At 41.7% G+C, this 54497-nt stretch overlaps 2 protein-coding genes across 3 annotated transcripts; one reads left to right on the plus strand and one right to left on the minus strand.

Moving 5' to 3' along the window:
• Positions 1-13632: 13632 nt before the first annotated feature.
• LOC118395303 (40S ribosomal protein S6) lies at positions 13633-17165 on the minus strand. The gene is made up of 6 exons (XM_035789009.1): positions 17036-17165; positions 16054-16185; positions 15410-15620; positions 14726-14872; positions 14030-14187; positions 13633-13765 (listed from the first exon to the last, which is right to left on the minus strand). The coding sequence occupies exons 1-6, from the start codon at positions 17039-17041 to the stop codon at positions 13670-13672; spliced, it is 750 nt and encodes a 249-aa protein (XP_035644902.1). The 5' UTR covers positions 17042-17165; the 3' UTR covers positions 13633-13669.
• A 2896-nt stretch (positions 17166-20061) lies between these two features.
• LOC118395304 (alkaline ceramidase 2-like) lies at positions 20062-43978 on the plus strand. 2 transcript variants are annotated; one of them, XM_035789010.2, is made up of 6 exons: positions 20067-20440; positions 20960-21074; positions 27267-27408; positions 31180-31317; positions 39422-39559; positions 40427-43978. In XM_035789010.2, the coding sequence occupies exons 1-6, from the start codon at positions 20333-20335 to the stop codon at positions 40614-40616; spliced, it is 831 nt and encodes a 276-aa protein (XP_035644903.1). In that variant the 5' UTR covers positions 20067-20332; the 3' UTR covers positions 40617-43978. The 2 variants fall into 2 exon arrangements, with proteins under 2 accessions (XP_035644904.1, XP_035644903.1); XM_035789011.2 differs by lacking the exon at positions 39422-39559 and having other exon boundaries at positions 20062-20440.
• The last annotated feature ends 10519 nt before the right edge of the window (positions 43979-54497 follow it).

Here is a 54497-nt window from a genome sequence, read left to right on the forward strand (position 1 = left end):
ACGCATCCTCAGAGCTGACCAGCTGGCTGGAGTGTTTACGGACATATTCAATCTCTCCCCATCCCAGTCTGCTGTCCCCACTTGCTTCAAGCTGTCCCCACTTGCTTCAAGATGCCCACCATTGTTCGTGCACCCAAGAAAGCAAAGGTAACTGAACTAAGTTACCATCGCCCCATAGCACTCACTTCTGTCATCATGAAGTGCTTTGAGAGGCTAGTTAAGGATCATATCACCGCTACCTTACCTGACACCCTAGACCCACTTAAATTTGCATACCACCCAATAGATCCACGAACGATGCAGCCTATAGGGAGGAGGTAAGGGCCCTGGCGGAGTGGTGCCAGGAAAATAACCTCTCCCTGAAGGTCAACAAAACGAAGGAGCTGATCTTGGACTTAAGGAAACAGCAGAGGGAGCACGCCTCTATCCACATCGACGGGACCGCAGTGGAGAAGGTGGAAAGCTTCAAGTTCCTCAGCGTAACACCACTGACAATCTGAAATGGTCCATCCACACAGACGGTGTGGTGAAGAAGGCGCAACATCGCCTCTTCAACCTCAGGAAGCTGAAGAAATTTGGCTTGGACTCTACAAATAATTGTAGATACTTTCGTGTGACTGTCTTCATCAATAAGTGCAGCTCAGCATTTAACACCATAGTACCCTCCAAACTCGTCATCAAACTTGAGACCCTGGGTCTCGACCCCGCCCTGTGCAACTGGCTACTGGACTTCCTGACAGGCCGCCCCCAGGTGGTGAGGGTAGGTAACAACATCTCCACCCCGCTGATCCTCAACACTGGGGCCCCACAAGGGTGCGTTCTGAGCCCTCTCCTGTACTCCCTGTTCACCCACGACTGCGTGGCCACGCACGCCTCCAACTCAATCATCAAGTTTGCGGACGACACAACAGTGGTAGGCTTGATTACCAACAACGACGAGACGGCCTACAGGGAGGAGGTGAGGGCCCTCGGAGTGTGGTGTCAGGAAAATAACCTCACACTCAACATCAACAAAACTAAGGAGATGATTGTGGACTTGAGGGAACACCCCCCTATCCACATTTACATTACATTTACATTTAAGTCATTTAGCAGACGCTCTTATCCAGAGCGACATCCACATCGATGGAACAGTAGTGGAGAGGTTAGTAAGTTTTAAGTTCCTCGGCGTACACATCACAGACAAACTGAATTGGTCCACCCACACAGACAGCATCGTGAAGAAGGTGCAGCGCCTCTTCAACCTCAGGAGGCTGAAGAAATTTGGCTTGTCACCAAAAGCACTCACAAACTTCTACAGATGCACAATCGAGAGCATTCTGTCGGGCTGTATCACTGCCTGGTACGGCAACTGCTCCGCCCACAACCGTAAGGCTCAGAGGGTAGTGAGGTCTGCACAGCGCATCACCGGGGGCAAACTACCTGCCCTCCAAGACACCTACACCACCCGATGTCACAGGAAGGCCATAAAGATCATCAAGGACAACAACCACCCGAGCCACTGCCTGTTCACCCCGCTATCATCCAGAAGGTGAGGTCAGTACAGGTGCATCAAAGCTGGGACCGAGAGACTGAAAAACAGCTTCTATCTCAAGGCCATCAGACTGTTAACCTGTTGCGCGAGCCATCCCGGATCCGGGATCGTGAATACAGCCTCAAGCTCATTACCATAACGCAACGTTAACTATTCATGAAAATCGCAAATGAAATGAAATCAATATGCTCGCTCTCAAGCTTAGATTTTTGTTAACAACACTGTCATCTCAGATTTTCAAAATATGCTTCTCAACCATAGCAAAACAAGCATTTGTGTAACAGTATTGATAGCTAGCGTAGCATTTAGCATAGCATTTAGCGTTAGCATTCAGCAGGCAACATTTTCACAAAAACTAGAAAAACATTCAAATAAAATCATTTACCTTTGAAGAACTTCAGATGTTTTCAATGAGACTCTCAGTTAGATAGCAAATGTTCAGTTTTTACAAAAATATTATTTGTTTAGGACAAATAGCTCCGTTTTCTGCGTCACGTTTAGCTACGAAAGAAACCTGTATCCAGGATTGTGTAAATCTATCCGCAAGCTCATTAGCATAACGCAACGTTAACTATTCATGAAAATCGCAAATGAAATGAAATAAATCTATTTGCTCTCAAGCTTAGCCTTTTGTTAACAACACTGTCATCTCAGAGTTTCAAAAATATGCTTCTCTCAACCATTGCAAAACAAGCATTTGTGTAACACTATTGATAGCCTAGCATAGTATTATGCCTGACATTCAGCAAGCAACATTTTCACAAAAACCAGAAAAACATTCAAATAAAATCATTTACATTTGAAGAACTTCAGATGTTTTCAATGAGGAGACTCTCAGGTAGATTGCATGATCAGTTTTTACAAAAATATTATTTGTGTTGACAAATCGCTCCGTTTTCTCCATCACGTTTGGGTAAGAAAAAAAACGAAAATTAAGTCATTAAAACGCGAACTTTTTTCCAAATTAACTCCATAATATCGACAGAAACATGGCAAACCGATGTTTAGAATCAATCCTCAAGGTGTTTTTCACATATCTATCGACGATAAATCCATCGTGGCAGTTGACTTTCTCTTCTGAAGAAATGGAACACACATGGACCTAGAGATTACGCAATAATTTCGACACAGGACACCGGACGGACCCCTAGTAATGTAATCTCTTATGGTCAAACTTCCAATGATATGCCTACAAATACGTCACAATGCTGCAGACATCTTGGACGAACGGCAGAGAGCTCAGGTTCATTCATGGCACATTCACAGCCATATAAGGAGACAATGGGAAACAGAGCCTCAAAAATTCTGCTCATTTCCTGTTTGAGGTTTCATCTTGGTTTCGAGCATGAGTAGCATGAGTTCTGTGGCACTCACAGATAATATCTTTGCAGTTTTGAAAACGTCAGAGTGTTTTCTTTCCAAAGCTGCCAATTATATGCATAGTCGAGCATCTTTTCGTGACAAAATATTGAGCTTAAAACGGGCACCTTTTTTTTATCCAATAATGACATAGCGCCCCCATAGGTTGAAGAGGTTAAACAGCCACCACTAACATTGAGTGGCTGCTGCCAACACACTGACTCAACTCCAGCCACTTTAATAATGGGAATTGATGGGAATTGATGTAAAATATATCACTAGCCACTTTAAACAATGCTACTTAATATAATGTTTACATACCCTACATTATTTATCTCATATGTATAAGTATATACTGTACTCTATATCATCTACTGCATCTTTATGTAATACATGTATCACTAGCAACTTTAAACAATGCCACTTTGTTTACATACTCATCTCATATGTATATACTGTACTCGATACCATCTACTGCATCTTGCCTTTGCCGCTCTGTACCATCACTCATTCATATATCTTTATGTACATATTCTTTATCCCTTTGTGTGTATAAGGTAGTAGTTTTGGAATTGTTAGCTAGATTACTCGTTGGTTATTACTGCATTGTCGGAACTAGAAGCACAAGCATTTCGCTACACTCGCATTAACATCTGCTAACCATGTGTATGTGACAAATACAATTTGATTTGATTCCCCACAGTGACTGTACGTACACACCCCAACCAGAAGCCATGGATTACAGGCAACATCCGCACTGAGCTAAAGGGTAGAGCTGCCGCTTTCAAGGAGTGGGGCTCTAATCCGGACGCTTATAAGAAATCCCGCTATGCCCTCAGATGAACCATCAAACAGGCAAAGCGTCAATACAGGACTAAGATTGAATCATACTATACTGGCTCCGATGCTCGTCGGATGTGGCAGGGCCTGCAGACTATTACAGACTACAAAGGGAAACACAGCCTCGAGTTTCCCAGTGACACAAGCCTACCAGACAAGCTAAATGACTTCTGTGGTTGCTTTGAGGCAAGCAAGACAAGCTAAATACTTCTTTGCTAGATTCGAGGCAAGCAACACTGAAGCATGCATGAGAGCTGTTCCGGACGACTGTGTGATCATGCTCTCCGCAGCCGATGTGAGTAAGACCTTTTAAACAGGTCAACATTCACAAGGCCGCTGGCCAGACGGATTCTTAACAGCTTCTACCGCCAAGCCATAAGACTCCTGAACAGCTGATTAAATGGCTACAAGACTATAAGCATTTCACTGTAAAGTCTACACCTGTTGTATTCGGCGCATGTGTGATAAGGGTATTTATATGTTTAAGGTAATGACTAAAGAAATCCACCCTGAAACGTGTAAGACTATATTCCAATGTGGGACAAGTTAAGAGGGAGAAATATGTGAGGAAAACAGAGGCTGGTAGACTACACATGATAGCTACAACAGGAGGGCACTTCCAAGGCCTCTCTTATCTGGGGTGGAAAAGAACGGTGAGAAACTGCCAAGGCTGGTAGAAAAGTGATAAAATTGTCTGTGTCTGTGTCTGTGTCTGTGTGTGTGTGTGTGTGTGAGTGAGTGAGTGAGTGAGAGTGAGTGAGTGAGTGAGTGAGTGAGTGAGTGAGTGAGTGAGTGAGTGAGTGAGTGAGTGAGTGAGTGAGTGAGTGAGAGAGAGAGAGAGAGAGAGAGAGAGAGAGAGCGTAGAGGGGGTTATAAAGACTGTTCAAATTTTGGTTGACTTGAGAGCACTCATGAATAAACTACAATGAACATTTTGCAGAATCTGAGTATTTGCCTAATTTTTTATTAACCCTAGCTTTACAACTTCGGGGGAATTGGTCAAAGGTATAGTGATTGTTATCATCATTGGGATTGAAAGTTCTCGTGACAATGTGACAATCAACATTTGGTTTGATTGCTTAATTAACTCAGGAACCACACCTGTGTGGAAGTACCTGCTTTCAATATAATTTGTATCCCTAATTTACTCACGTGTTTCCTTTATTTTGATAGTTACCTCTATTTTCTAAGATATCACATCATTTTCAATCTTCCAAATGGACGACCCCAAGCATACCCCCAAAGTTGTGGCAAAATGGTTAAAGGACAACAAAGTCAAGGTATTGGAGTGGCCATCACAAAGCCCTGACCTCAATCCCATAAAAAATGTGTGGGCAGAACTGAAAAAGCGTGTGTGAGCAAGGAGGCCTACGAACCTGACTCAGTTACACCAGCACTGTCAGGAGGAATGGGCCAAAATTCACCCAACTTATTGTGGGAAGCTTGTGGAAGGCTACACGAAACGTTTGACCCAAGTTAAACAATTTAAAGGCAATGCTACCAAATACTAATTGAGAGTATGTAAATCACTCCCTACTATTATTCTGACATTTCACATTCTTAAAATAAAGTGGTGATCGTAACTGACCAAAAGACAGGGAATTTTTACTAGGATTAAATGTCAGGAATTGTGAAAAACTGAGTTTAAATGTATTTGGCCAAGGTGTATGTAAACTTCCGACTTCAACTGTATATATGCGACAGCCTACTAATTAGCCTATACAAATAGGCACTATTATATTTCAAAATTAAAATCAAATTCGCTAGCCTATATTTTTTACTTTGTAGGCCGCAGGCGCTGCACCAGAATCACATGTTCTCTCCTGGTTTATCATGGTTTGTACGATGTGAGTAATTTCAGTCCATATAATAATACAGTATAATTCAATACAGTACAGCAAGACTGCCCAACCCTCTTCCTGGAGATTTACCATCCTGTGGGTTTTCAGTCCAAACCTAATTTAACACACCTGATTCTACTAATTAGCTGCTCAACAAGACCTTAACTAGCTGAATCAGATATGCTAAATTTGAGTTGGACTGAAAACCTACAGGACAGTAGATCTCCAGGAAGAGGGTTGGTCAGCCCTGCAGTACAGTAATACAGTTCACACTCAAAAATATTAGCCTACTGGAGCTAGTTTAATTGATAAAACGCAACATGCAACAATTTCAAAGATTTTACTGAGTTACAGTTCATATAAGGAAATCAGTCAATTTAAATGAATAAATTAGCCCCTAATCTATCGATTTTACATGACTGGGCAGGGGTGCAGCCTTGGATGGGATAGGCCCACCCACTTGGCAGCCAGGTCCACCAACTGGGGAGCCAGGCCCAGCCAATCAGGATGATTTTTGTGCATAATGGAACAATTCAGCTCATAAAACATGGGACCAACACTTTACCTGTGTTTATATTTTTGTTCAGTGTATTTACCAAAGGTAGCACCAACATCTATGGGCTTTTCTTTTTTCCTGTTGTGTGTAATGTGCAGTAGCCAGTAACCTTTTCTACATTTTGTTACTTTACAGCCTTATTCTAAAATGGATTCAATTGTTTTGTTCCCCCTCGTCAATCTACACACAATACCCCATAATGACAAGGAAAAAAATAGTTTTAGCAATTTTAGCAAATTAATAAAAAATTTCAAGATCACATTTTCATAAGTATTCAGACCCTTTTCTCAGTTCTTGCACTTTTGGCAACGATTACAGCCTCGAGTCTTCTTTGGTATGACGCTACAAGCTTGGCACACCTGTATTTGTGGAGTTTCTCCCATCCTTCTCTGCAGATCCTCAAGCTCTGTCAGGCTGGATGGGGAGTGTCGCTGCACAGCTATTTTCAAGTCTCTCCAGTGATATTAAATCGGGTTCAAGTCCAGGCTCTGGCTGGGCCACTCAAGGACCTTCAGAGACTTGTCCTGAAGCAAATCCTGAGTTGTCTTGCTTGTGTGCTTAGGAAGGTGAACGTTAGCCCCAGTCTGAGGTCCTGAGCGCTCTGGGGCAGGTTTTCATCAAGGTTCTCTCAATTGGCTCTGTTCATCTTTCCCTCAATCCTGACTAATCTCCCGGTCCCTGCCACTGAAAAGAATCCCCACAGCATGCTGCTGCCAGGGTTCCTCCAGATGTGACGCTTGGCATTCAGGCCAAAGAGTTCAATCTTGGTTTCATCAGACCAGAGAATATTGTTTCTCATGGTCTCAGAGTCTTTAGGTGCCTTTTGGCAAACTCCAAGCGGGCTGTCATGCGCATTTTACGGAGGAGTGGCATCCGTTTTGCTACTTTATCATAAAGGCCTGATTGGTGGATAGTTGCAGAGATGGTTGTTCTTCTGGAAGGTTCTCAGAGCTCCAATCGGGTTATTGGTCACTTCCCTGACCAAGGCCCTTCTTCCCCAATTGCTCAGTGTGGCCGGGTGGCCAGCTCTAAGAAGAGTCTTGGTGGTTCCAAACTTCTTCCATTTTAAGAATGATACAGGTGGACTCCAAGATGTAGAAACATCTCAAGGATGATCAATGGAAATAGGATGCACCTGAGCTCAATTTCGAGTCACATAGCAAAGGGTCTGAATACTTAAGGTATCTGGTTTTAGGAAGGTATCTGGAAGAGCCCTTACTGCTGCTCGATCATCCTATTTTTCCAACTTAATTGAGGAAAATAGGAACAATCCGAAATGTATTTTTGATACTGTCGCAAAGCTAACTAAAAAGCAGCATTCCCCAAGTGAGAATGGCTTTCACTTCAGCAGTAATAAATTCATGAACATCTTTGAGGAAAAAATCATGATTATTAGAAAGCAAATTACATTTACATTTACATTTAAGTCATTTAGCAGACGCTCTTATCCAGAGCGACTTACAAATTGGTGCATTCACCTTATGACATCCAGTGGAACAGCCACTTTACAATAGTGCATCTAAATCTTTTAAGGGGGGTGAGAAGGATTACTTTATCCTATCCTAGGTATTCTTTAAAGAGGTGGGGTTTCAGGTGTCTCCGGAAGGTGATGATTGACTCCGCTGTCCTGGCGTCGTGAGGGAGTTTGTTCCACCATTGGGGGGCCAGAGCAGCGAACAGTTTTGACTGGGCTGAGCGGGAACTGTACTTCCTCAGTGGTAGGGAGGCGAGCAGGCCAGAGGTGGATGAACGCAGTGCCCTTGTTTGGGTGTAGGGCCTGATCAGAGCCTGGAGGTACTGAGGTGCCGTTCCCCTCACAGCTCCGTAGGCAAGCACCATGGTCTTAGTAACCACAACAAACACGGTATAGCTAGTTATAGTAACCATAACAAACACGGTATAGCTAGTTATAGTAACCATAACAAACACGTTATAGCTAGTTATAGTAACCATAACAAACACGTTATAGCTAGTTATAGTAACCACAACAAACACGTTATAGCTAGTTATAGTAACCATAACAAACACGGCAGCTAGTTATAGTAACCATAACAAACACGGTATAGCTAGTTATAGTAACCATAACAAACACGTTATAGCTAGTTATAGTAACCATAACAAACACGGCAGCTAGTTATAGTAACCATAACAAACACGGTATAGCTAGTTATAGTAACATAACAAACATGGCAGCTAGTTATAGTAACATAACAAACACGTTAAATTACGGACTCCTCTTTAAATCTGCGTATTCCTTGAAAGCTCAGTTGTCCTGAGTCTGCACAACTCTGCCAGGACCTAGGATCAAGAGAGACACTCAAGTGTTTTAGTACTATATCTCTTGACACAATGATGAAAATAATCATGGCCTCTAAACCTTCAAACTGCATACTGGACCCTATTCCAACTAAACTACTAAACTACTGAAAGAGCTGCTTCCTGTGCTTGGCCCTCCTATGTTGAACATAATAAATGGCTCACTATCCACCGGATGTGTACCAAACTCACTAAAAGTGGCAGTAATAAAGCCTCTCTTGAAAAAGCCAAACCTTGACACAGAAAATATAAAAAACTATCGGCCTATATTGAATCTTCCATTCCTCTCAATTCTTAGAAAAGGCTGTTGCGCAGCAACTCACTGCCTTCCTGAAGACAAACGATGTATATGAAATGCTTCAGTCTGGTTTTAGACCCCATCATAGCACTGAGATTGCACTTGTGAAGGTGGTAAATTACCTTTTAATGGCATCAAGCCGAGGCTTTGCATCTGTCCTCGTGCTCCTAGACCTTAGTGCTGCTTTTGATACCATCGATCACCACATTCTTTTGGAGAGATTGGAAACCCAAATTGGTCTACACGGACAAGTTCTGGCCTGGTTTAGATCTTATCTGTCGGAAAGATATCAGTTTGTCTCTGTGAATGGTTTGTCCTCTGACAAATCAACTGTAAATGTCGGTGTTCCTCAAGGTTCTGTTTTAGGACCACTATTGTTTTCACTATATATTTTACCTCTTGGGAATGTCATTCGAAAACATAATGTTAACTTTCACTGCTATGCGGATGACACACAGCTGTACATTTCAATGAAACATGGTGAAGCCCCAAAATTGCCCTCGCTAGAAGCCTGTGTTTCAGACATAAGGAAGTGGATGGCTGCAAACTTTCTACTTTTAAACTCGGACAAAACAGAGATGCTTGTTCTAGGTCCCAAGAAACAAACAGATCTTCTGTCGAATCTGACAATTAATCTTAATGGTTGTACAGTCGTCTCAAATAAAACTGTTAAGGACCTCGGCGTTACTCTGGACCCTGATCTCTCTTTTGACGAACATATCAAGACTGTTTCAAGGACAGCTTTTTTCCATCTACGTAACATTGCAAAAATCAGAAACTTTGTCCAAAAATGATGCAGAAAAATGTATCCATGATTTTGTTACTTCTAGGTTAGACTACTGCAATGCTCTACTTTCCGGCTACCCGGATAAAGCACTAAATAAACTTCAGTTAGTGCTAAATACGGCTGCTAGAATCCTGACTAGAACCAAAAAAATGTATCATATTACTCCAGTGCTACCCTCCCTACACTGGCTTCCTGTCAAGGCAAGGGCTGATTTCAAGGCTTTACTGCTAACCTACAAAGCATTACATGGGCTTGCTCCTACCTATCTCTCTGATTTGGTCCTGCCGTACATACCTACACGTACGCTACGGTCACAAGACGCAGGCCTCCTAATTGTCCCTAGAATTTCTAAGCAAACAGCTGGAGGCAGGGCTTTCTCCTATAGAGCTCCATTTTTATGGAATGGTCTGCCTACCCATGTGAGAGGCGCAAACTCGGTCTCAAACTTTAAGTCTTTACTGAAGACTCATCTCTTCAGTGGGTCAAATGATTGAATGTAGTCTGGCACAGGGGTGTGAAGGTGAGGCACTGGAGCAACGAACCACCCTTGCTGTCTCTGCCTGGCCGGTTCCCCTCTTTCCACTGGGATTCTCTGCCTCTAACCCTATTACAGGGGCTGAGTCACTGGTTTACTTGTGCTCTTCCATGCCGTCCCTAGGAGGGGTGCGTCACTTGAGTGGGTTGAGTCACTGATGTGATCTTCCTGTCTGGGTTGGCGCCCCCCCCTTGGGTTGTGCCGTGGCGGAGATCTTTGTGGGCTATACTCGGCCTTGTCTCAGGATGGTAAGTTGGTGTTTGAAGATATCCCTCTAGTGGTGTGGGGGCTGTGCTTTGGCAAATTGGTTGCTGTTATATCTTTCCTGTTTGGCCCTGTCCGGGGGTATCATCGGATGGGGCCACAGTGTCTCCTGACCCCTCCTGTCTCAGCCTCCAGTATTTATGCTGCAGTAGTTTATGTGTCAGGGGGCTAGGGTCAGTTTGTTATATCTGGAGTACTTCTCCTGTCTTATCCTGTGTCCTGTGTGAATTTAAGTATGCTCTCTCTCCGTTCTCTCTCGGAGGACCTGAGCCATAGGACCATGCCTCAGGACTACCTGGCATCCTTGCTGTCCCCAGTCCACCTGGCCGTGCTGCTGCTCCAGTCTCAACGGTTCTGCCTGCGGCTATAGAATCCTGACCTGTTCACCGGACGTGCTACCTGGTCCAGACCTATTATTTGACCATGCTGGTCATTTATGAACATTTGAACATCTTGGCCATGTTCTGTTATAATCTCCACCCGGCACAGCCAGAAGAGGACTGGCCACCCCTCATAGCCTGGTTCCTCTCTAGGTATCTTCCTAGGTTTTGGCCTTTCTATGGAGTTTTTCCTAGCCAACGTGCTTCAACACATGCATTGCTTGCTGTTTGGGGTTCTAGGCTGGGTTTCTGTACAGCACTTTGAGATATCAGCTGATGTACGAAGGGCTATATAAATACATTTGATTTTTATTTTTCAATAAATTTGCAAACATATCTAAAAAATAGTTTTTGCTTAGTCATGGGGTGTTGTGTGTAGATGAATGTGGAAAAAGTCAAGGGGTCTGAATACCTTCCGAATGCACTGTATGTATTGGATAACTGCAATATAATTTTCTTTTTTTGGGCTTGGGCTCATTACATGTCATTAATGTATGGATCATAAAATGCATTTCATATATGGCTCATCAGGCTCAGGTAGCATCAGGTTAGCATTTTCATGCTGATCAAAGCTCTAATCAAATCCAGACATATTTATATGCATTATGATTTTGAATGATATGTAATGTAATGATATACATGACTACCTGGGAGAAAAGTGATTTATTATCGGTGTGGGACATTTGTAAAATATTCAATCCTGGTGTATTAAATCCCACCCGTCTCAATCAATGAGAGAAGATTTTAAATAGGCACTATGCCATCGTACACATTATTGGATTACTTATTTTTTTAAATAAATGGAGCATTTTATAAATTCAAATGGATCATCTGCAACTGGACACATTTTAGAAGACATGTTTGGCCGAATCGAGAATGAAGATCATATTGCCACATTAAGGTTGGTCGAAAATTTGCTGTGCTACACCAAACAGTACTTAACCAAACACATTATCTGATGTAACACTCTGTAGTTAATGCAGGCCTGGAGTTCATTTGAACAAATCACAGCTCTCACTGAGTATAAACGTATCACCAGAAGTAAGTACCAAAAAAAAACGCAGAGTTTTGCATGACAAGCAGTGGAACGATGGCAGAAACAGACTGGTACCCAGGTTAAAGCCAAATGTATAGCCTGTTAACCAATCCATGCCAAACAATCAGTGCCGAAAATCTGCGCACCGGAACAAAGCTCCAAGTTAACCGTCGCATCCCAGCAACACCCGTTTTGTAACGTGCGTCTGTCCACGAGCTTGAGATAAAACGGCTGACGGGGCTAAATCCTGAAACATCCCAAGGCTTCAAATAACGTGAAAACATCCTTTTTATAATACTTTGTACAGCTTGACCATTACCTCATTATAAATCATTGGTATACAACACCATTGATGCAATTACCTAACTGTTGTCTAACAGAGTAAATGGTTCATCCCGTTCTTTGTGGATGTTATCCATGCCTCAGGACATCCCCTCGAATATTCTACCAGAGCAGCCATGTAGTTTCTCCCTTCTGAGTCAGTATATCTGGGTCACCTTATGGCTGCATTTACAGGCAGGCCAAACTCGGATTGGTCAAAAGACCAACTGAGAAAAAGATCAGAATGGGGCTGCCCGTTTTAAAGGAGCCGTTGTCTTTCCTGTGATGAGTCCACAAACATCACCATTTTCAGAGCCTCTGCGTGGAAGTGCAGTACTAATATTGAGGCACATTTGTATTTTTCTAACAGAAAAGAGAATGTGAAAATTAGTTATGTACGTGCAAAAGTTCCATGTGTTGAAGGACAAACAGATTTTTCATAATCTGTCTGGCCCCGGCTTCAGGCACATCAGCGTGGCAGTGTCAATAGCTGTTTGTTCATTACCCTGGCTTCCAAAGGATGGCAACTGTTTAATGAGATCCCCTCCAGATCAAAGACTGCCTTAAATAGCAGTGGGTACCTACATTTATTTTACGATTGCCCATTGGGCTGTGGCAGTCATTAAAACAGATTCCATCTCATGTCTCATCTACACCCTTTACAGATTTTAGTGTTCACCAATTAGTGTCAAGAAAAAGGATGCGAACCCTTTGGAATTACCCAGAGTTCTGCATAAATTGGTCATATAATCCAATCTTCATCTAAATCACAACAATAAACAGTCTGCTTAAACACACAATTACACTTTGTTTTTATTGAATACACCATATAAACAGTTGCAGTGCAGGATGGGAAAAGTATGTGAACCCTTGGATTTAATTACTGCATGACTCTCCTTTGGCACCAATATCCTCAACCAAACATTTTCTGAGGTCAGGACTCTGACTGGGGGTCATCTCTGCAGGACGGCCATTCCTAGGGAGTAGCAAGTGCTGAAATGTCTTACTGTGGACGATGAACATAAAGGCTTTTAGAGATACTTTAGTAACCCTTTTAGTAACCCTTTCCAGCTAAACGCAAGTCAACAATTCTTAATCTTGGGTTTTCTGAGAACTCGTGTTCAAGGCATGGTTCACATCAGGCAATGCTTGTTGTGAATAGCAAACTCACATTGTGTGAGTTTTTAAATAGGGCAGCTCTAACCAACATCTCCAATCTAGTCTTATTGATTGGACTCTAGGTTAGCCGACTCCTGACGCCAATTAGCGTTTGGAGAAGTCATTAGCCTTGGGGTTCACATACTTTTCCAACCTACACTGAATGTTTAAAGTATGTATTCAATAGAAGAAAAATACAATTAGTTTAAGCACTGTCTATTGTTGCAACTTAGAGGCAGATCAGATCCCATTTGACCAATTTATGTAGAAATCCAGGTAATTCCAAAGGGTTCATACTTTTTCTTTTTGATCAATACAAATAGAACCAGGATTGTTTGTTTGTTGTTTGTTTGTTTCAGGCATGGACATTATTTTTAGATGTATGAAACAATAAAAAAAAACAGTAACAGCATTTCAGCAAAACATTTAATTCAATTCCACATTTCACTTCTGGCTGGACTCAGATTTGGATGTGGATGCCCTAAGGGAGGAGAGACGGCGCCTTTTAGCGATCTGTTCCTGGCGCTTCTCCTTAGCCTCCTGCAAACAAGGATGAGATTTGTTAGTCCTCCTACATGTTACTCAATGACAAAATTGTTCACGTCATTGGAGATTTGATACATACGGACATTTTTAATTAATTAACCATTTTATGAGTCAACTTGCAATCATACATCAACTCGCTTGCAATCGTTGGAATGAAATCAATGGTGTTCACAACATTCAGGGCAATTCATTACACAGAATAGATAATGACTCATATTACAGCCAAATGCCTAAGTAGTGCCTAAGTCCCTTCGGTACCTTCATCCTCTTGGCCAGCAGCTTCGCGTACTCGGAAGCCTCTTCCTTGTTCTTCTGGGTGCGCTGTTTCTTAAGGGCAATGCGGCGGCGCTTGTGCTGCAGCACACGGGGTGTCACTAGCCTCTGGATCCTGGGAGCCTTGGTCCTGGGCTTCTTACCTGGAAAAGATGGGGGAGAAGAGGTGTTACCAGTGGCATTTACTACAAAGTGTGTGCATGCACATGGGAAAATAGTTACGGTTTCAATGTTTATGAAATGTATGTAGATCTTAGTGATTGAGAGTTATAGCAGTTGTTCATTCTAGTTAGCATTCTGAATGTTCACATGAAAGAAATGTCCCATTCATTCAAAATGTCCCACACAAAACTATAAGTTGCCTCAAATGAGATTTTAGCAAATCTACTTATTGGGAGAGCATTGCAGTTCAACCAGCCATGGTCAGAGGGTCAGGTTGCATCTGGTAAAGCAGCTCTACAGTTTCTGTAGCACAACATTGTCCCCCCTTTGAGGCTACAGACCAGCCAGAAAGGGTCTACTGGTGTGCCAGACAATAACTTTTGCACAAATTGGCAAGCAGAAATATTAGAAGTTTAAAAAAATAAAATCATGCTGTCAAGAGTTTACAAGTGCTGATGTGCTAAGCTTGTTACCAATCCATTAATTAACAGGACCATTTAGAAGCAGTGTTGGCCTCACCTTCTTTAGTCAGGGGTCTCCTCACAACATACTGCCTGACATCATCCTCCTTGGCCAGGTTGAAGAGCTTGCGGATCTTGCTGGCCCTCTTGGGTCCCAAGCGGCGGGGCACAGTGCTGTCGGTCAGGCCGGGGATGTCCTTCTCACCTAGGAGATGGGAGGGAAAAGGTGTCAGGCCACTAGATTTAAAATAAAAGTATTTACAGAAATCACCACCCAAATGGTTAACCACATCCAAGCGCTGGCAGCGGGAGCAGAACAGCACTGAGGATGTTCATCAAGTTGTTTTCAAAGGTATATAGTCTTGAAACATGCACGTCTTGTTTTCCTTAATGGGTTTTGTAAATTTGTATATTGTGTTTAATAGATTAGATTTATGCAGGACTCATCTTTAAAAAATTAGAAGGACCTAAGTCTCAGTAGGACTTCCCCGTGAAAATGAAGGTTAAATAATACATTTTAAAAAATGTGACCTTTCAAAATAACCCAATGTTAAAATGGGGAAAGGATTGGGAGAGCATTGCAGTTCAACCAGCCATTGTCAGAGGGTCAGGTTGCATCTGGTAAAGCAGCTCTACAGTTTCTGTAGCACAACACTGTCCCCTCTTTGAGGCTAGAGATCAGCCAGAAAAGGTCTACTAAGGTGTGCCAGAGCAAGTAGTTACCATCATTACAACTCCATACCTTTCTTGATGATAACCAAGTTCAGCACGCTGAGGTTGGCATCAACAATGCAGCCACGGACAGACTTGCGTTTGCGCTCTCCTGTCCTACGGGGGCGGTAACAGGAATGGCCCTTGGCAAGCAGCAAGCGCACACGGCCATGGGTCAGCACACCCTGCTTCATGGGGAAGCCCTGCTTGTCGTTGCCTCCGCTGATGCGCACCATGTAGCCCTGGGAGAGATGAGAGCCAAGATTAAGTTTAAAAAAAATTGCTCTATACAAGGACCTGATGATCATACAAGTTAGACATTTGTTTAGTGAAATGTATTAGCGAAAGGTTTGGAAGAGCAATGCAGTTCAACCAGCCACGGTCAGAGGGTAAGGTTGTATCTTGTAAAGCAGCTCTGCAGTTTCTGCAGCACAACACTGTCCCCCCTACAGACCAGCCAGGAAGGGTCTACTAAGTTGTGTGAGATCATGTTGAGTTGAACACGAGCAGTATCCAAGGCATTAAATTGACTATTCCAAAATTACCCAGTGCTATAGTCAATGAGCTTGGAGTAAATAATGAAGACTACATTCACTTGAGTTTGAGGCTAACTATTTGTAAAAATTGCCTGCAGGATCTGAAAACTGAGCATCTTTCTTAGTGACTGTAGCTTACCTTCCACTCATCTCCCAGGGGATCAGCAGCCACCTCTGTGGCCATACGCTTCTCGTAGAAGGTTCGCAACTTGCGCTCATCATCCACTTCAATCAGCTTCTGACAGCCAGTGGCAGGAAACGAGATATTCAGCTGAGAGAGACATATATAGATCAGTGTATTGTAGATTGACCAGATGTAGCAAGGTCTCCTAGTTGGGAAGGCCATAGCAATGTACATCAGGCAGATTGTTTGCTAGACGATCACCTTGCACCTATGCTACCCATCCATAACCAACTTTAAATGTCTTGAATAAATAACTACTACAGTAGCCTAACCAAAACGATGGTGAGACAGCTGAATTGAGTGCAACATGATGCAGATGTACACGGGATGCTAGCATGTTGGCTGTTAATGCAATTGGTTAATTCTTGTTAGCTAGGTTCCTAGAAACAAGATTCGTTACACAGGACACGGGATGCAAGTGAATTTCAGTCACGGGAAAATAATTCGGCAGCTAGCTTCACACTATTTGGAACGATCCAGGGACAAGCTGTTAAGTAGCTAACGTTAACTGTAGTTAACCAATGTCGGAAGCTAGCTGGCTGTAAGCGGCCTTGAGGATGACTCCGTTGCGATTAACAAACCTGCAACTGATTGGCGAAATATGGATGTGTGAACAAACCCACATCAGAGATCATATTCGTACCCCCACCCCAAAGAACAGCACGTTGTTGCGGTTCTTTGAATGACGCCCGGCAAGACATGCACATTTCTCTCAGGAGGCAGACATGTTTTCAGGTTCACTTAGTAACGTTGCCAGCCATAGCGAACTAGCTAGCTAGCAACAAAATCAACATGCATCCTAAAATACAATGCAATATCTGACTAAACAAGATACAGTGTTATAATATTGTAATAAACTACTCCAATTCGGCCTGGACATTAACAAGGATATACACGTTATTTGAAAGATGAGTTGAATTGAATTGAATTATCTTACCTTCATTTTGTAAAACTGGCTCGACAACAGTCTGCCACCGAAAAGAGAGCGGATGTCCGCCTTGCTGTCTCACATAAGCATCATATGTTATCGCGATAACACGTGGTGTTAGTTACAATGTTGCGTTTTTCTCATATTAATCTTTCACCAGCATTTAAAACTGCATGCACAAATGTAATGGGAACATTCCGTTTAATACTCCTAAATGAAACATGTAATTATAAAAAAATTGTAACTGAACCTGGTCTCTAATATCCCCATATTCCCCTCCAATGACAGTATAAACAAGGCATTCGTCTTTCTTTATTGTCAACTATAGGCCTTTCAATATAATTCACTACATATATGATTTCATAATTTTTGTCTTTATGGAAAATTATACTTGTGCATCATCATGCATCTGTTACAATTAGTTGCTGTATTCAAGGGTAGGCCTACTTGAGATTTCACCACCCTTCAGTGCCAGAAACATGGGAGGGAAACGTAGATTTATCTAGTAATGGGGTGGAAGAGCCAAGATTGAGTGAAATGCTAAGGAAATCTTCAGGGGATGTAGTATTTAACTATGCAATTCATTTCCTTAGGAAGACGAGAATAATGGGTAGAATTTAGACCTTCCCTTTCCCTGGTCCACACTCCAGTCTAGTTGGTGGCGGTAATGCACCCCATAGTTGGTTGCCAACTGCCATATAAATCCACAGAAGAAGAAGAAGAAGAATTACAGCTAATTAAATTGTAGACCAGTTATCCAAAAGAGCTTTGAAACCTGATATAATTGATATTAATGTTCCACTGGGTAGAGGTGAGGCCAAGTGTATGATCAGAGTCATTTTGATAGATGTGTGGCAGAAGAGATGGGACGGGGTTGGACGGGTTGGAAGGGATTTTGGGGATGTGGGAGGGTCTATAAGAAGTTAGTAGAGCTCTTTGTTTATTTTCTCAGAAGTACTGAGTTAGGTAGGAGGATTTAGAAATGTTGTAAACCGTGATTGACCACACAATCCAGCACAGTAGGTTGCAGCACGCAACGTTAGCTTGCGGACCACCATTATATACCGTATGTGAACTGATTGCCCCCCATCTATCTTCAGAGTTCGTGCTGCTAGGTGACCTAAACTGGGACTTGCTTAACACCCCAGCCACCCTACAATCTAAGCTTGATGCCCTCAATCTCACAAAAATGATCAATGAACCTACCAGGTACCACCTCAAAGCCGTAAACACGGGCACCCTCATAGATATATATCATCCTAACCAACTTGCCCTCTTGACTGTACAGTATGTTTGTTTTACTCCATGTGTAACTCTGTGTTGTTGTATGTGTCAAACTGCTTTGCTTTATCTTGGCCAGGTTGGCCAGTTTGCAATTGTAAATGAGAACTTGTTCTCAACTTGCCTACCTGGTTAAATAAAGGTGAAAAAAAGAAGAGAGTAATTGGGTGAGGAGGATCGCGCAGGATCGCGGAAAATAAAATAAGGAAGGAAGTGGAACATATTATGTATGAATAAAGGTGGAGTGGGGGATTGCGCAGGCCTTCTGAAAGATCTGGTGAACGAGAAGACGATGAAAAAAAAAGGAGAGACATTGAATATTTATTGAGTGAATATGGAATGGAGGATTGCACAGAACTTTTTGAAGAGCTTGAGGAGGAAATGGGACAGGACGAGAGTGAGGATGAATTAAATGTAGTGGCAGGTGCTTTGATGACTGCTGAGAAGAAGTTGAGTGTAGAGGAAAGTAGTGAGGTGAGGAAGGTTGGCGTCAAATGCAAAAACAGGGATACAAGCTCCAATAGTTCAGAGATGAAATTTGTTGAGAGTGAGGGTGAAATACCTGCAGCGAGGATCACCAATTTCGGGGCTCGTTCTAAAGATGATTTTGGTCCAGTGGGAGTGAGAATTGTAGAGAGAATGGAGTTTTGCTGTGTGGTTGATCCATATGTGGTATCAGGTTGGGTGGAGGAGAGGTTGGGGACTGTTGAGATGGAGAAGGTAACTTGGAGTGGACTCGTGATTATTTATTGTATTTCCTCCGCCCAGAGGGCGCCCTGGTTTACGAGATTAGGGGCAATAATTTTGACGTGCTTTGCTCTCTATGACAGGGCGCCGTTGAAAGGAATGATAAAGGTGGTGGCTTGAAGTGTTGAGGAGGAGCAGTTGAAATGGAAGATTCCCAGTGTCTGTAACGCCTGCCGCTTGATGAAACATAGGTCCGTTGGGGAAAAGGAGAAGACATTATCTGTCATGCTGAGTTTTGATGCAGTTGTTACCAGATAAGGTAAAAGTAGGAAGTGTCAGTTATCCATTGAGAGTTTATGTTCTGAAAATATTACAGTGTTTTTGATGTCAAGGTTATCAGCATATTGCAACAGATGCCTAGATGTGAGAAGTGTGCGGGAGGGCATGAGACAAAGGAATGTGTAGTATCGGTGTAGAAAGTTCTGTGTGTTAGTTGTGGGGGTGATCATGGGACTGGAGATACGAGGTATCCGGTGAGAGAAAGGCAGATTGAGAGTAGTACAGAAAGTGTTGAATACTGAAGCAGTGAAGAGAGTGATAGAGAAGGGTGGGTATAGGGTGAGGGATCCTGAGAGGATTCCTGTGGGTAGGCAGAGGTCGAGAGAGTGATGGGAAGAATGTGCGCTTCAGTAAGGTGGGCTTTTTAGCATTTATAGCCATGGTTGTACTGCAGAAATGAATCGAAAAGTCACAGAAAATATAGTTTGTAGTGGTAGCGGCAGAGAGGTACTTGGGATTGCGAGGATTTACTGCAGAGCAGCGAGAGGCGGTGTTGAGTGCTAGTGATATGTCCTCTCAGACCGTTGGTCTGGAGTAGGAATAGCTTGGTTTAAATAGTGGAATGAGTGGTGTTTTTGTTAGAGAGGGCTAATAGGTGGTAGGGTAATTTTCCTTTTTCCCAATTTTGCATTATTATTTCCAATAATGTAATGTATGTAGACCGTGAATGGCATCACACACCAGTGCAGTAGGTGGCGGTGTATGCAACTAGAAGTTCGATGCGATCCGACAACCAAATCCCAAGAAGAAGATGACGAAGAACAAGAACAATAATTACAGCGCTTTTGCATTTTGTTGAGAGCGGAGTTGCACGACAAGCTTGCATTGGGATATACTGGTGATTTAAAATGCGTTTGAATCTGGATGCATTTTGTATACAGCTACGTGTTTCAAATTATGGTAATTGATCGTCTAGCGGTCCAGAGCTGATTTGATAGTCGACTGCTTTATCTCAATAGTGACTGCGGAGTCCTATCCATTACTAGACCAAGTCGAGACATGACTAATCCTATGTTTTGGGACCAACTGCAAGCTGGAAGCTCCGAGGTGGACTGGTGTGAAGGCAATTACCTTATTTACCCTAGCATTGCAGAGTTTTATAACACGGTTAGTCATTTATCTTTATGCCAATATTGTAATCTGTTTTGTGACAGCCATTGCTTAGTGTCTTTGTCAATATTTGCTAATCCTTACTTTTCTGCATGGCACTGCTTGCCGTTATTTACTGTATTGTGATTTCGTTTGAATGTTACTACCCCAGATTGGTAGTCGACACATCCTCACTTTTCAACAGTTGGATTTTTAGGACATAGAAAGGGGTAAAGAACACAGGCGCAATGGCACCTCCTGTTTCAACAGCTGTCAGCTACCATCAATGCTGAGTTGTTTGTTTGTTTTTGCCTATCAAGAAGACATCTTGGTATTTAGATGAAACATTTTCATATTGTTCAGTAGGCCTACCTCTTGTATACGTGTTCCTAAAGATTCAGAAGTTCTGTTGCAATACAGAGTGAAATTAACGGATGTGTGTATTGTATTTATATCAAGCATATCACATGCTTGGTAACTTTTAGGCTACAATTCTGCTCACATTTTCATTCCCTTAATTTTTTCCCCTCATTTCAGATCAGCAACATCTTGTTTTTTGTTTTACCGCCTATATTAATGTGCTTGTTCCGCCAGTATGCAACACATTTCAACAGTGGAATATATCTCATTTGGATTCTACTGGTTGTGATTGGTAAGTTGTTTTGACAAAGCATGATGATTCTTTCATATACTTTGACGTGTGTGTGTGGTCTGAACGTCATCTTAGTTTAAGGGCACTCATACTTATAGGTTTACGTCTGAAAAAAAGGGGTCTGAATATATAGAACACATCCCACAGGTTTTCCTTTAATGGAAGACTTAAGGATGGCCATGTCACTAAAATGGCCATGCCTAGGTGTATGATGACACCAACCAAACATTGCTATCACAGTTAGTGCATTCGGAAAGTATTCAGACCCCTTGACTTTTTCCACATTTTGTTACGTTACACCCTTATTCTAAAATTGATAAAATAGTTTTTTTCTCATCACTTTACACACTATCCCATAATGACAAACCAAAAACAAGTTTTCAGAACATTTAGCAAATGTTTAAAAAAAATCAACTTCACATTTATGTAAGTACAGCCTCAGGTCTTCTTGGGTATGGCACTACAGCTTGGCTCACCTGTATTTGGGGAGTTTAATCACATTCTTCTCTGCAGATCCTCAAGCTCTGTCAGGTTGGTTGGGAAGCGTCACTGCACTGCTATTTTAGATCGGGTTCAAGTCCGGGCTCTGGCTGGGCCACTCAAGGACATTCAGAGACTTGTCCTGACGCCAATCCTGCATTGTCTTGGCTGTGTGCTTAGGGCCGTTGTCCTCTTAGATGGTGAACCTTCACCCCATTCTGAAGTCCTGAGCGCTCTGGAGCAGGTTTTCATCAAGAATCTCTCTGTACTTTGCTCCGTTCATCTTTCCCTTGATCCTGACTAGTCTCCCAGTCTCTGCCGCTCAAAAACATCTCCACAGCATGCTGCTGCCACCACTAGAGGGATATCTTCAACCACCAACTTACCATCCTGAGACAAGGCTGAGTATAGCCCACAAAGATCTCCGCCACGGCACAACCCACCATGCTTCACCATAGGGATGGTGCCAGGTTTTCTCCAGGATGTGGGACTTGGCATTCAGGCTAAAGAGTTCAATCTTGGTTTCATCAGACCAGAAAATCTTGTTTCTCATGGTCTGAGTCCTTTAGGTGCCTTTCGGCAAACTCCAAGTGTGCTGTCTTGCCTTACTGAGGTGTGGCTTCGGTCTGGCCACTCTACAATAAAGGCCTGATTGGTGGAGTGCTGCAGAGATGGTTGTTCTTCTGGAAGGTTTTCCCATCTCTACAGATGAGCGATGTCAGAGTGACCATCGGGTTTTTGAAAACCTCCCTGACCAATGCCCTTCTCCCCCTATTGCTCAGTTTGGCCAGGCGGCCTGCTCTGGGAAGAGTCTTTATTCTCCCTAATTTTCATGTTATCCAATTGGTAGTTAGTCTTCTCTCATCGCTGCAACTCCCGTACGGACTCGGGAGAGGTGAAGGTTCACAGCTGTGCGTCCTCCGAAACACAACCCAGCCAAGCCGCAATGCTTCTTGACACAACGGCTGCTTAACCCGGTAGCCAGCCGCACCAATGTGTCGGAGGAAATACCGTACACCTGGCGACCATGTCAGCGTGCATTGCGCCCGGCCCGCCACAGGAGTCGCTAGAGCGAGATGGGACAGAACATCCCTGCCGGCCAAACCCTCCCCTAAACCCGGATGGCGCTGGGGCAATTGTGCCGCCCCATAGGTCCTCCGGTCGCGGCCGGCTATGACAGAGCCTGGACTCGAACCAGGATCTCTAGTGGCACAGCTAGCACTGCCTTGAACCACTGCACCACTCGGGAAGCAACTTCTTCAATTTGAGAATGATGGAGGCCACTGTTTTCTTGGAGAACTTCAATGCTGATAATTTATTTGGTACCCTTCTCCAGATCTGTGCCTCGACACAATCCTGTCTCTGATCTCTACGGACAATTCCTTCAACCTCGTGGCTTGGTTTTTGCTCTGACATGCACTGTCATCTGTGGGATATTATGTAGACAGGTGTGGGCCTTTCCAAATCTTTTCCAATCAATTGAATTTACCACAGGTTGACTCAATCAAGTTGTAAGGATGATCAATAGAAACAGGATGCAGCTGAGCTCAATTTTGAGTCTTGTAGCAAAGGGTCTGAATACTTATGTAATAAGGTATTTCTGTTTTTTATTTTCAAAAGTTTCTGAACCGGTTTTTGCTTTGTCATGAACTTCTTGGTGACAGGGGGCAGTATTTTTCACGTCCGGATGAAATGCATGCCCAAATTCAACTGCCTGCTACTCATCCCCAGAAGTTAAGATATGCATATTATTAGTAGATGTGGATAGAAAACACTGAGGTTTCTAAAACTGTTTGAATGATGTTTGTGAGTGTAACATAACGCATATGGCAGGCAAAAACCTGGGAAGAAAATCCAACCAGGAAGTGGGAAATCTGAGGTTTGTAGGTTTTCAACTCTTATACAAGATACAGTGGAAATGGGGTCATGTTGCACATCCACTAGATGTCAACAGTCGTTAGGACATTGTTTGATGCTTCTACTGTGAAGTGGAGCCAAATGAGAGGGGAATGAGTCAGGTGTCTGGCAGAGAGTCACGGCTCGTGACGCGCGTTCATGTGAAAGTTACCTCGCTTTCCATTGCTTTTCTACAGTCAAAGGAATTCTCCGGTTGGAACATTATTGAAGGTTTTTGTTAAAAACATCCTAAAGATTAAAACGTGCGAACAACAAAGGAATATGGACATAAATGATAGACATTATCGAACAAAACAAACATCTATTGTGGAACTGGGATTCATGGGAGTGCATTCTGATGAAGTTCATCAATGGTAAGTGAATATTTATAATGCTATTTCTGACTTCTGTTGAAGTCAGCATGGCAGATATCTCTTTGGGTTGATTTATCGTCTGAGCACCGTACTCAGATTATTGCATGGCGTGCTTTTTCCTTAAAGTAAAAAAAAAAATCTGACACAGAGGTTGAAGTGGATCTAAAATTCCATGTATAACACTTGTATTTTAATCAACATTTATGATGACTATTTCTGTAAATTGATGTGGCTATGCAAAATCACTGGATGTTTTTGGAACAAGTGAACATAACGCTCCAATGTACACTCAGATTTTTGGATATAAATATGAACTTTACTGAACAAAACATACATGTGTTGTGTAACATGAAGTCCTATGAGTGTCATCTGATCATCAAAGGTTAGTGATTAATTTTCTCTATTTCTGATTTTTGTGACTCCTCTCTTTGGCTGGAAAAATGGCTGTGTTTTTCTATGACTTGGCTATGACCAAACATAATCGTTTGGTTTGCTTTCGTCGTAAAGCCTTTATGAAATTGCACACTTGTGGCTGGATTTACAACAAGTGCATCTTTAAAATGGTGTAAATTACATATGTTTGAGGAATTGTAATTATGGGATTTCTGTTTTGAATTTGGTGCCCTGTAGTTTCATTGGCTGTTGACGAGGTGAGACGCTACCGTCCCACATACCCTAGAGGTTAAAGAAAAAAATAAGCAAACGCGTTTGGTGTTCGTCAAAAGTTATGTGGGAGACTCCCCAAACATATGGAACAAGGTACTCTGGTCAGATGAGACTAAAATGTAGCTATTTGGCCATCAAGGAAAACGCTATGTCTGGCCAAACCCAACACCTGAAGGCAGGAATGATGGATGGTGCTAAATACAGGGGAATTCTTGAGGGAAACCTGTTTCAGTTTTCCAGAGATTTGAGACTGGGACAATCACCCTAAGCATACTGCTAAAGCAATGCTCAAGTGGTTGAAGGGGACAAAGGCAAACCGTTCCATTACAGTTCGTAGAAACATGCCAAACGATGGATAGAAATAATCTTTATGGTGTTTTTATCATAAATCTTCAATAATATTCCAACCGGACAATACCTTTGTCTTTAGAAATGAAAGGGAATGCACCTCGCTCTCACAGCCACGTGTGTGATTTAGCTCATGGCATTCTGTCAGACCCCTTAGTCAAACAGCTCTTATTCGCTCCCTCTTCACAGTTGAAGCCTGAAACAAGGTTCTAAAGACTATCTAGTGGAAGCCTTAGGAAGTGCAATCAGACCACATTTTACACTGTATATTGGATTGGCAAAGACTTAAACCTACAAACCTCAGATTTCCCACTTCCTGGTTGGATTGTTTCTCAGGCTTTTGTCTGCCATATGAGTTATGTTATACTCACAGACATCATTCAAACAGTTTTAGAAACTAAAGAGTGTTTTCTTTCCAAATCTACTAATAATATGCATATCCTGCCTGAGTAGGAGGCAGTTTACTCTGGGCACCTTTTTCATCCAAGCTACTCAATACTGCCTCCCTTTTAACAAGAAGTTTGGAGTGGTTGAAAAACTTGTTTTAATTATTCCTAACTAAGTTTATGTAAACTTCTGACTTCAAGTGTGTGTGTGTATGTGTATCTGTATGTGTATATATGTATGTGTGTGTATGTATGTGTGTTATTTATTTATTTGACCCATATACCAATGGGTTCCCTTCTTTGCAAGGCATTGGAAATCTCCCTGTTTTTTTTGTTGAATCTGTGTTTTGAAGTTCACTGCTCAACTGAGAGACCTTACAATTATCTGTATGTGTGGGGTACAGGTAGGTAGGCATTCAAAAAGCATGTCAAGCACTATTATTGCACACAGGCCATGCAACTTATTAAGCAAATGTTTGCTCCTCAGCTAATTTAGGCTTGCCATAACAAAGGGGTTGAATCATTTTTGACTCGACGTTTCAGCTTTTTATTTATTTGTAAAAATGTCTAAACATCATTCCACTTTCACGTTATGGGATATTGTGTGTAGGCCAGCGAAACAAAATCTAAATTTTAATCAATTTTCAGGCTGTAACACAACAAAATGTGGAGAAAGTGAAAGGGCGTGAATAGTTTAAGAGTTCAACTGATATTCCTCTGGTTTTGCCGTGTTTGTGAAGTCAAAGGGGACTGGAATAGTTATTTCTACAGCTGCCATTTCTGTTTTGTTAGGTCTCTACGAAGCCTACACTGCAGATTATTGTACAGGCTGTGGGGTTGCCTAAATTTACAGCATCACCCACAATCCCAAACAACATATTCAACTGTATCCTGATCTGCAAGTCTGCAGTCTAAAATGGATGACTATAAAGACTGTAAAATAGATTCCAGAGTTAATAGCATACTGCATTACATGCCTAGTGGGACAGCAGCTGCACTGTGGCCACAATTCGCATAACTTCTGCCTCTTCTTACAGTTTCTAGAGCTGAGTTCACCTCTGACCTGAGTTGGAACACAGAGCTGGAATCTAATCTAGAGTTGTATGCCTGGTCTCCTGGCGCCTTCCTCTGTCTAGCTAGGCCCTACCCAGAGTGTCTGGATGCAGTGAACACTAAGAGGATGTTTCCTAATTCTGGTCCTGTTGACCTGAAGGGCAAAAACAAAAATGTGCCCCCTTTTTAGTCCCCAGGACCAGAATTCAGAAACACATCCTCTGTTCACTGCATGCAGTTCTGAAGGGACTGGATAAGTCAAGCAGTGTGGCAATGGCTCCACCTTGGTGAAAGAGATTGGACACCACAACATAAATAATCTTTAGTTATTAATTTATTCCACTGTAGCCTAAGAACACGTTTCCGCCACAGCCGTCCACTGAGATGGCCCCACCTTGCCTTCCCATGGACAAAAGAGAGATTTTGCCACATTGTTCACACCTGTGTGGTTCTGTCGGATCTGGGGAGGTTAGAGTTTAGGTGGGGGGCTAGGGGTTGATGTCTGTAGGGAGATAATTGTGTTTCAGGTGAACTCTCCCTCTGTTTTCAATTGACTTCTGAGAGGATGTGTGAAATTGTGTTTCAAAACATCCTGCCGCTAATCAGATAAGTTTTGATTTCTGCAAGAGGGTGATATTTCCTTGTTTTGAAAGAACCAAGACCACAATTTGATAAGGGAACATTTTTGGAAAATTATCACAAAGTAATAATATAAAAGTGAATAAAATTAGTCTGGGGGAGTTGAGGAGCTCTGTGTGCCTGCAAATCCTGTGCATCTGAAATGGTACCCTATTCCGGAGTCACTGCTTTTGACCAGAGTTACAGCAATTTCATTCATAGTCCAAATAACACACCACCTGTGGACTACCAGTAACACCTGTTGTCAATAGCCCCACAAATGATCAGATGTTGTCTTATTATGCCTATTAAAAGGCACAGTGTTGGTTTTGTATAGTAGGTAACTCTGGTGTGTGTCTCCCTTGCCTCAGGTATTGGCTCCACATACTTCCATGCCACCCTCAGTTTCCTGGGTCAGATGCTGGATGAGTTGTCCATCCTGTGGGTGCTCATGTGTGCCATCGGCATGTGGTTCCCCAAGAGATATCTGCCCAAGATGTTCAGGAATGACAGGTGAGTCAACAGTTTGCCTTGTCTCACTGCTAAATTCACGCGCTTCACCTTGGCCATTTCGCTTCGATGTTTGCAGATATGAAGGGTCTGTGCAGACTCTAGCCTTTTTGGGGACTGGTTGGTTTCTGTTCCATTAAACTACATGATATCAAATAAAATGTTATTTGTCACATGCTTCGTAAACCGTGATATGCTGATATGCTAAACAGTGATACATACGTACGTACGTTAAACATACATTGCGTACCATACATACATACATACACTTGTGTCCTTTTGAAATTATCTGAATTTCTGCATAAATTAGTCATAAAATGCTATCTTTTATATTTCTAAAGCTTTACATTTACATAATTTAAACATTTGCAGTGTAGGTTTTAAAAAGTATGTGAACCCCAAGGCGAATGACTTCTCCAAAAGCTAATTGGAGTCAGCTAACCTGGAGTGTAGTCATTGAGGTGAGATTGGAGAAGTTGGTTAGAGCTGCCCTGTCCTATTAAAAACACTCTCAAAATGTGAGTTTGCTATTCACAAGATGCATTGCCTGATGTGAACCATGCCTCAAACAAGAGTTCTCAGAAGACCCAAGATTAGTTGTCGACTTGCATAAAGCTGGAAAGGTTTACAAAAGTATCTCTAAAAGCCTTGATTGTCTATAAATGGAGAAAGTTTAGCAGTGTTACTCTCCCTATGAGTGGCCGTCCTGCAAAGATGACTGCAAGAGCACAGCGCATAATGCTCAATGAGGTTAAGAAGAATCTTAGTGTCAGCTAAAGACTTAAATAAATCTCTGGAGCATGCTAACATCTCTAGTGGTCTAGTGGTCCTTCTGTAGCTCAGTTGGTAGAGCATGGCGCTTGTAACGCCAGGGTAGTGGGTTCAATTCCCGGGACCACCCATACGTAGAATGTATGCACACATGACTGTAAGTCGCTTTGGATAAAAGCGTCTGCTAAATGGCATATATTATATTATATATTATCTCTGACGAGTCAACGATACGTAAAACATTAAACACGAATCTTGTTCATGGGAGTACACCACGGAAGAAGCCACTGCTGTCCAAAAAAAAAACATTGCTGCACGTCTGAAGTTCGCAAAAGAGCATCTGGATGTTATTGTAGAATAATAGAAGACATCAAAACTATAAAATAACACATATGGGATCATGTAGTAACCAAAAAAGTCTTAAACAAATCAAAATATATTTGAGATTCTTCAAAGTAGCCACCATTTGCCCTGATGACAGCATTGCAAAGTCTTGGCATTCTCTCAACCAGCTTCATGAGGTAATCACCTGGAGAGCATTTCAATTAACAGGTGTGTCTTGTTAAAAGTTCATTTGTGGGATTTCTTTCCTTCATGAGTTTGAGTCAATCAGTTGTGTTGTGACAAGGTAGGGGGGTATACAGAATATAGCCTTATTTGGTAAAATACCATATTATGGAAAGAACAGCTCAAATAAGTGAAGAGAAACAAAAGTCCATTACTTCGACTGACCTTCATGTCATAATCTGGCACATTTCAAGAACTTTGAAAGCTTCTTCAAGTGCAGTCGTAAAAACCATCAAGCGCTATGATGAAACTGGCTCTCATGAGGACCACCACCCAGAGTTGTCTCTGCTGCAGAGGATAAGTTCATTAGAGTTACCTGCACCTCAGATTGCAGCCAAATAAATGCTTCACCGAGTTCAAGTAACAGACACATCTCAACATCAACTGTTTAGAGGAGACTCTGTGAATCAGGCCTTCATGGTCGAATTGCTGCATAGAAACCACTGCCAAGAAACACGAGCAATAGACATGACCGGTGGAAATCTGTCATTTGGTCTGAGTCCAAATTTGAGATTTTTGGTTCCAACCGCCGTGTCTTTGTGAGACAGAGAATAGATAAACAGATGATCTCCGCATGTGTAGTTCCCACCGTGAAGCATGGAGGAGAAGGTGTGGGGGGTGCTTTGCTGATGACACTGTCTGTGATTTATTTAGAATTCAAGGTACACTTAACCAGCATTGCTACCACAGAATCCTGCAGCAATATGCCATCCCATCTGGTTTGCGCTTAGTGGGACTATCATTTGTTTTACAACAGGACAATGACACAAAACACACCTCCAGACTGTGTAAGGACTATTTGACCAAGAAGGAGAGTGATTGATTGAGTGCTGCATCAGATGACCTGGCCTCCACAATCACCTGACCTCAACCCAATTGGGTTGAGCAGCCAACAAGTGCTCAGCGTATGTGGGAACTCCTTCAAGACTGTTGGAAAAGCATTCCTCATGAAGCTGGTTTACTGAATGACAAGAGTGCAAAGCTGTCATCAAGGCAAATAAATGGTGGCTACTTTAAAGAGTTAACACTTTTAGTTACTACATGATTCCATATGATTTATTTCATAATTTGATGTCTTCACTATTATTCTACGATGTAGAAAATAAACACCCTAAAATCAGTAGGTGTCAACTTTTTACTGGTACTCTATAAATAAAAAATGTAAACTATATAATGTTGTGGATCCCTCCTCATTTTTCTCCTATCACAGCCATTAAACGTTGTAACTGTTTTAACAACACCATTGGCCTCATGGTGAAATCACTGAGTGCGTTCCTTCCTCTCTGGCAACGGAGTTAGGAAGGACGCCTGTATCTTTGTCGTGACTGGGTGTATTGATACACTATCCAAAGTGAAATTAGTAACTTTCACCATGCTCAAAAGGATAGTCAATATTCAAACATTTATTATTTTTACCCATCTACCAATAGGTGCCAGAAGCATACCACCCTGCATCCCACTTTTATCTGAAGCTAAGCAGGGTTGGTCCTGGTCTGTCTCTGGGTGGCAGACTAGATGTTGCTGGAAGTGGTGTTGGAGGGCCAGTAGGAGGCACTCTTTCCTCTGGTCTAGAAAAAGAAAAACACTTAGGGGTGTTAACCTCGGTGGCCTGTCTAAATTGCCAATACCACCATGGCCACCTAATCGTTCCCAGCTTCCAATTGGCTCATTCATCCCCCCCCCCTTCCTCTCCCTTGTAATCTTTCCCCCTGTCATTGCTGTAAATGAGAATGTGTTCTCAGTCAACTGGTAAAATAAGGGTTAAATGAATGCAAATAAAAGGTGCCCTCTGCGACGCATTGAAAAACCTCTCTGGACCTTGTGGTTGAAACTGCGTTTGAAATTCACTGATGTTGAATACTTGACTAATGACATTTAAGTAATTAATTTATAAAAAATTCTAATAGCATAATTCCACTTTGACATTATGGGGTGTGTGTAGGCCAGTGACAATCTGAATTTTATCCATTTTAAATTCAGGCTGTAACACAACAAAATGTGGAAAAAGTCAAGGAGTGTGAGTACTTTCTGAAGGCACTGTTTGTCCTTTTTTGTAACCAAAGCCATCACATCTCTGAAATCCAGCCTGGTCTGGGCTTGCACTTTACTGAACTTTTTTGACCTACCATTGCACACTGCATTTTGATCCAGTGCATTTGGATTGATGTGAAGTGTTTCCTGTGTTGGTGGCTTTGGACGGGTATCCTGGCTAAACTGTCCTACATCAAAACAATGGATTTTTCAAATCCTCAGATAAATTGCATCTATTTGAAACCTCAATATACAGCTGTTTTTGTTATTTTATACTGTTTTTCTGTTTGTGCACTATACTCCCATGTCGCACTCTTCCCAGTGCTCATCACATTCTAAATAAAGCAGATGCAGCTTTGCCAGTATGTTTTTCTCTGTGGTCATATAGGTATCTTTACCTTCCAGGTCAAGGTTCAAAGTGGTCATCGGCATCTTGTCCGGGATCACCACTGGTTTGGCCTTCGTTAAGCCCGTCATCAACTCGGTGTCTCTGATGACTCTGGGTATCCCCTGCACCGTTCTGCTCATTACTGAGCTCAAAAGGTGAGAATGATTCACTGTTTACTTCAACAGGTGAGTTATTTAAGAACAAACACCAACAAATATCACATGCAATAGACTAGCTGGTACATCCTGTTGCAGAAGTGGGACCAAGTCGAGTCACAAGATCCATCTCACGTCGAGTCCCAAGTAGAACAGGTCGAGTCAATTTCCCAGCCCCCGTCCCAACAGGAGGCATTTTGCCTCTTGGTAGGCCGTCATTGTATATAAGAATTTGTTCTTAACTGACTTGCCTAGTTAAAAAAAGAAAAGTCCATGTTGTTCATTCTAAGAACAAGTCAATTCAAGTCGAGCAAAGTTTTTTCAAGTCATGTCTGAAGTCAAGTAAAAAATCTAATCTATACATGCGATGACTTCAACTAAAAATCTTTCTCTTTTTATTGAGACTACCAGCCTTTTTCATTATTTTGTCTACAACACATTTTGATCATGTAATTGTAAAATGGGGACCTTGTAGCAGTTATAAGGACATGAAATCAGCAGAAGGCAAGATAGGTTGATGGGGAAAGTGCTATAATATACATGGGCAATAGCCCAAAAGAAATAGCCTCAGGACAGGTTAAGCCTGATACAATCTGAACAGACACCGGTAGAGAGCAAGACTGCAAAGCCTCCCCTTGGGAGACCAAATTGCTATATCCATACCATTTATACATGGAACAATAATTTGCATTTCACTAGCGACTGCCACAAAATGAGTGACAAAACATGGCCAGATAATTTCAAGTCATCAGTCTCAAGTCAAAGTCGAGTCTTGAGACTCCAAGTCAAGTATCAAGTCATCAATTTTGTGACTTGAGTCCACAAATCTACCCTATTGTATGGGGCCTACAGCTAGTTGAGTTTGCTGTCCAGCTGTGTGTGCACATGCGATAGTGGACGTGTGTGGGTATGCACGCAAAAGCCGCAAAGTTGAGCCTCAGGGATAATGTCTTCCTCTCACTCGCATTGAAAATAGTGATTTGCCTCACTTTGCGGATTCTACATCAAAACCTTACCTCAATTAATATGATTTAGTGTTGGATAATATGTAAGCATCAACAATTCCCAGTGCTTTACGAAAGTGACAAGTGTAATGTTATAGTGATGTCACAAGTTTCATGGCAAGTAAGCAACACATGAAGTGGACTCAATTTCCCAGGGAAAAGAGTTGTCATCCAGAGGCACGTATTTATTTCTAAACTAAGCACACAATTGGTGACCTAAAACAGGTTGTTAAAGGACCATGGAGTTTAGTCTGCTTCTTGTTTCATGATACTGGTATCATGACAACACTATGTTGTAGTGTAGTAATTTTAAACCAGTAATGGGCAACACTCAAATCAAATCAATCAAATCAAATCAACTTTTATTTGTCACATACACATGGTTAGCAGATGTTAATGCGAGTGTAGCGAAATGCTTGTGCTTCTAGTTCCGACAATGCAGTAATAACCAGCAGTAATAACCAACAAGTAATCTAACTAACAATTCCAAAACTACTGTCTTATACACAGTGCAAGGGGATAAAGAATATGTACATAAGGATATATGAATGAGTGATGGTACAGGGCAGCATACAGTAGATGGTATCGAGTACAGTATATACGTATGCATATGAGATGAATAATGTAGGGTAAGTAACATTATGTAAGGTAGCAATGTTTAAAGTGGCTAGTGATATATATTTACATAATTTCCCATCAATTCCCATTATTAAAGTGGCTGGAGTTGGGTCAATATCAATGTGTGTTGGCAGCAGCCACTCAATGTTAGTGGTGGCTGTTTAACAGTCTGATGGCCTTGAGATAGAAGCTGTTTTTCAGTCTCTCAGTCCCAGCTTTGATGCACCTGTACTGACCTCGCCTTCTGGATGATAGCGGGGTGAACAGGCAGTGGCTCGGGTGGTTGATGTCCTTGATGATCTTTATGGCCTTCCTGTAACATCGGGTGGTGTAGGTGTCCTGGAGGGCAGGTAGTTTGCCCCCGGTGATGCGTTGTGCAGACCTCACTACCCTCTGGAGAGCCTTACGGTTGAGGGCGGAGCAGTTACCGTACCAGGCGGTGATACAGCCCGCCAGGATGCTCTCGATTGTGCATCTGTAGAAGTTTGAGTGCTTTTGGTGACAAGCCGAATTTCTTCAGCCTCCTGAGGTTGAAGAGGCACTGCTGCGCCTTCTTCACGACGCTGTCTGTGTGAGTGGACCAATTCAGTTTGTCTGTGATGTGAATGCCGAGGAACTTGAAACTTGCTACCCTCTCCACAACTGTTCCATCGATGTGGATAGGGGGTTGTTCCCTCTACTGTTTCCTGAAGTCCACAATCATCTCCTTAGTTTTGTTGACGTTGAGTGTGAGGTTATTTTCCTGACACCACACTCCGAGGGCCCTCACCTCCTCCCTGTAGGCCGTCTCGTCGTTGTTGGTAATCAAGCCTACCACTGTTGTGTCGTCCGCAAACTTGATGATTGAGTTGGAGGCGTGCGTGGCCACGCAGTCGTGGGTGAACAGGGAGTACAGGAGAGGGCTCAGAACGCACCCTTGTGGGGCCCTCGTATTGAGGATCAGCGGGGAGGAGATGTTGTTGCCTACCCTCACCACCTGGGGGTGGCCCGTCAGGAAGTCCAGTCCAGTTGCACAGGGCGGGGTCGAGACCCAGGGTCTCGAGCTTGATGACGAGCTTGGAGGGTACTATGGTGTTGAATGCCGAGCTGTAGTCGATGAACAGCATTCTCACATAGGTATTCCTCTTGTCCAGATGGGTTAGGGCAGTGTGCAGTGTGGTTGAGATTGCATCGTCTGTGGACCTATTTGGGCGGTAAGCAAATTGGAGTGGGTCTAGGGTGTCAGGTAGGGTGGAGGTGATATGGTCCTTGACTAGTCTCTCAAAGCACTTCATGATGATGGAAGTGAGTGCTACGGGGCGGTAGTCGTTTAGCTCAGTTACCTTAGCTTTCTTGGGAACAGGAACAATGGTGGCCCTCTTGAAGCATGTGGGAACAGCAGACTGGTATAGGGACTCAGTCAGTGTTAAGTACATTTCTAAATGTCTAAATGTCAGAGTGTAGTAGCAGTTAACACACAGAAAACCATTTAGACAGAAAGTTAGTCACATTTTGGAGAGTCCACATTTTTGACTATGGTTTATGTGTCACCTATTTTGCATGGTGTTACTTTGAGCCTTTTCAATAGTGTGTTGCTGTCAATGTTGAAGGAAATAACATTCTTCCAAATAGCAGCACAAAGGGCCATTCCTGTCATGTGCGCGTGTTGGTTTGTGTATATGCACCTGTGCGGAAGTGGGTGCATGATGTTTTTTCCTTTTCCTACAAGACTGACTCACTTAAAACAATTAGCCTTGATTCATCCATTGTTCTACTTGTTTCTGATTCTTGACACGGCCAGTCATTGATGTTTTGTTTTCGTAGTTCTGCTAAATGGATGACAGTTCCTGCAGGAGACCCTTTGAAACATGGCCTGCTGCCTTCTAGTACGTCACAATTGATTTTGTAACTCCGTTAACATTTCCCTCTCGTTTATCAACTGAGCCAATAGCTTAGCATCTTACCCACTCGCATTGAACTAAAACAGTTAGCGCTCTCATGTCAAACGCTAAGTGCATTGTTTTTTATTAACAATTTGAAGTCATTGTTCAGCATGAAGGACTTGTCATAACTCTCCTGTGACAATCTGAGGGATCAGGTTACAGGGGGGTCCGCTCTACAGCGTGCTCTCTCTCATAGACTGGGAAGTCAGACTGTTTTATGGTCGGTCATAAAATACTCTGCCCCTATGCTCTGTAGTGTTCGAGATTGGAATGTAAACTTTGGAACACAGAGAGACCCTTGGACATCGAAAGTTTTTGAGGAATTAAATAAATGTTTCTACTTTTGAGAATGTGGGAATGTTCGTGGACACTTGGGGGACAGTTATGACGAGTGCTTTTCATTTGGTGATCTCATGAAGGACAGGAAACACGCAACTGTATCTCTTAAAGTGTACATTTCCCAGCTGTCAGGTTTACATCTAAATATTGTGAAACGTATGTGTTTAAACATGAAACTATTTGTGAAAAGACCTTCTAAATGAGCGTATGGATTTTTATATAAAGATTAACTAGTCACATTAGGTGTCATAGAACCTTTCCTTCTTTCACAGAGTATAAAACTCACTTCCTACAAAATATACATTAAGTAATGGAACGCCAGGATGGAGTCCCCACATTGGAATGGCTACAAATCCTAGACGTAGAATTACTAGTCTGCAGCTAGAAATTACGTAAACCTAGGACGAGAATACCCACAACCCCCAAAACATTTAATCTAAGAACATGTTACACCTGACGTATCCATTACAACAGACACTATCCAGAGCCACGGAGAAAACTACAACCACGAAGGATATTGTGACTTCTGGGGAAGTTAACCAGAGACTCTGAACTGACCGCGATTCCAACAGAGAAAAAAATAACGACATACGGGCATAAATATATACATTGCAGTTATTCTTGAATGAGTGGCCGTTCATGTGAAAAGGATTAGCATTTCAATTAATATAATTATCAACTGTGTGTAGTGAATCCATTTTGTCTTTCCCGCTCTTTCTCAGTCCCCACCGCTTTGCTTTGTCTACCAAGCAATCATATTAGCTTTGTCAGCTAGAAACTTTTTCTTTGTATAATGTAGTAACCCAAATATCTACTGTTTGTTGTGTAGTTCTGTGTGGTTAGTTAGTTAGTTATACAAAATTGGCTTAATTATTTATTAGTTTAATCCCTTTATAATTAAACCTAGAGAACTGATTTGATATAAGTCTTCACATTTAATGATAGTGACGGACATCGCAGACTCATCTGTTATTTACGCAATACATTTCAAAACAATTTTTAAAAATGTTCTTCATCTTGCTAAGTGGGTGAATTTAAAAAAAATTTTAAATCACTGTTAATGCATGATTTGTGTTCTACTTATGTTTTATCATAGAGCCCAGTTTAGAATGGCCTCATCCTGAACTAAAGGAACATATAGGATCTCTGACTATTCCTGGTTGTAACTTCGGGGAAGCACTTGAAAAGGGAACTACTTAATATATGTGGTGCATCTTGCTTTCATTCTATTATGTTTGCGTGCGTTTTCCTTTTTATACCTTGGGGTGAGAGTAGCTTCATCAGACACAGACGGACAGACAGTATATTGAAAGCAGGTGCTTGCACACAGGTGTGGAATTATCATCTCATGCTTAGTGTATAGAAATGCTGAGCAGACCCAGTTGCCCATTATTTTTCTAGAAGAAGAGATCTCAGTGACTTTGAAAGAGGGTTGATTGTTGGGGCATGTTTGGCTGGTGACAGAGACTGCTCAACTTGCTGATGTTTCACTATGTCACCAGATCTCAACCAAATTGAACACTTATGGGAGATTCTGGAGCGGCACCTGAGACCAGCATTTTTCACCACCATCAACAAAGCACCAAATAATGGAATTTCTCATGAAAATTTCTTGCATCCCTCCAATAGAGTTCCAGAGACTTGTAGAATCTATTCCAAGGCGCATTGAAGCTGTTCTGGCTCGTGGTGGCCCAACTCCCTATTAAAACACTGTTGTATTTCCTTTATTTTGGCAGTTACCTGTAAGTAAGAGTTTACATCGCAATGGAGATTAGTCTTTTGTCTGCATAAATTGATTGGTACCTGTGTCGCTAGTAGGTGGGTCGTCCACAATGAGTCCGTTTTGATATTTTTAGTAGAGATTGTGCACCAATATTGCATTTTAAAAGCCGATTAAATTAAATGAAGTGCCCTTTAATATTCAATAAACCAAAAATGTTATATGAACAAGGCAACAGTAAACATGTCGTCCCCCATGACTATCCATTATATTGACCAGATGCTCAAGTCGCTCTAACAATGAAAATACATTTCTTAAAAAATGGAAGACAGTTAGCCTGGGTACCAGGCTCATCAGCTGGTTAAAGTGTTGGGCCAGTAACCGAAATGTTGCTGGATCGAAACCTTGAGCTGACAAGGTAAAAATCTGTCGTTCTGCCCCAGAGCAAGTTAGTTAACCCACTGTTCCCCGGGTGCCGAAGACGTGGATGTCGATTTAAGGTAGGCCACAGCACATCTCTGAGGTATCCCCCTAGGTATCCCCCTTTCCCTAATCCACACCCTGTACTTTGCCTCTTCCTCTCTGATGTGACTCACAAATTTCAGTTAATTACCATAGTTCCTGCCTTGTGCCAATCAGTGCAATTTTGTAAATGACGAATCTCTATGGTGAGATGCATCATTCACCAAGTTTGGTCAAAATTGGGTCAGTGCTGTTTGCGTGTAAGGATGGATGGATGGATGGAGGGACAAAGACTTACTAAAGTACAAAAAAAATCTGCATTTTGGCATGTCACCTTGTGCACTCTCTGTGAGGAGGATTTTAACTCACTTACTCCCCAGATTTCTCGGTTTTCATCATCATTGGAAATCCCTAGTTATTTTGTTGCTTTGAAAAAGTAATTTATGAAGATTTATCATTTTATTTCATGTGATTTAGGGACTAATTTTTATGTTAAAAAAAACCTGTCCCTCATTTTCAGATCAACCCTGTTCCATGAACTGAACTCTCATTTGAATACATTTTTTATTTGAACCTTTATTTAATTAGGCAAGTCAGTTAAGAACAAAATCTTATTTTACAATGATGGTCTAACCTGGCCAAGTCCTAACCTGGTTGACACTGGGCCAATTGTGCGCCGCCCTATGGGACTCCCAATCACAGCAGCCAGGGATCGAACCAGGTGACCCCTCTAGCACTGAAATGCAGTGCCTTAGACCGCTGTGCCACTCAGGAGCCCAATATGGTGTTACTATTACAAAAATAAATACATCTTAACAAACAAACTTGCATTCAATTGCCCCTCCCCTGTTGCACACAACCAGCTTCCATTCCCCCTGTCACAAGGGGATTTATGGCCTGTTACGCTCCACCCTGTTACTTTATTTGGCACTTAATACTCACTTACTATAGGCCTATTTTAACTTCTTGAGACGGGAAAACAGGTTTTTATTTTAATTTTTTATTTTAATTTTTTACATGATTTTTAGCCAGATGTACAGACTAGAGCTGGGCGATATGAACAAAAATCCATATTGCGATAAATTGCCTGAATTGATGCGATAAATAGAACAATTTTATAGCATTAATATGCACCACAGTTTTTTTTTTAATGTATTATCCTTTAAACTACTACTATAAGTTTTATGGTTGTGGCCACCAAATGTCCCATTAACAGTCACCCATATTAGCAAACTTCACATTTCTCTAGTACAGCCTACTTTTTGTAATGAACGATATCAGCAAAATGCCTGCGATAAGTGGTCGGTGTTGAGGATTTAATGGTTTCTCGTCCCAGTACAGACCACATGTCACGACACGGCCCATCGCCAAACTTCATTTCCCCGTCAGGCCGAGTCGCCCGTCAATGTGACATGGGACTGAGGCTCAGTTAAATACTGCTCATGCAGTGTGTGTATTTGTAAATGGCAGTACACAACTACTGTCTGACTGACTGAATTGGAAGCATTTACCTGAGGGGAGTCTACCTGCTTGTTATTATTTTTATACCAGATTCAAAATCTGTATAGGGATTTTAGTTGACTATGGCGGCAGGTAGCCTAGTGGTTAAGAGCAACAGGCCAGTAACCGGAAAGTTGCTGGTTTGAATCCCCAAACAGACGAGGTGAAAAATCCCTTGAGCAACACACTTAACGCTAATTGCTCCTGTAAGTCGCTCTGGATAAGAGCATTTGCTAAATGACTAAGATGAAAATGTGATATTTAATTTCCCATTGCTTTTTACATGCATGGCTTCCTATTGTTTGAAGCTCTTTTATTTGAAATGCAATCAGAAGTCATATGTATGGGCATTTACTGGAAGTTGTACTGGCATGTGGTTTCGTGTTGGCTGTAGTTCTTGTCAATATAGAATTTACATTAACAGCAAGCCATGAAGTGTTTGTGTGGTTTCTTGCTAACATTTGAATAGTGTGTGTCACGTATATGTCTTTGTGTGGGTACTTATGCATTGCCAATATGTTATTGTGTGGTGTTTGCAGGTGTGAGAACCCACGTGTATTCAAGCTGGGGCTTATCTCTGGGTTTTGGTGGGCTCTGGCTCTCCTCTGCTGGGTCAGTGACAAGATCTTCTGTGAGATGTGGTCCTCTGTCAACTTCCCCTACCTTCACTGTGCTTGGTGAGCTTGAAACTGCATGAAAAGTCATTGAGAGAGTTTTCATTTACATTTTGGTCATTTAGCCGACACTGTTATCCAGAGTGACTTAGTCAGTGAATTCAACTAAGATAAATAAAATAAATGAATCGTTTAAGTGACAATGTTTTCAGACCTCAAAAGTGGTCTAATGGTGAGATGAGTCCATGCACCACACTGTCTGATATGTAGATCCAGCTACTGTATATGCCTCAATCTCAAATTAGTGGGAAAGATGGGTAGCTACCATTTTAATGTAATCCTTTTAAATGGGGTCACCTTGATGTTCCATCACACATGGTGCACACATGATGATGACACATATTCTTATGACAGTGGCTTTCAGAATTATTTTCCCTTTTTAAGAAGCTTAAAGTATTTTATTAACCACTCTAATGTAGGGCTATTCAATTCTAAGCCTGGGGGATGAAACCTGCAACACCTTTGTTTTCAAAGTCCTAATCAGGTACTGATCTGGGTCACCAGAGGACAACAATGGTTGGAAATGGCACCTGCTGTTTTTAAGATGGAAAAAATACATGAAGATTAAAAACATGAAATTGTCTTTCTGTATTTAAAAATGTCATTTTTCCTGACACCCAGCAGACTAAACTAGTTGAAATCGTGTTATAACCAGAAGCTGGTTGAAATTGTCATTATGAACGTCCTTACGACCATTTTTGCCCACTGGGTAAGTTCTTTCACGTCAGTGCAGATAGAAGAAAGGAGATGAGGAAAGGAAGCCACTCAAGTCTGTTGAGATACACCATTGGGGCCAGTTTCTCAGCTAGTTTTCTGAGAAACTGGCCCTAAATGTTTTCGGTCCTGACCCCATGACTCTTGTTCCCACAGGCACATCCTTATCTGCCTAGCCTCCTACCTGGGCTGTGTGTGCTTCGCCTACTTCGACGTCGCCACAGAGGCCCCCGAACGAGGCCCGGTCATCATGTTCTGGCCCAACGAGAAATGGGCCTTCATCGGAGTGCCCTATGTCACTCTACTCTGTGAAACCAAGAAATCTGACTCTGTCAAGGTGACATAACATCCTGAGGGCCCACTGAGCTTGGAGAATTCCTCACTATGAGGTGCTCCCCAAACATGCACACAAAATACGCCCTGATGTCAGACAATCTGAACAATGCATGTAGAATGCTTTAAAATAAAGTACCTCTAAAGTACTTCTCTGACATGGGTGACAAAGTCGACATAACGTGTCCGTTATCGCTTCAAAATGAAATCCCCTCAATAATGCAATAATGTTTATGCAACTTAGTGTCAAAGCACAAATGTGTCCCGCAGTAATCTATTAAAGTGACATAGGTGAGGTAACATCAATGCTAAGAAACTTACCAAGTTCTTCATTAATCAACTGCGAATGTAATTCTCAGGCTTTGTTGAGGTGATCGTGAATAATTCAATTTAGAGTAAGGCAGTAATGTATATATAGGTGTGTTGCAGTGTTTCTCACACAAATGTATTTTTTCAGCTCTGGATCTACTATTCAAAATGCTCACTGCCCTTACATTTTCAGGTATAATTGAGCACAAATGGTGAGGACCTTGCCAATGGTGTATATTGTGCCGTATTTACATTTACAGCGTGGCTGACTGATTGTTAATACTGTTATAGACGTATATTAATTAACCCCTTAGACTCATGGGAATTGACCTATAGGGAGGAATTGAAATATTTCTTACAGAAGAAATATGGAATGCATAACCAAGATAGCAATTAAAAGGGAACAGTTTGATTAGTTATTGGAAAATTATCACACTAAAGCTGAGGACACGAGACTGAATCCAAACATGACATTTTTTGTGCATTTTACTTTCAATGTACTTTTCGCCGCATTTGTTGATAACGAAATCTAAAAATACTCTGGATACATTCAGTTACATGATAAAAAAATATTATTGGAAAATTTGGGTTAGGTACAACATAAGACAAAAAAAATGACAAGTGAGAGATCTAATTGGGGTTCCTAAGTGGCTTCTCCAAAGTGTGCACAGTTCCCAAAGTAATTTCAATGCACTTTTTATGACTGAAAGAAGAGTCTTCAACGATAAGGAGCTTTTTTTTCCTTCTCTCCTAGCTGTGCCGTTGAGGAACTAGAGCACGCACATATGTAGTTTTTTTGTTGGGAACACAGCCCTGCATCCCCGTCTTTACACAATTACTGTTGTTTACGCAATCCAAAACCGGTCCATTATAAATCGCAATCTGGGTTAGGTGGGCATAACGTGAAAGATTGTTCTATTGCCAACATGACTAGCTAAATCATAAAATATGTACTCAGTGTTAGGCCTTCACAAGGCAATTCAGAGAAGCAGATAATAATTTTGGTGCGCATAGAATGGAGTCGTGTGCATTCAGATGCATGGTCCGCTGCAAGTTTATCCCGATACAACAAATAGGCTCATTCTGTTCAGGACAACCCAGGGTATAATGAATGCCATGTCATCTGTACATCAAACATGTAATATACATGTTATACACTATATTACTATATACACTGTATTACTTGAGTTGATATGGTAATGTGAAGTAGACTCACAGGTGTTTGGCTTGGTTGTATGACATTAGAGTGGTATAATCATCCTCATAATTTAGAGCCTTTCCCTCACTCAGACAACAAAACATTTGCTAAAGTTGCCCAATTATAGCGGGAGGGATGAAGGCAACTTCTTGTCGCGCGCGGTGCTCAAGTTCAGAACAACTGTCAGTCAAAACCCATACAGAGCTGTGAAGCTGAAATCCTGAGGAAATCCTGAGCTCTGACTCATGTATAGCATGTTACTGTACAGCCATTGTGTTTGAATTTAGGCTCTTAGCAATCTTTTTCCACACGTATATGGGTACGAATGTGAAGCGTTAAGACTCTCTGTATTACAGTATTATCTCAGTTATTGCATTATCTACAACTATATTTAAGAGCATTTGTATTATATACTTTAAAATGTAAGGCCGAAAGCAAACCATTTTTTTTTCTCCCTGTTGAAGGCTCTGGAACACACCTTTTTGAAGTAAGAGGTGTTTAGCTGATTCTTATTTTAAACACTCAACCCCCCCAACCATAGTCTTTACTGAATGCGGAGTATTAGAAGAGAAATGTAAGTCAAGTCTCAGATTGTCAGTTGTCATGAAAATGAGAGTAACAGAACTGAAATGTAAAACACTGTCTCAACTGTTCATGATAGTGAATTGCAACCATATAAATACTCACATAGGCATAAAAGGGATGGGTCAGTTACCATAGTAATTGTTTGCTGTTGATGTCTTCATGATGCCTTGACAGCAATATTATGCTGGTTGTTACGTGGAAAACCCTACTGAATAGTTACCCACATGAAGAGAACTAAGATAGTCTAAACTAGATAACAAGGGAGTGTTTGCACCTGTTATTTTCAGAAGGGAATAAGATAAAAGCAACAAGAATAAAACGCACAACTATCTTAATATTTAATCTACCTTTAGGACTAAAATACACTTTTATTATAGGAGATTCATGTGCCATTGAACATTAGTTTTTAGTCCAGGAGTAGATTTTCTCTCTTTCTGGGGGAACTGGCCCTTATTATTTTTATATTTCCTCCTGGAAAATAAGTGGTTCAAAATGTCACTGGTGCAAGTGCTAAACAACTCTGGATGGCCAATGAAGTAGGTCTATTTAACAAAGGAATTAATAATTATGTTATGAATTTAAGTTGCTTTCTTAATTGTCATTTTTGTGCCAGAATTGATGTTTTTTTGTGTGTTTTTTTTTTTTACATTACTTTTAGCCCTTAGAGAGAAACATAAGGTATACAATGCATATCCAATTGAGAGGCACTGTGTGTAGTGGCAAGCCTTGCGTGAAGCTAGTTGGCTTTTTCAATATGCCATGATCTGGCCTATCACCATGTAAGTGAATTGAAATTGAGTAATTGAATACAACTGCTCAACCTACACTACCATTTGGAAGGTTGTTGGTTGGAGGAGGCATAGCAAACACTTTTGACTCCAATAACAGTTTTATCACAAGTAATTTAATCTCAAATCAATTACCTTTTTGTGGACTCCATTTAGAACTGTTCTGTTTTAAACTAAGCTATACTGTTATTTCTTTACACAGTCTGATACAATTGGTTTTGTATACAATTTGTTGGGTTGTGTGGTGTCAAAGTATAGGGGCAAACAAGTGCAGGAAACAACTCTATCCAGAGTCCACAAAGTGGTATATTTTGTAACTACAGTATCTGAAGTATTTTGTTTATTCAAATACATGTTTAAAAGGATGCAAGACAAAAAAACCTGAAGTATTATTATTTTGGATTGTCAACCATTGTAGTGAGTCTTTTAAGGTATTGTATTGTAAAGGAATACCTTAACATGCAGTGCACTGTTTTAACAAAGGCAAAAAGAGCAGCGCTGGTGTCTACAAACCTTGATACCTTCTACTTGGACTTTATTTAAAAACCTGCAGACATGCAGGATGGTAACTGTTTTTAGAATATGACCGTGTAAAATCAAGAATCACCATTCTGTTGCTTTCCAAATGTGAGTGATTTGACAAAGTGCAAAGCTTTTTTACTTGTCAAAATATGTGTTTTGAATCCTATGACAGCCTGTAGGCTAACTAATACCCATTTCACACTATTGTGTACTCCCAAAGCAATTTGTGCTGGCTTCACATTGTCCTTTTCAGCAAGGTTCCAGCAACTAGTGGATGTGTAACTGGGCCAACTGAGTTTGGCTTGGCTCAGTAGTGAGGAAAAAACAAATGTAGGACCTGTTTGAATGCTTTCACTTAAAAAACGCAATCTTATTTCTCTCGCTTCCTCAAAGTAATCACAGATGTGAGATGTTTGATTGGTAAAAGCAGTGGTGTTTAAGCTTTACTTTTACTTAACCAATCACATGTCAGTGATGGCCTCAAGGTTAGGGCGGAAAAAATTATGCATTTTCTATTGAAACGGCCTTGAGCTAGCCAACCTAATGCCTACATAATTGTAACTCCGTTCAAGTGAAGTTTAATCTATAAAAAGAGTTCTTGATCCATCTCTCTACCTGTAATGACAATACATTCAAGTTGCACAGTAATATTTATTTTCAGAGTTTATCCTGTTTTGTAGACAAATATTTTGAATGTGATTGAAGTATTTTATGCAACAAAATATAAACTACTACAAAAAAATGCACTGTCTTTGCATTATTCTTTTTGAGGAATTGATTCAGTTGGTTAATTGGGCATCAAACACAGAACATCGAACACATATTGGAACATTATAGCAAGTCTGTCAAAATCCTGACAAAATATGAGTTTCTTTGCTCACCAACTTATAACTATGGCTCGCTTTAAAACATGTTGGCTGGAATTGAAGCCTATTGTCATTGTACAGTGAAGTTGATATGTTAAAGCGTTAAGCAGCTGTATATTAGGCCAAGGACAATGTGCTTTCTGCCCTAGTCTTGTCATCTGTCGTCCTACCAACTAAAACTACCTGTTGATCAGAGTTTATGCCACCAGGGGGCAGTGTGTTAAAACACAAACTTACCGACCATCGAAGCACATAAGGAAGCTGTAGTTTTGACTGAAGTGACAACCACAACGTCACATCCATGTCATTGGAAAACCTTCATACACAGTGGATTGTGAATTTGTCTGAAAGCTGTCTGTATGGGATAAATTTGAAGTTATTATTTATTTATTTTAAATGTATTTTTACATGTAGCTACATTCCAAAATATATGTGAGATTGATTTGCAAACATTTACTTGATTAGAATGCTGAACTTTGACTGACTATTTAAACAATGACAGATGAGCAGTGCTGTTTTTTGGAATTGGCAACTTCAACACAAACAATAACCACTAAAGAATAACATTTCATACAATTCATAATGTCCATGTGTTAGAAATTAGGACGGACTGCCCACCATCTTGATTGTAGATCAGAGGTACGGTGCCAAATTTGTACTCTTATTGGGCATGTTTCTCAAGTTATTCCTTCTCTACTGTATAATGGTTCAATTATTTTCTGATCATTGTTTGTACATTATGTACAGTACATTCCACTGCAAGAATTGGTACAGAATAGAGTTGGTAGGCTATACTTCATTTACATTTACATTTAAGTCATTTAGCAGACGCTCTTATCCAGAGCGACTTACAAATTGGTGCATTCACCTTATGAACTTTACTTTACTTTACATTACTTCAGTGTCAGACTCCTCACATCTCAGCCTGGATCCATAGACTAGATGTAACAAGTGGTGTAAAAATAACTGAGTCTCTTTTTGGGGAGTACCAGTACTTTACTATTTATATTTTTTACAACTTTTACTTCACTACATTCCTAAAGAAAATTATGTAGTTTTACTCCATACATTTTCGCTGACACTCAAAAGTACTCGTTACATTTTGAATGCTTTGCAGGATAGGATTTATTTTATTTTATTACACACATAATGAGAACATCACTGGTCATCCTAACTGCCTCTGATCTGGGGGACTCAAACACATGCTTAATTTGTAAATGTCTGAGTGTTGGCGCATGACCCATGGCTATCCATAAAATAAAATAAAAACTAGACAATGGTGCAGCCTGGTTTGCTTTATAAAAGGAATTTGACTTTTACTGCTGATACTTAACTATATTTGAGTAATTACATTTACATTTGATACTTAAGTATATTTAAAACCAAGTACTTTTAGACAACGTATAACGCGAAGTCTAGCAACCCCATAGGTGGGTGTATAACGGAAACATCTAGCTACCCAAAGGTTGCGTGTTCGAATACCATCATGGACAACTTTAGCGAATTAGAAACTTTGCAACTACTTTTTAGCTACTTTGCAACTACTGTAACCCTAAGAACAACCAATTGGAATTGGTAACATACATTTGAGCAAATTTGTAACATAGTGTATGTTATGCAAATTTGTAAAATGTATAAATTGCAATTCGTAACATTTCATACGATATGGATGATGGGCATCCACAAATGAATACATAATGTAATGACCTGACTAGATCATAAATGAACAATTGTCCAGACAGAGGCTTGAGTTTGCGAATTGACGGTTTATTAAACCAACTTTACACAGGCTACTGTTTGGGCCGTAGCACACGCCAAATAGATGACAGATAACCCACAAGCCAATCGTGACCTTCTCTTGTGAAGCACAGATGTAAGAGAGAGAGAACGAAGGCTGAACCTGGTCTTAACTTCCAATGCTCCACCCCCCTGCCCAACCCCCCTCCACGCCACTCCGCCAACCACCAGGATGCCCGGCATCAGAACATTCCAGGCATTCCCGTGATTGGCAGATAGCAGGTTGATTGACATGTCGGACCCCGCGAACACCGGGCACTGGTCAGTACAACACAACCACCTCCTAGCCTAACACATAACACACAGCTGTCTGTGCGGGTCGCTAGATTTGATACTTAAGTATATTTAAAACCAAGTACTTTTAGACAACGTATAACGCGAAGTCTAGCAACCCCATAGGTGGGTGTATAACGGAAACATCTAGCTACCCAAAGGTTGCGTGTTCGAATACCATCATGGACAACTTTAGCGAATTAGAAACTTTGCAACTACTTTTTATCTACTTTGCAACTACTGTAACCCTAAGAACAACCAATTGGAATTGGTAACATAAATTTGAGCAAATTTGTAACATAGTGTATGTTATGCAAATTCGTAAAATGTATAAATTGCAATTCGTAACATTTCATACGATATGGATGATGGGCATCCACAAATGAATACATACCTTACAAAACGTAACCTATAAATGGAGTGTCTCGGATTTATGTACAGAATAATGTGAAATGCTGAATGTAGAATGTATGCACACATGACTGTAAGTCGCTTTGGATAAAAGCGTCTGCTAAATGGCATATGTTATGTTATGTTAAATGCTGAATCTCCTTCATGGTATTGTATGTGTTAGGCTAGTAGGTGGTTGTGTTGTACTTACCAGTACCCAGTGTTCGCGGGGTCCGACATGCCAATCAACCTGCTATCTGCCAATCACGGGAATGCCTGGAATGTTCTGATCCCGGGCTTCCTGGCGGTTGGTGGAGTGCCGTGGAGGGGGGTTGGGCAGGGGGATGGAGCATTGGAAGTTAAGACCAGGTTTAGCATTTGCTCTCTCTTTTACGTCTGGGCTTCACAAGAGAAGGTCACGATTGGCTTGTGGGGTATCTTTCATTTATTTGGCGTGGGCTACGGCCAAACAGTAGCCTGTGTAAAGTTGTTTTAATAAACCGTCAATTCGTAAACTCAACCCTCTGTCTGGACAATTGTTCCTTTATGATCTAGTCAGGTCATTACAGTATGTTTCCAATTAAGATTGGATCAAAAAGAGAGGGTCCTTGCCGGCTGTGGGAGCACAGTCCTTTCAATTCGCACTGACAGTCCTCCAACACCGTCACCACTTTAGTTTTCTGAGTGGTTCTTGCATTTCAACTCCAGAGACTTGGCAAATTTGACTGGTGAGCAGTGAACGCAAGAAGTGTGGTCGCTGTGTTCGCTGTTGGTATTGCCTGTAGTGTGGTTTTCCACTTTAATTTTGAGTGTGACTCCAAATCCAGACCTCCATGGGTTGATACATTTGATTTCCATTGATCATTTTTGTGTGATTTTGTTAGCACATTCAACTATGTAAAGGAAAAGTATTTAATAAGAATATTTCATTCATTCAGATCTAGTGTTATTTTATTGTTCCCTTTATTTTTTGAGCAGTGTATATCCACATATATCCACGTGTTCCTTCTGTGGCTCAGTTGGTAGAGCATGGCGCTTGTAACGCCAGGGTAGTGGGTTCAATTCCCGGGACCACCCATACGTAGAATGTATGCACACATGACTGTAAGTCGCTTTGGATAAAAGCGTCAGCTAAATGGCATATATTATTATTATTATATTACATACTTCTGTTTGCAGAATGCATATGGATATGATTTTTGAGAAAAATATATGCATCGTCTCTACAAGTTGCAACTGCTCACAAACTTTGGCATCCTGCAAGCAATGCTCCTGGATGAAAAAGCACAAGCCAAACGTGGAGGAAATGGATGTCAAAGTTTTGTTTTATGACCGGGGAAATTTAAGTGCCCCTAGACCGAACTTAACTTAACAGAGAACCTTGAAGTATTTAGTAGGCTACTACAAAGCACGTGCTAAATTTGTCAGCAAACTGCCTCCTCAAGTTCCTGTTGACATGTTGTCTTTTGATGTCTTCTCACTTCAGAAGTAAAATCGTATTGTTTGTCTCTGTATTAACGAAATAGGCATTACACATCGTTTAGGGATGCAATTACCAATGCCATATGCTTTACGTGCAATAATGGTATTATAACGATAATTTTCCTGAGTTAAAAAAAATATTTTAATTTATGGTTTTAGATTCATAGGCTATTTGCTGACAAATAATAATAATATAATATAATATATGCCATTTAGCAGACGCTTTTATCCAAAGCGACTTACAGTCATGTGTGCATACATTCTACGTATGGGTGGTCCCGGGAATCGAACCCACTACCCTGGCGTTACAAGCGCCATGCTCTACCAACTGAGCTACAGAAGGACCACTAACACTAAATACTCAATATGTTGGAAAAAAGGTTATTATACAGGATTTTTTTTTAAGCTATTGAAATCACAACAAACTACAGATTCTTCACCTTTCAGTAAAGAAATGTATTCTTAATTCATAATAATAATACTTGATGGGAAGTATGTATTTTCCCCAAAAATAATGGTCCTATTGTTATTATTCAGAATAATTATTAGTAGAACTGTTATGCTAAGTTTTACTAACAAAATACAAGAAGCCTCATTGAGAGATTTGTTTCAGACCTTCATAGAGGGCTCTAAAGATACACAACTGGCTATTGGACCATATGAGAGGGATGATAATGGGTCAACTTACAGCTGTGAAAACTATCCTTAGGACATTTGCACATTTGTTGCCTCCTGTGCCTGGACCATACTGCTACTTTCACTTCGAAGTTACACCTGTTAGCTATATATGTGTTCAAACAATTTAGGTTTTTCATTTGTATACAGTGCCTTGCGAAAGTATTCGGCCCCCTTGAACTTTGCGACCTTTTGCCACATTTCAGGCTTCAAACATAAAGATATAAAACAGTCTTTTTTTGTGAAGAATCAACAACAAGTGGGACACAATCATGAAGTGGAACGACATTTATTGGATATTTCAAACTTTTTTAACAAATCAAAAACTGAAAAATTGGGGGTGCAAAATTATTCAGCCCCCTTAAGTTAATACTTTGTAGCGCCACCTTTTGCTGCGATTACAGCTGTAAGTCGCTTGTGGTATGTCTATCAGTTTTGCACATCGAGAGACTGAATTTTATTCCCATTCCTCCTTGCAAAACAGCTCTAGCTCAGTGAGGTTGGATGGAGAGCATTTGTAATAATAATAATGATTTGGTGACTTACCTGCATGTAAATATGTGTAAAGTGCTCTTTGAGATCTGTGGTTAAAAGGTATAATGTATATGATTACATCACAGGAACTATTAACAGAGGTAAAATTATATTGATGTCTCTCTTTGCCTTGTACCCCTATCTACAAAAGCTCTTCCTTGAGACTCCAGAACAGTTTGTGATCCCGGGCTGCCCACACGCTCTCCCCCCTTCCCACATGTTGCCCAACAACCTGCCCGCTTGACCCTATCCCCTCCTCTCTTCTCCAGACCATTTCCGGAGACCTTCTCCCTTACCTCACCTCGCTCATCAACTCATCCCTGACCGCTGGCTACGTCCCTTCCGTCTTCAAGAGAGCGAGAGTTGCACCCCTTCTGAAAAAACCTACACTCGATCCCTCCGATGTCAACAACTACAGACCAGTATCCCTTCTTTCTTTTCTCTCCAAAACTGAACGTGCCGTCCTTGGCCAGCTCTCCCGCTATCTCTCTCAGAATGACCTTCTTGATCCAAATCAGTCAGGTTTCAAGACTAGTCATTCAACTGAGACTGCTCTTCTCTGTATCACGGAGGCGCTCCGCACTGCTAAAGCTAACTCTCTCTCCTCTGCTCTCATCCTTCTAGACCTATCGGCTGCCTTTGATACTGTGAACCATCAGATCCTCCTCTCCACCCTCTCCGAGTTGGGCATCTCCGGCGCGGCCCACGCTTGGATTGCGTCCTACCTGACAGGTCGCTCCTACCAGGTGGCGTGGCGAGAATCTGTCTCCTCACCACGCGCTCTCACCACTGGTGTCCCCCAGGGCTCTGTTCTAGGCCCTCTCCTATTCTCGCTATACACCAAGTCACTTGGCTCTGTCATAACCTCACATGGTCTCTCCTATCATTGCTATGCAGACGACACACAATTAATCTTCTCCTTTCCCCCTTCTGATGACCAGGTGGCGAATCGCATCTCTGCATGTCTGGCAGACATATCAGTGTGGATGACGGATCACCACCTCAAGCTGAACCTCGGCAAGACGGAGCTGCTCTTCCTCCCGGGAAGGACTGCCCGTTCCATGATCTCGCCATCACGGTTGACAACTCCATTGTGTCCTCCTCCCAGAGCGCTAAGAACCTTGGCGTGATCCTGGACAACACCCTGTCGTTCTCAACTAACATCAAGGCGGTGGCCCGTTCCTGTAGGTTCATGCTCTACAACATCTGCAGAGTACGACCCTGCCTCACACAGGAAGCGGCGCAGGTCCTAATCCAGGCACTTGTCATCTCCCGTCTGGATTACTGCAACTCGCTGTTGGCTGGACTCCCTGCCTGTGCCATTAAACCCCTACAACTCATCCAGAACGCCGCAGCCCGTCTGGTGTTCAACCTTCCCAAGTTCTCTCACGTCACCCCGCTCCTCCGCTCTCTCCACTGGCTTCCAGTTGAAGCTCGCATCCGCTACAAGACCATGGTGCTTGCCTATGGAGCTGTGAGGGGAACGGCACCTCAGTACCTCCAGGCTCTGATCAGGCCCTACACCCAAACAAGGGCACTGCGTTCATCCACCTCTGGCCTGCTCGCCTCCCTACCACTGAGGAAGTACAGTTCCCGCTCAGCCCAGTCAAAGCTGTTCGCTGCTCTGGCCCCCCAATGGTGGAACAAACTCCCTCACGACGCCAGGACAGCGGAGTCAATCACCACCTTCCGGAGACACCTGAAACCCCACCTCTTTAAGGAATACCTAGGATAGGTTAAAGTAATCCTTCTCACCCCCCCCCTTAAAAGATTTAGATGCACTATTGTAAAGTGGCTGTTCCACTGGATGTCATAAGGTGAATGCACCAATTTGTAAGTCGCTCTGGATAAGAGCGTCTGCTAAATGACTTAAATGTAAATGTAAATTTGTGAACAGCAGTTTTCAGTTCTTTCCACAGATTCTCGATTAGATTCAGGTCTGGACTTTGACTTGGCCATTCTAACACCTGGATATGTTTATTTTTGAACCATTCCTTTGTAGATTTTGCTTTATGTTTTGGATCATTGTCTTGTTGGAAGACAAATCTCCGTCCCAGTCTCAGGTCTTTTGCAGACTCCATCAGGATTTCTTCCAGAATGGTCCTGTATTTGGCTCCATCCATCTTCCCATCAATTTGAACCATCTTCCCTGTCCCAGCTGAAGAAAAGCAGGCCCAAACCATGATGCTGCCACCACCACCATGTTTGACAGTGGGGATGGTGTGTGTTCAGGGTGATGAGCTGTGTTGCTTTTACGCCAAACATAACGTTTTGCATTGTTGCCAAAAAGTTCAATTTTGGTTTCATCTGACCAGAGCACCTTCTTCCACATGTTTGGTGTGTCTCCCAGGTGGCTTGTGGCAAACTTTAAACAACACTTTTTATGGATATCTTTAAGAAATGGCTTTCTTCTTGCCACTCTTCCATAAAGGCCAGATTTGTGCAATATACGACTTATTGTTGTCCTATGGACAGAGTCTCCCACCTCAGCTGTAGATCTCTGCAGTTCATCCAGAGTGATCATGGGCCTCTTGGCTGCATCTCTGATCAGTCTTCTCCTTGTATGAGCTGAAAGTTTAGAGGGACGGCCAGGTCTTGGTAGATTTGCAGTGGTCTGATACTCCTTCCATTTCAATATTATCGCTTGCACAGTGCTCCTTGGGATGTTTAAAGCTTGGGAAATCTTTTTGTATCCAAATCCGGCTTTAAACTACTTCACAACAGTATCTCGGACCTGCCTGGTGTGTTCCTTGTTCTTCACGATGCTCTCTGCGCTTTTAACGGACCTCTGAGACTCACAGTGCAGGTGCATTTATACGGAGACTTGATTACACACAGGTGGATTGTATTTATCATCATTAGTCATTTAGGTCAACATTGGATCATTCAGAGATCCTCACTGAACTTCTGGAGAGAGTTTGCTGCACTGAAAGTAAAGGGGCTGAATAATTTTGCACGCCCAATTTTTCAGTTTTTGATTTGTTAAAAAAGTTTAAAATATCCAATAAATGTCGTTCCACTTCATGATTGTGTCCCACTTGTTGTTGATTCTTCACAAAAAATATATATTTTTATATCTTTGTTTGAAGCCTGAAATGTGGCAAAAGGTCGCAAAGTTCATGGGGGCCGAATACTTTCGCAAGGCACTGTATATCATCATGTGAGTCCCATTGCAAACAACTATATTTTCATAATAAAAACAAATGCAATGAAAACAACAATCATAAAAAAAAAAGTTACATTTAGTCTTTCAGATCTTGCCTGTTAGAACATAAGAAATTAGAAAAAATTATGTCTAATCAGTAATGGGATGTTTGCTTTTGAATAATCGACAGGCTGGTTCAGTGGACAAGAAAGGTGAAGCAATAAAGCCATTAACATGCTGACCAGACCTGCACATCGCGTGCGCGAGTGTCGCAAAATAATAATCACCCTTTGCCCTCCCAATCACCAAGTGCCCCATTGGGTGGTGGTATAGGTCGCCGTCAAGTTCGCCACCCCCTACCCAGTCCATTGGTTTCGCCTTTTGGTCTGCCTTGGATCTCGCTCGCGATTGGTTGCGCCTGTTTCCCATTCTGTCCACTGAGATTGCAAGCTCCCGGTATCCGATCATGCATGTCTTGTGATGTGTGTGTTAGGCAGGACCAGAATACCTAACCCAAGTCCTCACCTAGCTATAGGTGTGTTTGTGTGAGACAAGCTACATACTTTAAATATCAACAGTACTGCCACAGCAGCATAACATTTGATTAACACATTTTGAGCCCCTGCCCACTGAAACGTCTGCACAGCCCTGCCCTGGAATACTTGTCCTCAATCAGGGCATCAGTTTATAGTTTTAGCAAGGGAGGCACCCTTTGAGAACAGTGTCCTCATCACAGTAGAAACCTCTTCCAAAGCCCAACTGGGTGCAACCCGGGACAGCAGAAGAATGCCAGGTGATATGGCTGCTGACTGTAATTATCAATAACATGTCTTTATTGAACTATGGGCATTTCTTTATATTTTTTAAATGTAACCTTTATTTAACTTGGCAAGTCAATTAAGAACAAATGATTGTTTACACTGGGCCAATTGTGCGTTGCCCATATCCACTCACAGCTGGATATGATACAGCTCTTGCACTGAGACGCAGCGCCTTAGACTGCTGCGCCACAAGTTTGCAGTTCACCCCCATTCACACACACATCCCCTAAGAACAATTTGACAATTGTCTCGATTACTTATTTCCTAAAAGAATTAAACTAATTTAGTACATTTCTCATCAGAAGGAGTGTAAACGCTTTTCTTTAATATGCAACTTTGCCAGGCTGCTTTTTATTTTATTTTACTAGGCAAGTCAGTTAAGAACCAATTCTTATTTACAGCCTGTGAACAGTGGGTTAACTGCCTTGTTCAGAGGCAGAACGACATATTTTTACCTTGTCAGCTCTGGGATTCCATCTAGCAAACTTTCAGTTACCGGCCCAACGCTC

The sequence above is a fragment of the Oncorhynchus keta genome, chromosome 16 (assembly GCF_023373465.1).
Source record: "Oncorhynchus keta strain PuntledgeMale-10-30-2019 chromosome 16, Oket_V2, whole genome shotgun sequence".
NCBI lineage: Eukaryota > Metazoa > Chordata > Actinopteri > Salmoniformes > Salmonidae > Oncorhynchus > Oncorhynchus keta.

Excerpts from the sequence above, each read along its gene's own strand:
- LOC118395304 (XM_035789010.2), top strand. The coding sequence starts at position 20,333 with ATGACTAATCCTATGTTTTGGGACCAACTGCAAGCTGGAAGCTCCGAG. Across the intron at positions 27,409-31,179 it reads AAGATGTTCAGGAATGACAG|GTCAAGGTTCAAAGTGGTCA; the intron begins GTGAGTCAACAG and ends TTTACCTTCCAG. Across the intron at positions 39,560-40,426 it reads CCCTACCTTCACTGTGCTTG|GCACATCCTTATCTGCCTAG; the intron begins GTGAGCTTGAAA and ends TTGTTCCCACAG.
- LOC118395303 (XM_035789009.1), bottom strand. Across the intron at positions 14,188-14,725 it reads GAGACCCCTGACTAAAGAAG|GTAAGAAGCCCAGGACCAAG; the intron begins GTGAGGCCAACA and ends CATCTTTTCCAG. Across the intron at positions 13,766-14,029 it reads TGCTGGCCAAGAGGATGAAG|GAGGCTAAGGAGAAGCGCCA; the intron begins GTACCGAAGGGA and ends CCTTGTTTGCAG.